Source organism: Pyrus communis, chromosome 11 (genome assembly GCF_963583255.1).
Source record: "Pyrus communis chromosome 11, drPyrComm1.1, whole genome shotgun sequence".
Taxonomy (NCBI): domain Eukaryota; kingdom Viridiplantae; phylum Streptophyta; class Magnoliopsida; order Rosales; family Rosaceae; genus Pyrus; species Pyrus communis.
The window spans coordinates 10,462,488-10,530,628 of NC_084813.1; the positions used below are offsets into that span (position 1 = coordinate 10,462,488).

The 68,141-nt window shown below is 37.3% G+C and overlaps 3 protein-coding genes across 4 annotated transcripts; 1 reads left to right on the forward strand and 2 right to left on the reverse strand.

The window, feature by feature from the left end:
* Positions 1-73: 73 nt before the first annotated feature.
* Positions 74-3,611, reverse strand: LOC137709439 (uncharacterized). The gene is made up of 5 exons (XM_068448528.1): positions 3,204-3,611; positions 2,495-2,808; positions 2,327-2,383; positions 1,562-2,040; positions 74-798 (listed from the first exon to the last, which is right to left on the reverse strand). Exons 1-5 carry the CDS (start codon positions 3,584-3,586, stop codon positions 490-492), a joined length of 1,542 nt encoding a protein of 513 aa, XP_068304629.1. The 5' UTR covers positions 3,587-3,611; the 3' UTR covers positions 74-489.
* Positions 3,612-10,279: 6,668 nt separating this feature from the next.
* On the forward strand, positions 10,280-13,222 carry LOC137708883 (uncharacterized). Its single transcript, XM_068448043.1, has 4 exons — positions 10,280-10,580; positions 12,224-12,282; positions 12,616-12,797; positions 13,010-13,222. The coding sequence occupies exons 1-4, from the start codon at positions 10,418-10,420 to the stop codon at positions 13,080-13,082; spliced, it is 477 nt and encodes a 158-aa protein (XP_068304144.1). The 5' UTR covers positions 10,280-10,417; the 3' UTR covers positions 13,083-13,222.
* A 4,861-nt stretch (positions 13,223-18,083) lies between these two features.
* Positions 18,084-28,479, reverse strand: LOC137707885 (protein THALLO). Of its 2 annotated transcripts, none has more exons than XM_068446818.1 (17): positions 28,119-28,479; positions 26,552-26,683; positions 26,173-26,264; positions 25,736-25,799; positions 25,108-25,250; positions 24,758-24,904; positions 24,461-24,600; positions 23,781-23,868; positions 22,540-22,719; positions 21,490-21,663; positions 21,317-21,394; positions 21,047-21,186; positions 20,844-20,967; positions 18,954-19,207; positions 18,667-18,733; positions 18,494-18,562; positions 18,084-18,403 (listed from the first exon to the last, which is right to left on the reverse strand). In XM_068446818.1, exons 2-17 carry the CDS (start codon positions 26,670-26,672, stop codon positions 18,272-18,274), a joined length of 2,013 nt encoding a protein of 670 aa, XP_068302919.1. In that variant the 5' UTR covers positions 26,673-26,683; positions 28,119-28,479; the 3' UTR covers positions 18,084-18,271. The 2 variants fall into 2 exon arrangements, with proteins under 2 accessions (XP_068302919.1, XP_068302918.1); XM_068446817.1 differs by having other exon boundaries at positions 26,552-26,686.
* Between the last annotated feature and the right edge of the window lie 39,662 nt (positions 28,480-68,141).

The window sequence follows — 68,141 nt, forward strand, 5'->3', positions numbered from 1 at the left end:
AAATCCTAACACACTTTACCACAGGATGTAACATACATAATAAGTAGGAGTTATAATCATTCCAATAGCCGTTCCAAAAGTAAAATATTTGTCACTATAAGATATTTTTTACTAGCAAGTACTCCAAAAATAAAACACTAACAATTCATCAACAAAACCGCTCATGCCCGGTGATGCAAGAGAAGGCATTGGCATATAATAGTTATCAAACGGGTCCTAAAGATTTCAGGCGCTTTTTTGTTTGATGGAACACGAAATTATACCAACTATTCCACATATCAGTTGTCAAACTACACTAAACTGGCTTGTCACAATGTGTATGCGGTAATGCTGCAAACCGCGACATAACTTAGTAACTGAAACCACTTCCCTATATACAGCAAATGCTAGTTCACAGTAACTGTAATCTAGCTTGTGTATCCACTTGTGAAAAATAATGGGAAATGTCTATGTAGTTCCATGAACCAGCATAACTTAAGGAAATGAAACTCACTGGCTATCAGGCTCGCCCGAGTATTTCTTGCTCCAAACAACCGAACCTGCTTTCCGCTCCCCTCGCTTTCTCTTGTTTCTAGGAAAACTTACATCTGAAGCCAAGCATGACTCTAGAGTTGATTGCTCCTGAGGAAGAGCAGCTTCTGCCGAGGGAGCAGGGTCTGATTGTGGAGTTGGAAAAACGGCTTCATGTATGTCTTTCTCTGGTTGCTCATGTTCCTCTTTAGGTTGGTTGTTGATCATTTGCAAAGTGTGCTTCTCTGCTTCAGCCGCCTCGTTATGTATCAGGACATTATCCACAATCTGTAAATTATAACATTCCGTCTACCATAAGGTAATTGATGGACTTGCCCAAAAATTTGGGGATGAGTTTCTGTTATGCAGGGAAACAAAAGGTAACTAAAAAGGTATCTTTATATTACCACTAAATGCACAAACAAAAATACTTTGAGCTGCTAGCGATATCGATTAATTATCTTAACTATAATGATGGGAAATTTCGGGTTTGGCGTAACCTTTTAACTCCCAATTAGGCCCTTTGTTGAAATAAAATTAGTATCCACATGTGGTAGTTGTTGGGGAGATGACGACCTGGTTTGGTACTGAGGTGATTCTGAAAAAAGCTGCTATCAAAAAAAGTTGGGAGCTGTTTTTGTGTTTGGTAAACACTCAGCTTCAGCTTTTCTTCACAGTTTTGGATGAAGAAAAGCCAAAAACAAGAAGCTGCAAAACCTAGCTTTGAAAAACCGGCTTTTTTTCATATCTGTTTTACATAAAAGTTTACCAAATACTCTAATACTGCTTTTTTTTTTTCAAAAGCACTTTTACAAAAAAGTTTACCAAACACTCTGCTGCTTTATTTCACAGCTGCTTATTCTCACAGCACAGCAGAAGTAGCTTTTTTTCAAAGCACAGCAATACCAAACCAGCATCCACTGTGTCAATTTTACCGTATTTGATATGTGATATGTATCTGTCATCACATAGTAGAAATATTTTTGCTGCATATTTCAACTAATAATTTTTAAACTCAGTGGAACAAAATGCGAAAGTAGGGAAGACTTACATCTTCGCTTGAGTCTCCAAACTGCGGCTGATGGAAGGTAACGTCAACAGCAGACGGTAGTGCCACAGTGCTTTCATTTATATCAGGAACAGTGATTCCCTCCACAAAACTTGAGACTACACTTTCAGGCATTGCGAGATCCCCAACATTGTAGTCTGATACATGTTGAGCTGAAGTATATATAGCTCCCGCAGAGATTGTGTCTCCAGTGCCAGGAGACAATGCTGGACTATGTGCAGAGCTGGTCTGTGCATCACAGGGTACAAGAACACTCAAATTTTCGCTGGAAGAAAACCTAGCAGCATTTTTGGACATCACCACATCCATTTGATACTTTAACTTGTGAACCCGAGAGTGCACTGCCTCAATTTTCCAAAGGACATGCTCCAAAGGCTTGTCACCATCTCGGTACTCAAAGAATGCCCAGTTATCACCACTGCTGAGTTTATCGTTGTAATCCGCACTCTGCTCTGCGATTACTATCCCCTCAACAATAATAAAATAAGTCTTTCTTTTTTTTTTTTTTTTTTTTTTTTTTTTTTTTTTTTTTTTTTTTCGGAGTCTATCTTAAGGAAACAAATTATGCTTGAACAAGTGAATAAAGAAAAAAACTATACACAAGCGTCAGAACACAATGTAAAGGGCTGCTGAATTGAATAAGATTGGCAAGAATGAAGAGTCCTACAGCTACTATACATATGCAAGCACTCATACAAATATAGAAATACCATGCAAGGCAAGCCAACAATGAGGTAAAAACTATACCTGCATTACTAAAGTCATCAGCAACGGAAGTGCCATCATGATCGGATCTTTTATTTTCTGCAATACATTAGAATGCTAGGATAAATATCATTGCGGGAGGTGTATTTTGTAAAGGAGAGTGAATGAGCAAAATCATGGTGTATTTTAGTATAAAGAAGAAGCTCCCACCAAGATAGGAAAAGACATTATGATTTGAGATATATGATGCTATATCAGTTGTGTCTTCAACTCTTTTGCGTTTCCTCCTCTTCATAGCTTTCTTTCTGCGGAATTGACTACAACATGGCAATGACTTTGAACCAAATTCTTCCAAAGGAAATTGGTCGAGTCCTGTATGTCTTTTTTTACCATATGCTACTCCTAGGTCTCTGGAATACTTTAGTGCTTGTGCTTCAATTTCCTTAATTCTCAATTCCATCCAATTGCAGCGCCACATTACAGGACGTATAAAGTTTCTCCAGTGATTTGTCAACTTCTTCTTCCTGAATTAGAAACAAAGGCAGTTGGGAGATTCACGTGAGGGGTTATGGTAGTTCCCAGAAGTACATGCCCAAAAAATGACACAGAAGCATCAAAAACTCATGCCTATGCTTACATACTTGTAAAATTGGAGAGACAGAGAATGTTTGACTAGTGTTTTTAGATGGAAAAACCACCTTAGAATGTAGATTGTTCCAAAAGTAAAAATGCTTGTCAAATCAAGATGTGCATAAGACAAAGGGTTTCATCGTGCCATTCCAAGGCTCGAGTCTAGAAGCAGTTAATCATGTATGAAGTAGCATGCGAGTTACGACTTGAACGGTACAAATGGAAATCACAACTAGATATAAACTAGAAATAATAAATTACAAAGAGGGAAGAAGAAGCCGGCACACACCTGGTTTGAAATGCACTCGCAAATGCATCAAAAGCAGATGTCGAAGTATTGTCCTCAAATGAATGGGACTGCACTTCACCTTCTTCACAAAATCCAGAAAAACTACCAGTGTCAGACGTAGTGTCGGCAAATGAGGTTGAATATTCATCAGTTGCATCTGCATCAGGATGGTCAGTTTCAGGCTGCTCCTGATTACTTGTGCACTGAATTATATCAATGTTGAAGATTGAAGCCATGTGTTTTCCCTCCGACGCCGAAGCAGAAGCAGAGTTTGGCAAGGAAGCCCTCCTAATTTCTGTACCATCATCAACAAGTTCAACTTTTGGGTTGACAAATGGTTTACAGTCTTGGTCAGCCTCCATGAATGGTTGGGCAGGAGCCATAGCCACCAGCTGAGCTGAGCTCTGTTCTTATTATTAAGGATACAAATGTAATTACATTAGGAAGAGGAAATACTTAGAGATTAAGTAATCTTTATTTGCTAAGCTGTAATAGTCTTGTATAAATACCCATAGTGTAACAGTTATCAAATGATTTAATGTGAAATATTTACCTAATATGGTATCAATCGCCTCCAGTCTCACGACCTCCTTTTCGATCCTCTTTTCCGCTTCTCTCTGCGTCGCTTCCTCTTCTTCTTCGATCAGTTCTTGATCTTGATTCGATCGGTTCTTGACTTGCTCGTGCTTCTTCCTTGCGATTCTTGTTCCTAATCGCGATCTCTTCTTCAATCTTAGCTATGGCGACTACTGCCTCTCCATCTTCCGAATCGGCTTCTCCTGTTCATCCGATTCCAGATGCACATCTCAACCCTAACTCTGCAATTTCTTCCATCACGATCCAAAACATTGGATCTATGGTTCCAATCAAGCTCACCACTACCAACTACCTCACCTGGAGTGCCTTGTTTGCTCCGATCCTCCGCCGTTATAATCTTACCGGTCTCATTGACGGATCTCTGGTAGCGCCGCCCAAATATCTTCTTGATTCTTCTGGCAATCACACTGCAACTCTCAATCCGACCTATGTTACCTGGTTCGAGAATGATCAGAACATCCTCATTTGGATTAATTCCACTCTCTCTGAATCTTTAATTCCCTACACAGTTGGCGTGACCTCTGCTCGAGAACTCTGGGCGAAACTGGAATCGCGCCTCGCCACTGCCTCTCAGTCGCACATTCACGAGCTTCGTTCTCGTCTTCGCAGTCTTGTCAAAGGTGATTTGAATGCTGCTCAGTATCTTCAGAAAATTGAGGAAATTGCAGATGCCCTTGCCAGTGCTGGTGCTCCCGTGGAAGATTCCGAACTCATCTCCGTCACACTTCATGGCTTACCTCCCAAATTTGACTCATTTGTGGATGCTATTCAGTTCCGTCTTGGCTCTACTACTATTGATGAGTTGCATGGCCTACTTCTTAGTAAGGAGATTCAGCTCAATAATCGGAAGAAACCTGTTTCCACTGCTCCCTTTCAGGCGTATAATTCATCTGCTGGTCTTCTTCCTTTGCCTGCAAATTCTCCTCCTCAAGGGTTTGTGGCTTCGCATACTTCTCCAGGGTTTCCAACTCAAGGACGTCCAAATCGGGGTAATTTTCAATCTCGTGGCCACTCTAGATACAACACTGGCCGGAATAACTACTCTCGGAATCCTAATCAACGATTCTCTCGTGGTTCTCGTCCACATTACTCTTCTCCTCGCAAGTTCTTCTGTCAGATCTGTCGCCAACCAGACCATGAAGCTTGTGACTGTCCCCATCGCATGGATCCTCACTACACTGGCAAAGCGTCTCATTCTGCCATGATTGCTAATACTTCCCCTCCTAATCCTACCTGGATTGTCGATTCTGGTGCTAGCTCGCACATGACGAATTCGACTGCTCATCTTCAGAATTCAGAGCCATATACTGGTCCAGAACAAGTGTATATTGGAGATGGCAAAGGTTTGCCCATTCTCCACTCTGGTGCCTCATCTTTACATACTTCTACTCATTCTTTTTTGTTAAAGAATGTTTTACATGTCCCTGCCTTAAAACATAATCTTCTCTCTGCGAATCAATTTCTACTTGACAACTACTGTTCTATGCATCTTTATCCCTCTCACTTCACTGTGAAGGATCTTTCTTCGGGGAGGATGCTTTTTAAAGGTCCAGTTCAACATGGCTTCTATCCACTCCGCGCAGCATCATTACCTGCTCCTTCTCCTCATGCTTTAGTTGCTTCTGTCAAAGCTTCGAGACATCTCTGGCATCAAAGATTGGGCCACCCTTCTGTGAAGATTGTAAATAAGTTGGCCTCTCAATCCTGTATTGCTGTTGTTGATCGTTCAACTACAACCTTTTGTTCAGATTGTGCACTAGGGAAATGTTCCAGACTTCCTTTTTCACGAACTACTTGTACCTCCAGCAAGCCTCTAGAACTTATTCACACGGATGTTTGGGGTCCCTCACCATCAGTTTCTCATCAGGGTTTTCGCTACTATGTCATTTTTCTAGATGACTATACTCGTTATTGTTGGTTCTATCATTTGAAGTGTAAATCTGATGTACTTACTGTGTTTAAGCAATGGAAATTACTTGTTGAAAATTCTCTGTGTTCCAAGGTTATTGCCTTACGCTCAGATTCTGGTGGAGAGTTTGTCAGTACTGCTTTTTCTCAGTTCTTATCTAGCTCTGGCATTCAACATCAACTCACTTGTCCTCACACACCTGAGCAGAATGGGTGTGCTGAGCGTAAGCACAGGCACATCGTTGAGACAGCTCGAACTCTATTGGCAGCATCTAAAGTGCCCCACACTTACTGGGTTGAGGTCTTTGCTACATCTGTCTATCTAATCAACAGGCTACCTACTATCTCCCGGCCTTCTCCCTGGCAGTCTCTCTTCAAGAAAACCCCAGATTATAAATTTCTCAAGGTCTTTGGCTGTCGCTGCTTCCCTTGGTTGAAGCCCTACACATCCTCCAAACTCGACCCCAAAAGCAAACCTTGTGTCTTCTTGGGGTATAGCCTCAATCATAAAGGTTATCTCTGCCTTCATCCTTCCTCTCACAGAATCTATATTTCTCGCCATGTTATCTTTGATGAATCCTTTTTTCCATTTCATTCCTTGCCTTCCTCTTCATCACCTTATGTTCCTTCTTCTTCCTCCTCCCCATCTTCTATTCCCTCTTCTCTTACTTTTTCCTATCACCCCCCACCTCCTGTTCTTTCCTCACTCTCACCCTCATCTCCCTCTGCTCCTGTGAATCCTGCTCCTCTCTCTTCTTCCCTATCTTTATCCTCTCATCCTGCCCCCTTATCTCCCCCTGCAGATCCCTCCCCTTCCCATTCCTCCCAGTCTCCAGCACCTACCAACCTTCACCCTATGCAAACACGATCCAATTACATTAGGAAGAGGAAATACTTAGAGATTAAGTAATCTTTATTTGCTAAGCTGTAATAGTCTTGTATAAATACCCATAGTGTAACAGTTATCAAATGATTTAATGTGAAATATTTACCTAATACTTATAACATCAATTTACGAATGCTTACTTATAATATCAAGGAGGAATTGATGTTGGAATATCACGAGTACCGATCATTAGCATAACATACATGCATAATTGGCATATAGATATATATATATATAGAGAGAGAGAGAGAGAGAGAGAGAGACGGTCGGGGGGGGGGGGGGGGGGGGGGTGGTGGGTTTGCCAGAGAGTGTGAGTGAGAGTGGGAGTGAGTGAGGAGCTGAGGAGCAGAGAAGGTTGGTGGTGGTGGCGGTAGCGGCCGATGAAAGCAAGTAGGAAGTGATGAGTGCGTAACGTTATAAAAACCTAAGCTCAAATTACACAATGGCCTCTAATTTCCTAATAATTTCTTAATTTCCTTGACAGAGTTAAGGCTTTCCCGCTTTTGGTAACACGTGTGAGTGTGCCATTTGCTGCGTGTTACAATAAATTATAATATAAATTGTTATACCACGTGTTCCAATATAAGTAGATGATAACGTTAATATGTCGTGTTTTATGATATATATATTTTTCAATATTCATTCACTTATATTATGAAATGTGATATATTGTCTTATGTTCCAGCTACACTCAAATAATGAGAACATACTTTGTGCTAGTTGAATAATATATGATGGGGGCACGAGAGAAGTAAGAAGGATGGTGGAAAAGGTGTGTAGAACTATACAGAGACACACACACACACAAAGAAGGGTAAATAAAATAAAAACTAAAAACATAAACAAAAGCTTACTTTAAATTGTTTTCGCTTTCAGGATTTTATTTGTATTCATCTTTCTTTATTTCTTACCCTCCTTCAGAAAAATTACATTAGTGGTTTGACAAATAATATGACCGTAATAACGTAGGTATTGTATTGCATTTCAGTTTCAGCTGAATATGTTCTCCAATATACCCCACTGACTTGATTAATCATCGCATGCGGCTAAATGTCACTCCTTACTTGTGGGACAGCTCAAGCATAAATCACAAATCGACTAAGTGATACTCATTATTCTATTTCTTTCTTCTATGTTTCATCTAACCACTCAAGATTAAGTCGTGTGGTGATGCTAAAGGTTGACTACTTTGACAACTAAAGGAGAACCAAAGGTGGAGGGTTTAAAGAGAAGATTTGAAGAACAAGAAGATTGGTGGAGCAATTTGTAAGGGTTTTTCTAATAGCTTCAAGGGTGAGTTTAGTTCATCCTTCTTCTATATTTCTAAGAGAAATATGTAGTTGTTAGAGGTATGTCCTAAAAACAATCAACTAGTTGATAAACTATATATTTCGAACAATACCATGATAGTTCATGAGCTAATCACCGGGCAAGATCACCATACATCAACTAAACCATATAAAAATATTTTGGGTGAGTCCATGGACAACTTCAATGAGATTGTATAGATAATTCATACATAAGAAGGAAGTAACTTAATGAGTAAAGTTATTGAGACCATTATCTTATGTGTTTATCCTAAAACTATTCTCGAACGTTGAAACTATCGAGTGGATATTGGTAATTTCGAAAAGATCAGTGCACACTTATGTTTGCATATGCAAAAACTCATTGCCTTAAAGGGATCATACGAGCAAAATAGTTTACATTGGTGTTATTTTCATCACCAAAAGGGTTTGGCATTAATCATCTATACTTATAAATGTGAACGAAAGTATTGTAGTAGAGAATGACTATTATACTGTGATTCCAAACTATATAGGTTCTCTGTATCCTTATTCCATATCGACTTGAACACCATAACATATAGTTAGCTAGGTGTTACACATGGTTAGTAAGACTTGTGAAATGGATAATCTGATTCACAATAAGGGTAGAACTAAAAGGGTTTTAAGTTCGCTATACGGATTATTGGAGATTAATCGCTCTTACTTCCTCATCGGTTAAAACGTAGTGGATCGCACACCTTATTAGGAAGCTAAGATTACAAAAGTGGGTTGAACCAATTAATTATGATTAATCAGGAGATGGAATAATTAACTAAATGAATTTAAGTTAATTATTCATAATGGTAGAGAAGCTTGAAAATAACAAGTGGCCCTCAAATGTAACAAGCTTGAATTTTTGTTTACATTATTATTTGGGTGAACCGTCAATTTAGTCCCTTAATTATCACCTGAGTAAAAATTAGGTCCTTAAACTAATTTTTCAGAAAAATCAGTCATTGAATTATAAAAATCTGCCAATTACATCCCTATTATTAGATTCAAACCTACAATATTCAATTTTCTGTCAATTTAAGTCATGTTATTTGCATGTGATACACATTGGAGGGTAGATTGGTAATTTTCTTATAAAGAACTAGCGTATGGAGTTTACTTTGGAGGGTGAATTAGATATTAGATTCGCAACATATATGAAATGTTAAGGGCTTAAAGGCAAGAAAATGATGGTATTACACTTTAAAGTGTGTCAAGTGACTTAAGTTGATGAAAAATTAGATAAAATAGCTTTGAAAATAATAGTAAGGATGAAATTATCAATTTTTAATGAATTTAAGGATTTATTTTACCGAAAAAAATAATTCAAGGACCTAATTTTCACTTAAGTGATAGTTTATGGACTAAATCGTCACTTCACCCTTCTTATTTTAGTGGCACAAGACACGATGTTATTTTAGTAGCACAGAACGTCATGCCGAGACATTAAATCTCGTGGTTAAACCCGCTACCATTTGCACCCTTCTTAATTTGGCGATTTCTTGGGATTGGCCATTACGTAAGCTATATGTCAAAAATGTTTTTCCTTCGTTGGGGAAATATTTCTTTGTGGTGCGTAAGAGCATCTCCAATGGAGGCTATATCCTCCATGAAGCTACTATATTTCAAGCCTTAGCGAGAAATTTTATCCCCAATGAGCTGAAAAATGGGTCTAGATCAGCCACTGGTGTTAGCAATTTCCTTTTTTGGATAGCATAAAATTAGGCTACATCTAGCCCAAAAAGTCCCACAAAAAAGTAGCAACACATGTGAGCAAAATTCTATCACTCTCCCTCCTCTTACGAATACACTTGTACTCCCATTTTATTATTATTTTTAAATCTTTTTTCTTTCTTATTTTTCTTTCACTTTGGGTAACTAATGATTGTTTTAAATTCCATAAGAATTAAATTTTCAAATTGATTTAACGTTCATGGGCATTAGTGGGCGAAATTTTCAAATAATTTTTTTCAAAATTGTATGATACTAATTTATCAATTAGTGCTAGGTAAATTGATTATACGTGAAAATCAAATTATTTCAAATGACGAAATGGGAGTTTGCTTCTTTCAACATAATAGATAGAGATATGATAATCTAATCCAACGAACGATTCATAAATGATGAAATCTAACTTTGTCACAATTTGAACTTTTTAGGTTGAAAGGTTCATACAAATAAAAAAATAAAAAATTTAAGATATTACATCTAAAAATCAACTTAAAAAAAACTAACAAAAAAAAATAAAAAATAAAAAAAAATCATCGCTTAATCAAATTACTCTATAAAAAAATATATATATCCTGAAATTCTTTTACAAAACCTCAAAAATTCTTAAGAGCTCCTGAATGAGCTATATCGATGACTTTTCTAGCCCCTGTGGATACTCTAAAGCCCGGAACGAACCAAGGCTCGCCCAGACCAAGAGCAAGACCATCGTTTTGTTTTTTCTTTGAGTCTTGGGAGGAGAGACTGTGAGACTCGTGAGCTTGGAAGGAAGAGATATGGGAGCGTTGATGGTGGCTATGTTGGTGGTGCTCACGGTGGCAGTAGCCTCCGGTGAATCGAAAGAGAAGCTGAGCACAAGGAAATGCGAGAATCTTGGTTTCACAGGTCTCGCTTTGTGCTCTGATTGTAACAGTTTGGCTGAGTATGTCAAAGATCAAGGTTCCCCATCCAATCCAATTCTCCTCCCTTTTTCTCTTTCTTTTTCAAATTCCCACACTTTACTTTTGTTGTTGTTGTATATTTTAGTTGTGTGAATTGCTGTTGTTGTTGATGGGGTTTGAAGTGTTTTAATCCAAATTAGAGTGAGTCTTTAGGAATTGTCCCAAGAAAAAAAAAAAGGAGTGACTGTTTGGTGCAATCATAGAACAAAGTCTGAGAGTTTTAGCACTGGCAAATGGCAATTATTGACTTTATGGGAAGGAATTTGTGATCTGAAGAGGAGGAGTCTCCATTTATTCAGGTTCCCAACTTTGGCAATTATAATTTGTAGCAATTAAGGACATAGATATTAGGAGCACCAAAAGATATTTGAGTCTTGAATTCCATCGATATTCCATACCGAATAATGTAAATACAACTGCATAGCTGATGATCATGGAACTAAGTGGCAAGACGATGTAATTAGTGGCCATTCCTAATGGTGTTTGCGTTATAAGACATCACTATCACTTGCATTTTTTGGAGATCACTTGCATTTGTCCAAGCCCTTGGAAGGAGAGATCTCGTGGTTACGACTCTTTCATTACAAGATGCCACTTTGTTGCGCAAACATGTTGATAGAAATAAGTTTTGGGAATATGAGTGGTTGGGAAATTCTACCTTTAAATCTCAGTTCCAATCTCTACAGTAGTACAGTATACCGGTTGTCGTAATATGGCCATTTCTAGTGTTGTGGATTTTTCCAGTGGATGGATGAACTGGAAATTTTGCTTCAGGAGAAATCGAAAGGGAAGTGGAAGAATCTTCATCCCCTTTTGAGATTGGTGGAAAATATCATTTTCCACCCTTCTATGATGGATTCAAGGAAATTGTCAAGGTATTCTTACAAATCTCACTATAGTTTCATTGCTAATCACGGCAATGAAACTCTTTATTTGCTATTGGACGATATGGAAATCCAGAGCTCCATCTAAAGTAAAGATGTTGGATAATTGCCCGTGTCAAGGTTAACACTTGTGACATGGTTCATAGAAGGCACCGCTCTTACCGCTTGTCGCCTTATTGGTGTATCTTATATAAGTTAGATTTAAAATCTGTTGATCAATCTTTCTTCATTGTCTGATGACATTGGGCTTGTGGTTGAAGCTGGTTAGGGAGATGGGTACTGTATAATTCCAAGGGACTGCCTCTCTCTGCTTAGTGAATCTCACCTTTGGTTTGGAAGGGTAATAAAGTGAAGGTGATGCTGGGTTGGATAATTTTCACTAAGTTTTGGGTGGTTTGGATGGAGATAAATGGAAGGGTTTAGGTAGATTATGCAGGAGCTGGTTTTGCGGAGGTTTTTGTCAGCCCTCCCGGTTTCTGTGTCTTGTGAGTTCAGGGGAATTACCCTCTCCTTAATTTGAGTAGATTGGAAGGCAGCTTCCTTTTAGTTTGTGACTTTGTGTTAGGGTGCTCTTCAGCTCTGTGGAGTTGTCTCTTTCTCTTTCCATTTTCTGTTTTGGGTGGTTTGCTTGACCACTCCTTCTGTTGTTTCTGCTGCTTTCCTTTTTTTAATATAATTGTTTCTTTATTAAAAAAAAAAAAAAAAAAAAAAAAAAGAGACACAGACAAGCTTACTGAAGTCCTAGTTTTGACTGCAGAATTGGTATCCGACTGTATGAAATGTTGCACTGAGGATTCCGATGATTCAATGACAAAGGTAAGTAAATTTATACACACGATGATTGCTCGAATTTGAAATTATATTTTAATCTGCCGATATCCTGTTGGCTCTGAGACTTGCTAGGGATTGTTGATTTCATCACTTTTAGTTGCACGAGACTTTCTAGTTTAATGTCAGGAGTCTCAGGACATGTTAGGGCAACTTTAGATGTTTTGAGAATTTTGATTCCAAGGGTTATGCTATAAAAATGTTATCCATTGGTACACATTACCTAATTCTGCAAATTGTAAGTTTCCATCGGAGGCTTCTCTCTCTTAACATTTATTTAATAGATAAGGAAATGCTTAATATGACTGTTTATAACTACAGATCACGTATTCTGGTGCTATACTGGAAGTCTGCATGAGGAAACTGGTTTTCTATCCCGAAATTGTTGGCTTTATTGAAGAAGAGAAGGATCGGTTCCCTTCGGTCAAAGTCCAATACATTTTCAATTCTCCACCAAAGTTGATCTTGCTAGATAATGCAGGCGAACATAAGGAAACAATAAGGTGAGCATCCTTTTATCATTCACATAGAAACAGTGGACACAACCCTCTAATTTTCTTTCACAAGGTTTCTCAAAATATGGACGGCCCATTTGAATGTTGCCTGAACCTGGCCATGCACATCTATAATCTCTTGCTTATAAATTTATCATCATTGGTATTCCTTATGGGAAAAGTCGCGTTTCTACGAACTTACTATTTTATCTCTGTCACAGAATCGACAATTGGAAACGTGAACATATCTTGCAGTTTCTGCAAGGGAAGGTAAAGCCTGCTTCTGCAATCTGAATACTAGTTATTATCTTCTGTCAACACCTTAATCTGTTTCTCAACACAATCATGTATTTTTTGTATCCTCTTTTTGGAAAAATTTGATCGTGTATTTATTCCAGAGGTTTTAAGCTTAGGTTATTTGCGTGCATGAATAGTCAGAAGATTTCTTACAATAGCATCAGCAATTCGTACTTTTTCTCTGTGACTGTTTGGATTTGGCCATCCGGCATTAACAATAGGGTGAACTTAGGTCCCTAAACTATTTTTTCAGAAAAATTAGTCCTTGAATTATAAAAATCTGCCAATTACATCCCTAATATTAGATTCGAAGCTACTTTATTCAATTTTTCGTCAATTTAAGTCAAATTACTTGCATGTGATACACATTGGAGGGTAGATTGGTAATTTTACATAAAGAAATAGTGTATGGAGTTAACTTTGGAAGGTAAATTAGGATTTAGATTCACAACTTATATGAAATGTTAAGGGCTTATAGGGGAGAAAATGACAGTATTATACTCTAAAATGTTTCAAGTGACTTAAGTTGACGAAAAATTGGATAAAATAGCTTTTAATATAATAGTAGGGATGAAATTACCAATTTTTTAATGAATTTAGGGACTTAGTTTACCTAAAAAATAGTTCAAGGACCTAATTTTCACTAAAGTGATAATTCAGGGACTAAATCAACACTTCACCCTTAACAATATGCAGATTACTAGGCTTATAGGGATCATTTGATAGTGTTCTACAAGTGGTACCTAAGCCAGCTCATTTGGTAACTATTTTGTTTTCAAATTTTAGCGTTTTTGTGCGTGCTAGAAATAGAAGAAAAGTAGATGAGAAAAATGAGGAATGGAGAATGATGAAGGGAGGTGGTGGGAGAAATGAAGGAGATGGCATGAAAACAAAAACTTGGATGATAGGGACATGTTTGCTTGTTTGATGACCATTTAGTTTTTACGTTTTATTTTTCTCTTTTTCTACTTGAGATGTGAGAAAGTATATGGTTGTAAAACGGGTCCTAACTCCTAAGTAAGTACATATGGGGAGCTTTTTGTATTCTACGACTAGGAGTTATGGGATGTCAAAATGGATCCCCTCATGGTTTTAGGGAGCCTTGTATGTAAGCTAGTTGCTTAAGTTAACCTCCAACTGACAAATTAAGGAAGCTAAACTTACGAATCAAGTCTTGCCCCAACCAATCTAAGTTAAGAGAGGGAAGGGATTTGTTTCCATAAATTCGAATATTTGATCTAAGCTCTTTCATTTGGACGATGAAGATCCGTTAGTATTGGTCTCTAAATTATAAATTCATGAGTATTACTTCTTTAATTGTTGTAAAATGGAGTAATTTTCAGGGTCCAAAATACATATAGGGTTTTAAGGAGGTTCATCGAGGGTTATAAGGGACTATTTCTCTAATTGGGTTAAAGTTGATGGACTATTGCTACAATTTTTCTCATTTGATTTTTCTATATTTCCTCCTTGATTAAGCTTCACATGTGTGTCACGTAACTTATTTTGATAGAAGTTCTAACAGAGTTGAAGAAAATAACCATAATTGCACGTTTTTATGAGTTAAGAGATCAATAATCATAAATTTTTAATTGAATGACCATTACTTTAATTGAGTTAAAATTAATGACTCATTTCTACAATTTCCTCGGATAAGCTTCTTCTTCCTCATATGAGAATCATAAGTTTTATTTAAAAAAATAAAATAGCAAAGAAGGAGCGAGAATTCCCATAAATTAATGAGGTTGGTTAGTAATGTCAAAGGTTGGTAGGGTCAACCTCTCTTTTCCCTTGGTGAGTTGAAAAAGGCTTGTTGAAGGTGCAAAATCATTGTCCCCAACGCAACAACCTAACCTAGGGGTGGGCAAACGAGTATAGGAATCGCAGGTCGGGGCAGGTACGGGCCGGTTCTTAATTTTAAAAAAGAGAAACGGGGCGGGTCGGGTGGGGTGGGGCCTTTGTAATTTTCGGTTCTAGTCAGTTCTTGAAGTATAGGAACCGCGAGTACCCGGACTGGCCCATCTGTGATTGAAATGGACATGCGAGATTGAAGATATCATCTCTCCATCTAATCTTAATCGTTAGTTTTAGGTTTCCTCGTCCTCGTCCTCGTCCTCGTCCTCGACCTCGACTTTGTCACTCGACTCGAGTCCTTGAATTCGATTCCGTCTTTTTCCAAAGTCAGTGCCTTGTCGTCAACCCAATCAATTGACGATTGCTGGCGCTGCGAGGATTGGAGCAATAACCCAATCTCACCAGCCACTCATCTCAAGTCTCACCGTCACCAACCATGTCGTCATCGTCGAAGAAGATCACCTTCAAGAGCTCGGATGGCGAGTTGTTCGAGGTCAAGGAGGTGATGGCATTGGAGTCGCAGACCATCAAGCACATAATCGAGGACGATTGCGTCGACAACAGCATGTTGACGCCACCAAGCCCAACGAGAAGATCTCCAAGGACAATCTCAAGGCCTGGGATCAAAATTTGGATTGATTCTAGGGTTTCATAATTTGGGATTTGGTTGGGTTAGGGTTTTTTTTATTTGCGATTAGGGTCAATTGTGTTGTTTTAGCCCCTAGGGTTATTGATTTAGGGGTTTGATCGATGGGTTAGGGCTTTTCATTTTTCTTCTGCAATTTTATATCTTTAGCAATTCAATTTTTTTTCGATTTAGGAATTCATTGGATTTGATCGATGTGAAGCCAATGTAAGGTGAATGATTATTGATCTAGAGAGTTGGCAGTGGAGATGGGCAGTTGCAGGCCTCATCGTGTTCGATTTCGAGCGGCACAGCCACAGGTGGTGATGGGAGCGCTCTTTTAGTTTGGGACACAGTTTGGACTCAGCATCAGGGACTAGTGATGTAGCATCCGTCGCCACTGCATGAAGCAACTACTCAAAACCACGACGAGGAAGCTCAGCAAGAAGATGACTGCAACAAGGATGTTCGGGAAGAAGGTGGTGGTCCGATTCCTGACGATCCAGATAGTTGAAGAAGAAAAGAAGAAGAAAAAAAAAAAACACCAAGGACCCATGGACCCGGCCCAAACCGGCCCGTTTCAACCGGGCCGGGTAAGATTCGGTTCTTATATTACAAAATGTAATCCCCGGCCCGGCCCATCCCGTCTCCATTGAACCCGGGTCTAGTCCGGTCCCTTCAAAATTGGGCCCGGCCTAGCCCATGCCCACCCCTAACCTAACCTATCCATTCATTCTTTTATTTTATTTTATTTTTTACAAGCGAATAATAATCTACAATACATTTATTTATTCATGAAAAAAGGAGAATATTTGAATACTGAATAAAGTAAGTTAAAGAAAAAATCTCTATATACTAGGACAATTCACTGTTAGCTGTTGTTTTTCATTTTCTTACTGAAACAGAAAAAAATACCTATCAATCAATATTAAAAATAGATTGGGATATTTGATTAAGATCACAGAAGAAATTTTATGCGCCTATCTTTTCTCCCATGACAAGATTGCCGGCAAGATTATTATGTTGATGCTTTAACTTGTTGGAAATTTTTAAAATTCCATTCCTTAAAAAGAAATTATTTTATTTTATGAGTTTATTTTTAGCTACACCTCCTAGAACTCGTTTTTAGTCTCACTTTGTTATCTATAACTCAAAATTCACCACTTTGCTCCCTGAAACTTATAGTTCTCTTCACTTTGCCCCTTGGAACTTGATTTTAATCTCATTTTCTCCCCTGAAACTTGAAATTTTTTTCTCCATAAAACTCAAAATTCTCTCTATATTGCCTTAGATCTGTTAATTTCTTATGAGTTTGATTTGGGTGAGGCAGGCTAATCAATTTCTTTTTTATTTTTTTTCGTCTCTTCAATTTCTTTTAAACTTGAATTGAGTGCGCAAGGCTAATCAATTTATTTTTTATTTTTTTCATCTTTTCAATTTCTTTTAAACTTGATATTCTCTAATTGTTGAATTTTAACACATAATGGAGATTTATAATCAAACTTATTGCACATGTGGCATAGTCTATTGGGTGTTTGATTCCACATATTTTTCAGGAGACGATCTATAAGTTTCAGGGAAAAAAGATTCCACAAGTCAAAGTGGAATAAATTTTGAATTTCAGGAAGTAAAATGATGACTTTTGAGTTACAGGAGACAAAAATCAAATAGGGTTCCAAGAAACGTGGCTAAAAATGAGCCTTTATTTTATTTTTTATTTTACAAAACCAAAATTTTACAAGTTGTGTTTGAGATTGTAATTGACCACATTCATTTGCACTCCTACACTTAGCCCAAATCTCTTACCTCGAGTACATGTATCGTCGTACCGGTAATTCGAATGCAGGAACAGAGCAAGGTAAGAAGCCCGGTAACTTGGGCAAGGCAAGATAAAGACCTAATTTAGGCCCAGTTAATCAACCTACCCAATATAAGTCATCGCAGCACAAGTACATTGAAACCGCTCAATATAAGTCATTTCATTTAGTCAATATTGCGATGCGAGATTCTTATATTCTTAAACAATATTACTAAAGAAGAGTAAGCAAATTTAGTACAAAGAGAAACTTAGAAGTTAATCAATTGGGATGTGACGAGGATTGTGCGAGCCGAATTGCACGCAAAGATTTGGTGGTCCAACTAATATTGTCCCAACACAAAACTCAAATCAAGAACCCATTACTCTTGTGCCGCGAGAGCCTAGAAAAGCACTTGAAGTGCATACAGGGCATTTGCGTCGCAGCGCCTGCCATTGGACTCGTCTTGAGTGCACTCGGAGAGAGATTTAGGGACTAATAATTTGGTGTGGGGGGAGTTCCCAGCCATTCTCGACAGAATCCCAGAAGCTTTCCTACAAGTTTTGAGAATTGGAGGTTTAGGGTTTGGGTTCTGGTTTCTACTACTCAATCTCAAATCTCAAATCAATATGAAATTTGAGGTTTAGGGTTTGGGTTCTTGGTTCGTCTGAGTGCAACTGACAGCTACACCACGATCAGCGAGAAATCGATATGAAATTTGATTTTACCCTAACGACGACATTCAATTCCATTCAATTCATGCAATGCAAAACAAACTTCTTATATAATGCAGGCATTGTATACAAGAACATTTCGCAACATCATTTAAGTTACTCAAAATTATGTCACTTATCAAAAGAAATTCTCACTTAACCAAAATTGGGACACAACGACGAAATCATAAGCAACATTTAGTTCTTGAATCTGGTGCTCCGACTGATTCCTGCATTGATTCCGGTGGCCTCTCCACCATACGGACCTAAAGGCTTCCTCACCTCTCTTACCTGTCCTTTTCTACTCTTTACTGCCTTCTGGTGCTTCAACTGCACACGCACAGAGAAAGAGATGAGTTAGTAGAGCAATCATTTAATAGCCTGCAACATTACATGTGTTCGACTATTTGATCAAAATACCTTGTACTTCTTTCTTGGATTCTTGATCAGCTTCTTACGAGCACGAGTAAGTCCCCTGTTCTTCTCCATCTGGTGTAGATACGGAGGAAGAAAACAATACGGTGAGCCAACAAACAATGGTAAATATTATGTAGCCAATTAAATGAGCATAGTCAAAACTGGCTTGTATTTACCTGATAAGTAATATGGCGTTTCCCATCAACAGTTTCAGTTTCCACCAAAGATGGAACCGTCAAGGACCTGCAGAAGCAAAGCACCAACACAAATTACCAACAATAACTCAAAACCACCAACCCCCTTCCTCAACCAACAATAACTCAGAGAGCAACAATGATGAAAACAAACTTGTACGAAAAGGAATGAACCCAAACATGAAATATGGTAATCAGATTATGTAAGATTAACATTTATTGCACAGCAGCTAGAACAATGTAGCAACTAACCACAATGATAAACGTACCTCGAATAAATCTCAGCTTTGGCAGCAAGTTTTGCAGCTCGTTTTTCTTTCACTTGTTCGTATAAGTCATCTTCTGAATCTCCAATTTCACTATCCTCCATCTCCACATCTCCATCATCCGAAATAGTGCCATCTTCATCTCCAGCATCATCCTGAGACTTGATTCCAGCTCCTGCAAGCACTCGAAGCTCATGTTTTCTCCGCCTTTCCCCAATATCATCTCGCCGAGGTAAATCATCATCACCTGAGATAGCCTTCTCAAAAAAAAAAGGATGGCGGGAATTATTTTAATAATCCAATGATATATTTCAGCATCATGACAAAACACATCAGTGTATTTCCTTTTCTTTCGAAAGAGGAAAAATGCTGTTTTGTGAATGTACCCCTAGAATTTTATGGTCACTAACAATGTACCCCTACTGATCAAATTATTCATCAGTATATCACATGATGGGCAACTGTGACACTTTAGAGTGCAAATTGGTATTTTCAACACGAATTGGGTTGAGAGGGATCAAATACAAGTCTCCAACTTCAACAAAATGAGGTCAGAATGTGAAGTTTCCATGGATTAAAGTTTCGCCAATTGACTGAATATCGGTAATTTCATGCCTCTGACAATTGAAATAGGGGGGTAAAGCATTTGTATTTACTTTTGACGAAACCTCAGTGCAATATCTAATATTGATTCTACGATGGAAAATCTCCAATATAACCGACTTTGAGCAAAATAACGATTAAAATTCGGTATAAACCCAGCAGAATATGGACCATTTTCGGTGAGATTATGTGTTCACTAACTTCCCTCTGGATCGTGTGACCGAGATCAGACCACCCAACCTCCCAGCTAGGACCACTGTGGGCATGGACGAAGAAAATCCAGTCGATGTTCATAAAAGAGCTTCAAACTCTCAGAGAATGAAGAAGACAGTAAAAGTTCAAACTTCAGACTTTACACCCCTATTAATTAACAATTGTCTATAGTTTTTAATTCATTTGATGATAGATAGGTGTCCCCACTGCACTAACCAAATCTTTCTTTCCAAAACTGTTGATCTTTTAAATTCATTTAACAAAATATACCAAAATTAGTTGTTAGTCAGCACAACTCTTCTATTATACATGAATATTAGTTTTTCCTACTTTCTATACATTATAAAATCCATAATGCCTTTATATTTTTTACCGATATATCCATAAATTTGGACTACTGATATATCCACCTACCAATATCCTAACCCATGTATGTTTCTGAACCAAATTGGCGTGGAAAAGACCAATGTATCCTCTGAAATGACAGACGTGCCTAATGGTGACACTATTAGACAGAAAATTGAATGGAATGTGAAAAATAAAAATTGACGAAGGGGGAAATTTGCTAATTAAGAACCAAATTTTCCAAAAAAAAAAAAAAGAAAACCAGTTCAGGGGACAAATTGATGGTGGCCACAAAGATCGGAGGCAGATTTCCTAGAAACCACATGGTAGGGATGGCCAATGGGTACTCATTAGGTGTTATGTTGTATGTGTTAATTGGGCTGGTGACTGGTCATGGTAATTGTGATGGTGCAGGTACCTACAGGTGTCCATTACCCATCCCTATTCCTCACCCAGTTATCTTGAACCATGATTACATGATACTATGTTGAAAACATAACAACTAGACAACTAATGTTCTGGTTGCATTCTCCACAAAATCTACAACACCGAACGTAGGAAAACAGCATCCAGATGTAATAAGCCAGTGGAAGGAAATGCAGAGGTTTATTTCCAGTTCGAATCTCTAAAGGAAAAATGAAGGCATTAATTATAAATTTCAATAAGTATCATACCTAGGGAAGAAGTTAAAAACAAGTATTGATTGGGAAGGCAGCAGTGGTGAGGTCATACCTTGGACTTATTTGGATTAGCAGCAAGTTGGGAGAGTTTACTTGCACGACCATTGTTCAATCCATGGACGCCACCCTCAATATTTACAGTGTCATCATCAAAATCATCATACGATTCAAGCTTCCTGTTTAAATTGGTTGAGTTAGTAGTACTCACAATATAGGTACAAATACAAACTAGTAAGTACAGGAGCAAAGTGGTACCCGTTCAATGGCTTCAGAAGTTTCCTGGGTTTATCAGTTTTCGGAGTGATGGAACTGAAGACACCCTTCTGCTTCAACTTTTCCTCAAGGGCAGCTCTTACTTTCAACATTTTCATGCTCTGTACACCAACTTCATCATTCTGCCACATACTAAGAGGTCAGCATAAAACAAAATGATAATCTTCTTGCAGCCACAAAGAGAAATACATCACAAAATTTAGGAAAGAGAACAGAATCACAAAGTAGTTAACAAATATGCCATGTATTTACCTGAAATTTGCGTTTTCCCACCTTGTTTTCATTATCCTTCAGAGGCTCCACTATTTCTACCTTAGTAATGTCATGCAACTGCAATGAATTAAAGTATGAATCTCTTAGGATATCATTTCTGAAAAACAATACAATGTAAAATGCTCAAAGACAGAGATTAAAGCAGTAACTACCACAGTTGCTTCTTCTCCCTCAACCAAGATAGGTTGGGGTCTGTATTCTTTAGCAAAAGAATCAGATGCGTCAATAGAAGTCTCTTTACCAGACTTTGCTACCGCTTCCACCCCATTATATTTGTTTAAAATTTCCTCAAAATCATATGGTAGATTCCCATCAAGTTGCTTCATCTGTAAAGGGAAACCCACATTAGCCAATATCTTTGGAACATGAAACAGCATATCTTCATACAAACCATTACTATACTAAGATCAAAAGGAAACGAAACCCTATACTTCCATAGGTAATTGTTAATCTGCACTATGCAGGGATCATTACGAAACAAGCTGAAGTTCGACTCAAATGGGTTGTAATTTTCCTTTTGCCCCACACCAGTTCCAGTTATAAACAATACCAAGTTGCAATAGTATCCTGATCTCCAATGTGACCTTTAAATTGAAAATTAATTACAACATAGTTCCATCGAAACCAATAAAACATAAATTTGAAGATAACAATTAAAAATCCTTAATTAATTGGGACAACATTTTAAGAGAGCGATAGGTTCAGACATTGTTGTCTGGTCAGTTATACTTTTATATCCAAGGTCGCAATAATTGTAATATGCACCATATAAGTGATATAACCACTATTTCAGCAGGCAGTTGACTTTTAGAAATGGTTTCTGCCCTGATAATTAAAATTCCAGTGTTGCTATAGGTCTGCTACCATGACCACAAACCCAAAAGAAGCGGCAGACAATCCAACTAAATTTATGCTAAGTATCAAAAGGAGAGTTACTTACTATAGAGAAGGGACACATTCTCATTATTCAATGGTCACACATATTCCATCTTTTCAAAAGAAAACATGTAAATAAAATATAACTTGACAGATGGGAGCAAAAGCACTGCATCAAATGTATATGCAATTTGTACGCACATATGTGAATATTATTTACTTTTTCAAATTAAAATCTTTATGGAGGCCATAACCAACTTATAGATCTGTATAAGGCAGGCAAATTCAAGATGCTCTCGCAAGTGAGTTAAAGGAAAAAAGACCACCTTATCCAACAAAATCTTGATCTCTATGAGGCGAGCAAGTACTGGATGGTCACGAACTGGTTGTCCTTCAGACTTGAGAAGAAGGTAGAATGTTATTGCTTGGCAATAGGAAAGCAGAAGAAGCTGCTTAACCTCTAAATAGCGCATCCCTCCTTCCAACATGACCTCCCCTTTTTTAACCTTCAGAAAACACAAATTTCAATAAAACTTAACACAACTGCGCAAATGTATCAAAAACATTTGCATGTAACCAGGGGGAAAAATCAAACAAAATTAGACAATAAGAAGAAACCTAAACAAACTTGACCCAGTATTTGATATACAGATATTGAAGTTTAAAATCATAAGAGCATATTTACAGATAGAAGGAACCAAATACATGGATGATTATGAATTTATCCCAACATATTAACTCCTCAAAGGGACTGATCATCATACCACTACATCTACAGGCATTCATGCTGAAGACAGATAAACATGAATCCTGTGTCTTAAAATCAGCGTATGCTTTGAAAAGGGTACAATTTGGACAATCAAATTGTTATTCCAAAATTGCCACTTTAAGTTTCATCTTGGTGTAGGTTAGAAATTATTTTTGAAGTTGCAGAAAATATATATAGAAACGCTACCATCACATCTTTTAGAACAGTCACATTATTTTGGGGCCAAAAAGAAATCTGTGAGACAGAATCAAGGAGTAATGCTAAAAACTGATTTACGAAAAATATAATACAGATTCCCGATGCAGACATGAACATCCCATCTCCAGGCACGATTTATTTTATTATAACTATAAGCAGTGAAACCCATGAATGCAAGAATAAAACCGACAAATATAGAACAGGGAAAGTATCGACATTGCAAAGCCTAAGAGAAAAAAAGGAGACTTTGTCAAGGAAACAAAAAAAAGTAGAAAGGAGACCTCCAGAAAACAAAAAGAAAAAAGAAACAAAGGAAACATCAGGGTGGGGTAAATCCATAAGAATGACACTATAAAGGCTTTAGCTTCAACATCATGACAAACAAGACACAACATTATCCTGAAAAAAAATGCCTCTTTACTCTTCCTAATAAACCCTCCATTTTTTGTAATAAAAAGAATCCTCCATACCAAGACTCCAAGAAAAGTGTTTTGCAGTGATACTTAAGAGTGCATTCAAAAGAAAATTGGGATAACACTACAAATTTGACGATATATAGGTAGATTTTGAAAAAAAAAAACAAAACAAAAAGAACAATACCTTGCCCAGAAGTGGATTAACTTTTCTTTCAAGCTCTTCATGTGCATCATTCAGCTCTGACAACAACCCAACTAATTCTGGTGCGGAACTGGACGGAACAAGCATTAACTAAGCAGGGTACAACAAAAGACGCAAAGAAAAACTAAAATAAATACAAAACAAAAAGACGTGCAATTTTGAATCAGATACCCAACAAGGCACAGGATAAGTAAAATAAATGCTTAAAAGCATTTATAAAGAAGCAGAATACCGCATTATACTGAAAATTTAAACTTCTCATAAACCAACTGAAAAAAAAAAAAAAAAAAAGTGTTAAATCAAACAAAACGCTGCACAATTACTTGGTACAACACCCAAAACCAGTCCAGTTGAAAATACTAAAGTGAACATCCCCTATAGTAGGTACACGTAGTTAAAACTACATTTAAAATATATTATGGTTCCTAGACCCTCAGGTTCCAAGTGCTAAAAAGAGAAAAAGAAGAAAAGAATCCTGATTCTTTAATGCCTAGTCGCTTCATAGAAATAATTTAAAATGGAAGAAAACTGCATAGCACATATAAAATATAAAACTGCACAGCACTCAAATCTTTAATTTAAAAAGAAAATATAGAGATGAAAAAAAAAATGCTTATACTTTAATATTTTTTTTAAATAAATATATAAGTGAAAAACCTTACTTATATAAAACATCCATTTGCTCCTCCTTTGACAAGGCACTCAAATCTTTCTTCACCTCCTCATAAGCTGTACCCGTGCTATCTGCAACATCAATTTCCACTGGAAACCTTTTTGTACTGTTTCCCTTCATTGAAACTTCCTGTATAAATAAAGAAAATTGATGGGCATTTAAAAGAATATTTCATCATAATCCCTCTTTTGAAGTTTGGTACAGACTATATTTAACTTATTAATTTCATCCATTTCTCCCAATCCAAAGAAAAGATTCAAAAGAAACCCTGGTCTTCAAACCTCACCTCAAAAGTTAATTCCTTATTATTCTCATTTTCGCAAATATCGTCAAGCCCATAGTCATCCAGTGTTGAAAATTTTGCCCTTTCTTTCTGCAGCCTCACCACTTCTGCTTCTTCCTCTTCAGCAGATTCATCGTCACTTGATTTTTGCTACATCAATAACAAAATAACTAATTTAAAAAATCAACACAAAAGAATATTAATGTGTACACAGGACTCCTGTGACTCACATTGTGATTGAATTTGAAAGGGGGAAGAAAAAGCTTAACAGAAAAATTGTCACATTACGTGCTATAATATATATATATATATACACACACATATATTATAGCACTTAATGTACATGCCCTCACCTCAAAATCGCCATTATCAACACCATAATAGTTTTGCCTCTTTCCACCCCATACAGGCTTTTCTTCTTCCTCGTTTTCTTCATCATCATGCAAATCATCCTCAGCACCAAACTTCTCCCTTAAGAACTTCTGCTGCCTAACAACTGTAATCATACATAACTATGAGCAATTATGTAACTTCAAATAGGGTGAGGTCCTAAACCTAGAAACTTGTAATAGCCACGAGAATGTTAAGAACGATACTTTTCATGAGTAATTACATAAATATAATGATTTTTCAACCCAAAAGGAACAAAAAGTTTCAAGATAGAATACTGGAGTTTGAAACAAAGTAGTTTGTTCACCTGATGAGGATAGAACCATTCATACAATGAATACAAAGTGACCTATACATATCATGTATATTTCATTATACACCCTGTCAATACGTGGCATAGCAAAGTTCATAAAATTTCAAAAGATGATTACTTTCTTCATCTAATGCAGACCTATTCACATATACTTCATTAAACATTTATTCTTGACAAAACTCAATTTTCCAAAGATTTAAACTGAGAACTATGAAATCAAGCATAATAGGAAAGTTTCTGTAATCTGAAAACCAAAAAATCTTAAAACATCTTCTTACTTTTTGCAGAAAAGCCAGTATCCCGATCCTCATCAACGTCGTCGTCGTCATCATCATGAATATTCTGTTAAGAGTATTACCAATACAAGATTAGAATCTGAAGATAAATATATCAATTATCACTTTTAAAGATTGGAGTAAAATGAAGTTCAGAAGTTCATATACAAATTTTTTTCATAAAATTCATGGAAAACTGAAACTCTTTATAGAAACCATCAGAGAGTTATTTCAGTTACCAAGGAGTAAAAATGAACCCATAATTGTGAATGACACAGACCTAAGAATTTCATCAATAAAAAAACAAATGAAAAGCAAATTGCAGCAACTAAAAACTGATTCTGCATCACTCCAACTAAAGAAATTAAACTACTAAATAGTTGTAAAAGGTCCATAGCAATTTTAGAACTTAATGAAAGGGAATATAATGAATAGAAAACCTCCAAACCAAAGACGGGTTGCTCGTTGTCTTCATCGGAATCTCCATCCTCTTCATTAACATCAAGAGGAATTACATCTCTTTGTTTGTGAACTGCAACCAAAGGATTCAGTATAACCCATCAGTTTCTTGTCCAAACATGAACTATGCACAACCATCGATTTCGAAATACAATAAAATGAAAGCAAAAAGAAGATTAAACGCCTATTAAACCAGTTATACCTTCCCAGTCCAAATTTCATTCTCTTGTGATAGTGATCGTAACAAATGTTAAATATCCAAAATTAATTTATATAAACAATTTCAACAAGGTATTAAACAAGCAAACATCAACTCAATTAACAAAAAAATAAAAAATGATTTTAGTTAAAGTAACATACAGGCATCAATTTCGTCGTCCATGTCGTCATCTTGAATGGGACTGTATTCATCCCGAAGCTTTCTCTTACTCTGAATTGGGTTTCCATCACCTTTCTTCAGACTCTTTCCCCTCTTGCCCATTTTTTCGCAACCTTCTTCAATAAGAATATACAAAATCAACTTTACCAAACAATGCAAATACCAACTTTACTATAATTATCAGGTTCAGAAGTAATACCATTAATTTTGTAAAAAAGAGAGAAAAAAGTAAAAGGAATAAAAAGAAGTTAAAAGTCTCTTTGACGAACATACATCAAGTTAAATACCCATTTATCAAGAACATTGACAGTCATATTTAAGGGTGGGTCAGTTCCATTCAATTCGGTTTTTTTATCGAAACCGAAAACCAAACTGAAGTCACTGTTCACAGAACACATTTAGGCTGTCTGCAATGACGGGTCAAAGAAAAATATCTCATACAAGCCATGGTAACACAACCTTGTCAGTTGTCACCTACCCCCGATTCAATTGCGTAGTTCCTTTTTTCTCTTATAGGGTCCTTGCCAAACTCAGTCATACAAGATCTTGTCACTTTGAGCGGGTTCTTGCTATGTAGACCAAGCCTCTACACCTAGTCACTCACGGGATTCGGAAGGGGGGCAGCAAGTGTTTTCTGAAAAAACTCGCTGTCCCACCACCCCCCCCCCCCCCCCCCCCCCCCCGCCCCACCCTCTCAATATATATGTGTTTTAGATGCTAACTCTTTGGTTGGACAGAGCAGGGATTCCTATAAAGATCTTTCCACTCATTCATCATAATCAAGCATGGAGGGCTCCGAAAAATGACAAGAATCGGTGTCGTGGTGGTGCTACGAGATGGCGATTTATTGTACAGAAGAACAGATCTGCGAGCCTATTGATTTACCACAGACATTTTCTATGTATAAGAGTTAGAGAGTTAAGCGGAAATAAATATAAACAAAAGAGACCGTTTCCCCCCAAGAATGGTTGATTGGTCATCCTGACTTGAAGTGGGTTCAAAAGATCAACCGTATTGAGTTTTCACTATCATTTTTATGTATTAGCATAGCAGGGGATTGAGCAAAAACGAGTGGATGCCAACAAACTTAAATTCACCAGTTGAAGACGAACAGTTAATCCCAACTTTCAACCATGTGTAGAATGCAGAAATAATAACTGCAGAATTATGGTTTTATGTTGGACCTCTCCTCGAAAGAAAAATGGTTAATATTCATTTGAGAGAAGATGATCAATAATCTTCTTCTTTTGTATTGATTCTTACAATATCATAACAATAAAAAATGCAAACTGATCGAAATTCAAATAGAACAATGGGGTCCCTCTCTGCTTATTTTCTATTATACTGCCTGATTATTCAAACAATTAACCATTTCTAATTTACTAATTGCTAAGATCTATCATCAGCAATTAACCATTATTCAACCAATTAACCACTTCAACTAGAACAATTGGGTCCTTCTCTGCCAATTATCAGCAAACAATTGAATTGAAGACAATATATATCCTGCAGTGGGAAAGGGGCTGCTCATGGCCGCAGATAACTTACCTCCGCGAATCAAGGTGGCTTTGACAGCTGTCGACCGAGACGGCTTTAGGGTTGACGGCGAGGAAGGCGAGTGGTCGACGTCAAAATGGGTTGTCCAGATTCAAGATGGTGAAAGGGTTTAGGCGTGCTGCAGCCTGCTACGAGCCTGCGAGCCTGCGACCTGCCTGCAAGTCTCTGAAGTTCGAACGAAGAAAATTATCAGAGTGGTGACTGACTGAGGAAGGCGCGGCGCGGCGAGACAGAAGAAAGTTATCAGACGGAACGAAGTAAGTTGAAACTTGAAAATCTGCTACTACGGTTATACAAAACAAATGATCGTTTTCGCTAGGTTTAGGGTTTTAGGGTTTAGGGTTTGAAACTTTAGAGTCAGACTAGTAAATTAATTAAGTTTTAATGTTTTATTTTTACGAAAACTAATGAAAATGATTTGAAAACTTTAAGTTTTAACGATAAGAACAAAATAAAGGGTAAAGTGAATAGTATCAGGATCGACTTTTTAGTGTAAAAATGTGGTTTTTCGTTAAAATGAACAGTACCGTGGGCTTTTCATTAAAACCCCTTTTATTTTTTTGTCGAAATATGTTTTAATGTTTGGTGGACTTCTTTCTTCGAGTTAACCAATTAAATTGCTAAGTGTAATAGAAGATTCAAAGTAATTACTTTGTTCATATTTCTTGCTAAAGTAGACAACATCTCATTTGTTTCTGAATAGCTTCTTTTTAAAAGGACTTTCGCTTCAGAGTTTTTAGCCTTGTAAAATGGTCCCTGCTGATTCACATAGCATTTCAAGTGTCCTATGCTATTCGGGGATAAAAAAGATGTCATATTTTATAACTTTGGCTTGGTTCGGTTCGGTTTCTGAATCATGAAAATTGAAATCTAATCAAGCCATTTTGGTAATGTCACATCCCCGCCCGGGGCGAATCACTTCCCGGGCCCGCTCCACCACCATAGCACGATATTGTCCGCTTTGGGCTTACCATTTCCTCACGGTTTTGTTTTTGGGAACTCACGAGCAACTTCCCAGTTGGTCACCCATCATGGGATTGCTCTAGCCCCCTTCTCGCTTAACTTCGGAGTTCCTACGGAACCCGAAGCCAGTGAGCTCCCAAAAGGCCTCGTGCTAGGTAAGGATTGGAATATACATTTAAAGATCACTTCCCTCGGCGATGTGGGATGTCACAATCCACCCCCCTTAGGGGCCCGACGTCCTCGTCGGCACACCACTGTCAAGGTTAGGCTCTGATACCAAATTGTCACATCTCGCCCCGGGGCGGATCACTTCCCGGACCCGCTCCACCACCGTAGCACGATATTGTCCGATTTGGGCTTACCATGCCCTCACGGTTTTGTTTTTGGGAACTCACGAGCAACTTCCCAGTTGGTCACCCATCATGGGATTGCTCTAGCCCCCTTCTCGCTTAACTTCGGAGTTCCTACGGAACCCGAAGCCAGTGAGCTCCCAAAAGGCCTCGTGTTAGGTAAGAATTGGAATATACATTTAAGGATCACTACCCTGGACGATGTGGGATGTCACAGGTAAGGTTCGGTTTTGTAATTTCAGTTCGATTTTTTCTTCAATTCAATTTTTTATTTACGCTTCAGTTTTCGGTTTATTCAACCTACCCATAGTCATATTTTTTATTTTGCACCCTAAAGATTATTAGTTTATATAAAAGAGACGAACTAGCTCTTCAATTTTGATCTTGCAATGGTGGAACCAAAAATTTTTAAAGTAAGTTGGCTAATTAATTTTTATAAGGTGGCTCATTAAATGCTAACATGAATATCAACCGACAACAGTAAATAAAGAGAAATATAAATAATCGAGTGTAAAAATTAATACTTTGCGTGAGAAGTGCTTTACTGAGAGATTCTTTTCATTAGTTGAGTAAACAAGTTTCTCTAAATGTCCAAATAACATACAAACTTGAGTTGATAATGAGTTATTAAGGTTTATTTGGGTTGAGTTGATAATGAGTTATTAAGGTTTATTTGGGTGGGTTATTAGGCTTACTTAGATGAATTACCTTTTTTAAGAACAAGGATCCTCTCTGGATCCTCTTTGTGAGGATTCGGGAGATCATTCAATTTTGTTTGTTCATCGTAGATCGTACAGTTAGAAATCATTTTAAATTTAAAATTGAATATAAATAGTACGTAACGAAAACTAATCGTACTATATACGATGAACGGACAAGATTAATTGATCCCCCGAATCCCCACAAAGAGGATCCGGAGAGGATCCTTGTTCCTTTTTTTAAACAAACAATATTATTTACGCTAAAGGGGAAGGGGTGGGCTAAGTCTCACAATAGGCTAACTACTTAGACTAATTACCTTAAACTATATGAAAATACATGTGTTTTGTTTTTTGAACAAACAATATTATCTACACTAAGGAGGTATGGAGTGGGCTAAGCCTCGCAATGGGCTAGCCCTAAGAATGTTGTTCAAATTCAGTTTTGGCAAAAATCAAACTTAAGACCTCTCACTTACAACTGAAGAGGAATACTACTAAACCATAGTATTATGTGGATATATATATATATATATGTATTTTATTTAGTTTAAAAATAAAAAGATAAAAAAAATATTATTTACGTTAAAGGAAAGGAGGTGGGTTAAGTCTCACAATGGACTAGCTACTTAGACTAATTACCTTAAATTATATGAAAATATATGTGTTTTTGTTTTTTAAATGAACGATACTATCTACACTAAGGGGGTGAGGAGTGGGCTAAGCCTCACAATGGGCTAGCCCTAAGAATGTTGTTCAAATTTGATTTTGGCAAGAATCGAACTTAAAATCTTCCACTTACAATTGAAAAGAAATGTCATTAGACTATAGTATTATGTGAATATATATGTATTTTATTTAGTTTTAAAAAAAAAAAAGGAGTCTACTTGGGCTATAGCAAATGGTAGTCATCATGTTGGCTTCAGTCCTTGTGACACCACACTGAAGGTACATGAGACCTAAGAAGATGGACAGAGAATAGTGATTTGGACAACCAGCACTGAAGATGCATGAGAGATCTAAGAAGATGGATGGAGAAGAGTGATATGATGTGACAAGGCAACTTCACATGACAACCAAAGGGTGGAATCGATTAAATCGACTGAATCGACAGGGGAATCGATATAATATGGAACCAGCGGTGTATTTAACAATGAGATTTTTTTTTTTTAGGGCAAACAATAATTTTATTCATAAAATCCACGACAAACATAGACACACATGTGAACATAATTACGGCCTCTGAAAAGACCTTAACCGAGCAAAACCCAGCGGGAAAAAGCTCGATCGTCAGTTGATGACAAACCAGTTACAGACTCGGCATGAATATAATCCAGTAACATTTAGATATTTGAATTCATTAAATTAGAGAACAGTTATTGGCACTCTAAAATTTTCATTGTGCACTTTAAACTTTCTATATTTAGAAAGAAAAATATACTTGTAATTAGACCTGGCATTTCAAACCCAACCCGTTAAAATGAGTATTCGGGTGAGTGTTTAACGGATCGGATGGTTAAAAGGTCAATCCGTTAAGCACCCTTTAAATAACGGGTCATTTTGGATGAACTCGCAAAACCTGTTAACACCCGTTATTGAGGACTTTTGTGTAATTTCAATAGTCAATAATGAAACCCTCACTCTGTCTCTGAGAAGTTTTTGGTGGGGGAAGGAGATGAAATGCAGAATGTGCTCTCCAGGTGTTTGATGAAATGACCTTGTGAAGATGGAAGGTCATGTTGTTGACTTCGACGACAATGTCACTTGGTAATCCAGTGGTGCAGAACCTGCAAAGACGAGATTTTGAAGCAAGTTTTGGCGCATTGGTGCATTGTTTTCAAATGGGTCTCCAACAGAAATATCGAAAAAGTGAGGTTTTTAAATTGAATTTGACCATTGAACTCACCATGCTTGGCCTTTGGAGCTTGATTTCTCAGCTGCCGTCGTTGCCTCTGATGCTGCCATTTTCTCGGTAAGTCTCTGTGCATCTGCCTCTTGAGTGAAAGAAAACCCTTTTGAGTAGGGAATCAGAAACCCAGATCCATGAAAGAGACAAATGGGGAAAGGGATTGACTTCAGTTCACTGAAACAACTGAGAGACTGAAGGAATAAAAGGAAGGTTGATGGGAATGGAATAGTGGAAGAAATTGGGTGGTTGTGATATTCCATGATAATCAATTTAGCATTTGGAGAGAGAGACAAGAGAAACAATGAAAGAAACAAAGAAAAAAAAAAAAAAGTTAACGGGTGAAAAGGGTGAAGCGGGTGATCTATCTATTAGCTTAATAGATTGGGTTCGGATGACCCGTTAACTTCACGGGTTGGGTTCAGGTGACCCGTTAAATAAACGGGTAGGGTTGAACCCGACCCAAAACCCAATAAACCTGACCCGTTTACAGGTCTACTTGTAATGAGTGCACAATAATATTTTTGAAGTGTCAACTACAGTCCCTATATAAAGAGATACTTGAAATATTTGACAAAAGTTCAACGAGGAGAGTCAAACATGTGCAATCTCATGGGAGCTTGAATGACTTAACCGCTAAAGTAACTTCCGAGTTGTGATAGTATTGTGAAATAAATATATTTATAAACTTTCTACTAAATATAACTTCGGTTAATTTATGGACCATGATTGTTTGGGCCTATGACACGTGGCATTCAGGGCGGTTAAAATGATCAGAAAGCCCTTACGGTGAGATCGGAGCTATATGAGTATTTTGGATTAGACTACCACATGCCAAGGTAGTCCAGCACGGTTCAATTAGCTTTAATCGGAGTGCGACCTATGAGGTAGCCCCAGTTTGGCTTATCTTAACTTTTTCAAAAAGTAGGTATGAAAAAAGTTGGGACATTTTAGATGTTTGATAAACACTTAAAACCAATTTTTTTTTTTTTATTGATGAAAAAAAGCTAAAGGCCCAAAGCTGGAAAAAGGCAGCTTAAAAAAATCAGCTTATTTCAACAAAACACGGGTGAACAGTAACAAGTTAATGAACTTTTCAATTTTCCAATCCTACCCTCCCCTTTCTCACCCTGTCTTGCCCATTTTTCCGAGAACCCACGTTCGACTTCCTTTCGAGACTTCTCTTTCACTCTCACTTCCCTTCTCTGTTTCAGAAAAATCCTTCAGGTGTGAAGCCATCTCTTTAAAAATAAAAAAAAGAAAAAAGAAAAATCCTTTATATTTTAAGCAAGTCTTTCATTTTTCCTTGTTCATTTAATTGTTTTCTGCTATTATACAGATCCTAAAACTTGACGGAAAGATTGGAGCTTTCAGCTTGCTACACCATATGTAGTCACTTTTGGGTTTATTATGAATGCGAAATGAGGTATTTTGATTCAATTTTAATTGTAGTGGTTGACAAAGAGAAACAAAAGAGCTCTCTATGAAGCTCTTGATAATATGGTATTAGGGCTCCTATCTTTGTTTCTTGTCCTACTGCATTTCAGATATATGTACTTCGAAGGCTGTTGAAGCAACTTGGGATGCATGCAACAATAAGAATGGTGCTTGAGATGACAACTCCGGCAGAAGGCTTCTCTCAGCCTTGGATTCCAGTGGGGGGTGGCCGATATGAGCTGCTGGATATGAAAAATGTGCAACCTAGGTATGTCCAAATACATATACAATATTGTATATGTATAGTTTTCATAAATTTATTGAGCATTGTGAGTGCATTTTGTGTGTAGAGAGTGAAGAACGTACCGTTCACAAAGGCAAAACAGGGAACAACAACTACTTCATATGGGAAGAAGAGGTTAGTTTAATTGTAATTATTATTTTTATTTGGTTAAATTCAAAGTTGGTTGGCTTGCATCTAATTCGGTCATTTGCTTGCATAGGTTGACGTCATTGGTTTTCTTAATGCTGGTGATCGAAATCAATTCAAGTTAATGTGAAAACGATATCATTATTTTTGTTATGGTGAGAACTGATTTAAATTAAGAAATTGAATTACTTTTTTTATGTGATTATTTATTGAGAATTTGTTAATTGTTTTAATATATATGAGATAGGATTTTTACGTTCATTTCTCATCTTTGGTGATTGTTGAATTTCTACATTCATTTCTCATCTTTAGAGATTGCTAGATTTCATATTGTCGAATAGTTTATGGATTTTCATATTAAGTGCGTCAATATGTTGTTGCAGTAATTCAATTAGACGTGATATAAGTTGATGTGTTTATACCTTTAAAGATAATTTTTCACACAATTTCTAATCCCGTAGCAATGCGCGGGCAAAACTTTCTAGTGTTTACTGTACACATATTCATGTTAGTGAGAACTCCATTGTTGCAAAATGGTAGCATTAATCCTTGGACTTAAGATATCTCGCATGTCTTGTGAATAGGTCTCGATCGTAAAATATGTCAAATAAAACATGATATAGAGTAAAAGAGAAATAATGCCTTCAATATTTTAGTTTCTTTTTTCTTAAAAAAAAAAAAAAAAAAACTATTATTAACACTTTAAAATTTTTATTGTGCACTGTTTATAAAAGTATTTTTCTTTTTTTTTGTTAAAAAAAGTATTTTTATTTTAAATAGAACACACATTTGAATTTTTTTGGAATGAAAATAATAATTCTCCTTTATAATTTTATTCTTAATTTTGGTCCTTTATATGTAATTTTATAAAAGGGTAGTTTTGTTACTAAACTCTATAAATACATGTTTAGTGAATTTCAAAATTCACACAAAAACATGTTCAGTGAATTTTTAATATTTTTCGAGTTAAAATGTTCACAAAAATAAATTATGATAATCTGCGTATATTTTATTTTGAAAAAAAAGTTAATTTAAATTCATTCTTTAATAATCTGAGGTTAAAATTTTAACCTAGTACTATTGAAGCAAAAAAACTATTTATGAGTTAATAATTTTAAGTTTTGACTCAAGAGTTGGATGGTCTTAAAAGTTTTAGGTGGGTGGAAAATAATGTTGGTGATTGCCCATTACACTCTTTATATGTTTTTGAGTGAATTGTTAATTTAATCCATGAATTATCACTTGAGTGAAAATTAAGTTTCTAAACTATTTTTTCCAGAAAAATTAGTCATTGGATTATAAGAATATGCCAATTACATTCCTAATATTAGATTTGAAGTTGATATATTTAATTTTCCGTCAATTTAAGTCACGTTACTTGCATGCGATACACATTGAATGATAGATTGGTAATTTTTCGTAAAGAAATAGTGCATGGAGTTAACTTTGGAGGGTAAATTAGACGTTAGATTTGCAATCTATATGAAATGTTAAGGGCTTATATGTCACATCTTAGCCCGGGGTCCACCACATCCAGGGCCTGCTCTACCACCGTAGCACGATATTATCCACTTTGGGCCCCGACTACGCCTCACGGTTTTGTTTCTGGGAACTCACACGAGAACTTCCCATTGGGTCACCCATCATGGGAGTGCTCTCACGCACTACTCGCTTAACTTCGGAGTTCCCATGAAACACAAAGCCAGTGAGCTCCCAAAAGGCCTCGTGCTAGGTAGGGATGAGAATATACATATTAGGATCACTCCCCTGGGCGATGTGGGATCTAACAATCCACCCCCCTTAAGGGTCCGACGTCCTCGTTGGCACGCACGCGACCAAGGTTAGGCTCTGATACCAAATTGTCACATCCCAGCCCGGGCCCCCACCATATCCCGGGCTCGACTCCACCGTAGCACGATATTGTCTGCTTTGGGCCCTAACCACGCCCTCACGGTTTTGTTTTTGGGAACTCATACGAAAAATTCCCGGTAGGTCACCCATCCTGGGATTGCTCTCACGCGAACTCGCTTAACTTCGGAGTTCCTACGGAACTCAAAGCCAGTGAGCTCCCAAAAAGCCTTGTGCTAGGTAGGGATGAGAATATACATATAAGGATCACTCCCTTGGGCGATATGGGATCTAACATTATAGGCGAGAAAAAGACGATATTACGTTCTAAAGTATGTTAAGTGACTTAAGTTGACAAAAAATTGGGTAAAATAACTTTGAGTATAATAGTAAGGATGGAATTAGCAAATTTTAATGAATTTAGGAATTTATTTTACCGAAAAATAATTCAATGACCTTATTTTTAGTGAGGTGAAAGTTCAAAGTTTAATTCTCCCTAAGTTTGTCCACCATTAATCAATTTGGTTATTCTATGAAAAATCTCCATTAAATAAGGAGAAAATGGCAGAAATACCCTCACTTTTTTTTCAAATTATTTTGTCCATTGTTTATTAAAATTGAGGGTAAGAATTTCACGGAAGAACCAAAATGATTGATGGTGAACATATTCAGGAACTAGTTTTATCGATTTCAAATCTCAGGAACCAAAGTGATGAGTTATACCAATTTCAAGTACCATTTTGGCTAAAATATCTTCAAGAAATAATATCAAAAAAATAAAGAGATTTTAATCTTAAATAAAATTTTCGCCCTAATACGAAATGACTATTTATGACCTCATAATGTTTTGTATGCTCTGCACTATATACATCATTAGTGAAGTCTCTACAAATACAAACATGTTGTAGTTAGAATTACATCACATGTGTGTGTAAATCCTAATAGATTATGTTTACGAATCCTATGTAAATTTATCCTTTCCTAGCAAACATTGTATTACTTGTACGGTAAGTAAGCCCATTTTACTATATAAAAAAGCACAATGTATGGTGAAATATCATCATAATAATTTCCCAACCCTATTTTTTCTCTCTCTGCCGCCGCACCCCTCTCTCTATCATTTAGTTAAATTTAGGCCGCACCACATTGCCAAGTATGCTTCTGACGCTTCACTAGGGAACCGAAGGCTATTCTTGTTAGAACAAAGGAAAGAACACAAAAACTTCTGCAATGCAACGGCGAGAACTTTCACAAACCAGGGAGAATTCTTATTGAGAAAGGAAACAAACACTACAGCTATTAAATAGCCTTACACTTGACACGAAAAGAAATAACAACTGCCCACGATTTTACAGCCCTACAATCGTGGTAAAGACTATGTCAAAACAGAAATGCATACTTATCCCTCAAGAATAGGGATTATTGAATAACAAACCCTAAAAACTAGGATCCCTAGCGATGACTGGAACCCTAACGAAAAACCCTAACAACTTTAACAATTCTGCTATAAGGCTGTTCACAATATTCATCAAGCAATCCAACTAACCTCTAAAACACGGTTTCAATTTTGATATTTTGAGGCTTATTGGTTGGTGGCTGAGAAAAATGGGGGAAAAGGAAAAGAAAATTGTAGTGTTGAGTGGCTCGATGGTGGTGTTTCTGCAGTGATGTTTTCTAAAATTAAGTCCAAATGCATTTTAGTTTATGTGGAATCTACCACGGATTAAGTCCATTGCACTGTCATAGATTAAGTCCATTTGTTTTCACCTCAAATTCTTACTCTGAATCTCTCTAATTTTTTGCATTTTAGTTCGGACTCCCATTGCAACATCATAATCTGCTCTTGAGCCAGCATGACTTTATGTTTTTTAATCTATTGTTTGATTTTCTGGGCTTATATTATTTGTTTCCCTCTGCTTTGTTTCTCATTCTTGGTTGTCACTGTAATCCTGTGATTGTTCAAAGGTCCGTTGGTTTCTCTTTTTTTTTTTTGGGTTTAAGTTTTGTCTCTGTGATTCTGGGTTAACCCAGTGTTCTTAATTTTTTTTTTTTTTTGAATGATGTTAGACATTTTACATGTTTTTTTGTCGGTTGCTTTCTTTCTTTTTGGCATTTTCAATTTTCCAAATTATTGTTCAAAGGTTGGTTGCTTTGGTTGGTTGGTGTTTCATTAGGTTTTTCTGGGAGTGGACTCTCTCATCCACCCCGAAGTGCTTTTATGAGTGCTGTTGATAAGTACACTCTCTCAACGATCCAGAAATATTTTAGGAAAAATCACAACTTACGTGTTTAGGAAAATGAGTAGCCTTTTAACAATACATGAGCGCAACTGATTGCATTCGTGTGTTTTCGGTGCTTAATCAATTATCATGGGAGAATCTTTGTAATCTGTTCAACTTTTCTGCATCTCTCATGTTGTTTGTTATTGTGAGGGTAATCTTGCGTTTTTTTCTTCTTCATGTGTGCTTATGTTTTAGACGATTTTTTTAGAGAATCTATTTTTTTTCCCCCTAATGGTAGCTGTTTTGGTTGAATCGTTGTTTTTTATTTATTTGTCCGTCATCGGATCATCGTTGTTGTGCTTTTCTGTGGCTTTATCGATTTTTTTGTTCAGTGATAATTGTGTTCATTTGTTTTTAGTTCTTCATGAGTTGTCTTGGCAGCATCTTTGTTCCCTCTTCAGCTTATTCGAGTATAAGATGATAAAGAGTATAGATTAAGTAGAAGGTTCGATACCCTCAAATATAAGGAGTAAATTTTTTCTCAGTTAGCTTAATTATATTTAGGCTGATTCAATGAGAAAAAAAAAAAAAAAAAAAAAAAAACCGTATGTGAGCGAAAATGCGGTTGAGTGCAGTGTTGGATTTGATTAAAGGTAAGTGTATACGTGGTTGCATCACCTAAAAGCTAACCTCAACCTCGAGCAATGGTCCCATCCCCAATCTAAAGACCAGACAAAATCGTATATTATTATCCAATATTAACCATATAAAGCTAACAAAATTTATTATATAATTAACTGATTAATTGTATGTCTACTTTAAATGGTGCCTAAACTGCAAATATTTGATCCTAATGGTTGTTGCTTGTATTGAGCAAGCAGAAGACCCTCACGTGTGGCTAAAGTTGTTGCTTTGAGAATGAGATCACTCCAACCTAGGCGTACTGGGTTCCAAAAACTTCCCTGTAGACTTTTTGATCCTTATTAGCTGCTTGAAGGGGAAGTGCCAAGTTCCTTGGGCAAATGTAGGAAAGAAAATGAAAATTGACATTTTAAGACTTACCCTTTGTTTGGTGGCTGAGAAAAACGGGGGAAAGAGAAAAGAATTTTGTAGCGTTGAGTAGCTCAATGATTAAGTCCAAATGCATTTTTGTTTATGTGCGAATATGCCACAGATTAAGTCTATTGCACTGTCAGAGATTAAATTCATTTCCCTCTGTCCATTTGTTTTCACCTCGAATTCTTGCTTTTGATCTCTCTAATTTTTTGCAGTTTAGTTCGGGCCCCCCATTGCAACATCATTATCTGCTCTCGAACTTTGATGCAGGGATTCTGAGCCATTGCATCTGAATCAAGACTTTGGTATGCCACTTGAACTTTGATGCATTGTTTCCCTTTTCATTTGAGGCAGCGTGACTTTATGTTTTTTTTTAATAGAATGTTTGATGTTCTGGGTTTATATTATTCTTTGCCTTCTGCTTTGTTTCTCGTTCTTGTTTTTTTTTTTTTTTTTTTTTGGTTTCAATTCAAAGGTCCCTTGCTGTCTCTATGATTCTGGTTTACCCAAGTGTTCTTAATTTTTTATCGAATGTTGTTAGACATTTTACATGTTTTTTTGCCAGTTGCTAAATTTCTTTTTTATGTTTTCAATTTTCCAAATTATTGTTCAAAGGGTTGGTTGGTGTGTTCATTAGGTTTTTCTGGGAGTGGGCACTCTCATCCTTCCCAAAGTGCTTTAATGAGTGTTGTTGATAAATGCACTCTCTCCATGGACCATAAATATTTCATGAAAAATCGCAACTTACATATTTAAGAAAATGAGTAGCCTTTTAACAATACATGAACATAACTTACATATTCAGAAAATTTTAGGGCTATTATGACACGCCCCAACCCCGATATTCCCAAATATCAGGGTAGGCATGTGCTGGCCGACACCTGAGGGTTACGAAGCCATTAAAAACATGCATACTGATAAAATATGTAATTAGAAAGAGATACACTAGTGCATAATTGTGTTCAAAGCATACAACTAATCAAGAATAAAATGAAAGAATTATGATAGAAAGCTACGAACCGAGGAATGGGTCCTACATAGAGGAGGCTCAAGATGCCTAAGCGGAAGTGTCCTGACGCCAAGATCGTGTGCCTTGATTCTAACTCCTAAAGGGGGAGAAACGGTGAGTGGACCATAATTGATATTAATACTAATAATACGAAAACCGTTTTCTTACTGAACATACTAACCCCCTGTTTTGAAAACATATATAATACTACATATAGTAAGTTTTTTGAAAACTCTAGCATGCCATTAAATCATTCATAAAACAAATACGAGTAAAACCATGCTCAATAATGGTGCTATCATCGCCCGAAGGCAAATCCAAAAATCTCATCAATACTGTACTCTCTAGAGGTATCATAGTAGTCCGAAAACAGTACCTGTCCATCACCCGAAGGTGAAGTTGTATGACATTGGGTTACGCCAGTGAAGAAACATGGTAGGCCCCATCACCCAAAGGTGAAGTTGTACGACTCCGTGTTGTGTCAGAGAAGAAACATTTAACATCACACACTGACAGTAACCGTGGTTAGTGAAGCTGTTCGACACTGGTTTCCCCAGTGAAGCTAGGGGTATATCATAAATATCCTCAACTGTGTCCTATGACCATAGATGTCTACATACCCGTGTTGTGTGGATGTGCTATATGATAACCCACTAGATAAGCACCGAAAACATACCTCAAAAACTCATATCCAAATTTGGAGCTCATGGTGCGAGATTTACTTGACACTCAAATTAAACCCTCGTTTGACAATTGTAGTAGAATGGATAAGTGAGGGATCGTTCTAGACCGGGGATTAGGAGGGCTTGCTAAAACCTTCTAAATTGACTTAAAAACATAAAAACTAAATTAAAATACTCTTAACAAGACTACTATGACTCAGAATGGCTTTGAAAAACTCAAATTGTCTAAAACAATCAAATTGACTCAAATAGAAGCTAGAACTTGATTTAGACGAATTTGCAAATGTTTATGACTCCAAAAGCTTAAAGTTACAAAAATAAAACAAATACGAATGATTAAAACTTAACAAAATAGAGGGGGGGAATTGTGTTTGGACGATATTAAATTAAAAAGACAGAATATAATTAAAGGCAAAATGTAAATATGAATGTGATGAAAATATGGATGATGGAATAGCCAAGGGGTTCTTCTCCACACATGTTACACTTGCAAACAAAATTGATTCTCAGTTGGTCTTTCGATAAGTTGTGAAACTCAATGCTCCAAGTTAATTAGATCCGCTTAGATTAACTTTCAGATTTCCCTAAATTCGTTGGATTGAATGGAATACGCATTACAACCAAATTATTCTTAATCAAAGTCCCTAACTATGGAATACGCATGATAGAGACAATTAACCAAGATCATTAAGTTCAACGGAAATCATAAACATCGACGAGGCATTCGTTACTATGGAATACGCATGAAACTTATGCCAAGAATTCGTTTAACGAGATTGTTTATAAGCAACCTCTACTACTTGTGAATATAAGTTCATAACGATTAGGTGAAATTCACTTATATTCTAGCGTCATATTTATGCATGAAAATTAAGCTTGCAATCTCAATGAACATACATAAATAAGTTATCAATCAAACAGTTAAACGAATTGAATCCACAACTTATGAAATTCCAACCAAACGTAATCAATTCAAAATGCAAATATAAACATAGTTTCGAATCACCCCCTAGCTAAAGGGGGGTTTAGTTCCTCATAACTTTGAAATCAAAGAAACACCTAAACATTCCAACAACTCAAACGTGAATTGTATGAACGTTTAGGCACTCTTCTCTTCCCTTCTCATACGTACAAAACAAAGAGAATTAAATTTAAACTTTGAAATCAAAGAAACACCTAAACATTCCAACAACTCAAACTTGAATTGTATGAACGTTTAAGCACTCTTTTCTTCCTCGTTGTTGTAGCACAAGGTCTAAGGTGAGCTTAAGGGCTTTAGGTGTATGTGGAATGGAGTAGGGAGTGGTTGGAGATGGAAGAATGAAGAGAAAATATGCAGAAAATGAAATGGGACTCACGGCAATGGAATGGTATTTGTGTTGTGTGAAGTGTTGTGAATGGAAATATATATTGCATGTAGGGTTAGAGAGGGAGAATGTGGTGAAATGATGAAGTAGGAAGGTGGAAATGCATGTGAGATGTTTGGAAAGGAATAAAGAATGAATGGTGGAAATGTGAGTGAATGATGTGCATGTGTGAGAATGCATGTGAGTTAAAGAGGGAGAATGTGGTGAAATGATGAAGTAGGAAGGTGGAAATGCATGTGAGATGTTTGGAAAGGAATAAAGAATGAATGGTGGAAATGTGAGTGAATGATGTGCATGTGTGAGAATGCATGTGGAATTAAGAGGAGTATGGAAGTGAAATAAATGAATGATATGTTAAGTGATAAGTGAATGATATGTGGTGAGTGATAAGTGAATGGTTTGATAAGTGATCAATGAATTAGTTTAAAGGGCTAGGGTTTAAGTACATAGAATGGGCCTAAAATAGGTTGGTTTGTATGGCATAATGTGTTTGATTGGGCTAGAGCCATTGTTTTGTGTCTTCAAGTGCATACAAGGCCTTCAAATTCGTCCATTCTCTTGGCTCCATGGATAAGCTATCCAATCCATGCCCAAAAATGCTCCAAATGGCCTCAAAATGCACTTTCTTGCTCCCTAGGCCCTTAGAACCTGAAAACACACAAAAGAAGCATAAAGGACTAAAATAACGAGAGAAACATAACGTAAATGCACGAGAACAAGCCATTTAAGTCGCATGAATATGCTCCTATCAAATACCCCCACACTTAGCTTTTGCTAGTCCTCGAGCAAAACAGAATAAAAACAAATAAACAAAACGACACTAAACACGTAAAACACAACCTAAACCTTCCAACAACCGTCTTAGGGATTTCCAATGCACATGACAAGTTAAAAATCATCATTCTCACAGATTTTAGTCATCTTCACATTTAAGTACATTCTTAATCATAGTCACCATATACTAGTTCACAATTAAGCATTTAAAACTATGTTTTGAATGTAGTAACATGCCTTAGAGAATTTGCTCAATTCCGTTCAAGATATGCACTCAATTTTTACTCAGATTTTCTAACTACACACCCTAATCTAGTCATATGTGAGAAGATTGATGTAAACATGAAAACGACACTCACATATATGTATCACAAAGAACGCAAATTCTGGAGTTAATAATCAAGTTTAGATATGATCTCATGAATGGAATGCTACTACTTAGACGCGAGAACCAGTGACACCATAAGCTCATACCAAGTTCAAACTCCACAAATTGAAATACACAACACTCAAGATAGAAGTCAAGGGTTGTAACGGGGCTTGGGGTATGTGGATAAAGAAGGGATATGGAAAACAAAGGTTCTTAAAGAAATAGTGAGCAAAGCATTTTAATCAACTTAGAATTCACTTTTGAATGAAAACTCAACTTTTGAACAAAAAGGGAGAATTTAGACAATTTACGCCCAGAATTGGTGTTTTGGAACCTTTCTTCAATCACTTATTCTTTTCTCTTTTTTTTTTTTTTTTTTTTTTTTTTTTTTTTTTTTTTTCTTTTGAATCTCAAAACAAAACACTTAAACATTCTCTCCCCCACACTTATTTTCTTTCATAATGTAACTCAAAAGGAATTCAATTAAGTCATGCTCACTATCTTTTAAGAACAAGGGTAAGGACGGTCATATTCTAGGTTAGGTGAAGATAAAGTGGGTAAACAAAGAACATGGGTTAACATGGCTCAACGGGGGTAAAACTTACAACATATACGAAATATGGGAAGCGAGGCTATTTGGCTATGGTGGCAACTACACAACTTCATCTTGATATATGTTATGCAAATCAATAACATGCTTTGAATGAAATGGGCATGAGTTCTAGCATTTGGAACTATATGATGAAACGCCTTCTAAGTAGTAACCAAGCAAAGAATAATGAGATCATGCAACGATTTTAGAAAACAAGAAATCACAGATTATACTCTCCAAAGAACGTTATAGGCTCAAGTCTCTCAGGGTTGTAGCATTTGTTTGAGTTCCTTCCTTCAGGCATGTTACAAAAACTAAATTTTCTTTTATGATTGCATGTGAAGTTATACATTATAACCATAACCAAGCATATACCAAGAGTAAATCAAACTTTTCTCTATGTTAATAACTCTTTTTAACAGTCATGCAATTACAAACCAAATCCTTATCATTGTGTTGGAAGGTATCCTAAGACACAACCACACACACAAAAACAACTTTAAAACAACTCTTTTTGGGTTTTTCAAAACAATTTTTCAAATTTTTATGGGATTTTCGAATTTTTAAGACAAAACACACTAAAACAGTTTTAAAACAGTGAGAAACAACATGTGAAGTGATAGGTGATAAAATCCAACGAATTTGCATCAAATATACTTAGTTACCCCCCCACACTTAAATCAAACATTGTCCTCAATGTTTTAAGCATAGATTCACACAAAGCATAAGTAAATACACAAAAAGCACTTAAACATACTAAACATGGCATAATGTAATTAACAAAGAGAAGAGTTTAGAGACGCAAATCTGGTTATAGAGTGTAAATTCCATCTTCTCTTTGTTGATTGCATTGAGGCTTGATCTTGATGATTCCACAGGCTTACTCTCGAACTGGTTTCCGCCCATCGTTGATTTTCCTTTGTGCTACTTCTTGAACTGGGCAGCATGATGGTTCATTTGGTCTCCCCCGAAGGTCTGAGCTTACCCCTTTGGTCTGTTTCTTTGTTCAATCTTTCCAATTCGTATTGAAAAGGGTTGGAGGATAACTCAGCCTATGTTTGTCTCCACATGCTTCAATGTATCATTTTCACTTGCCTTACTCGCTCCCCTTTGCAGAAGTGGTCCCTTCTCCGGAAGTGTATCAACCGTTGAAGATGACTACTCGAGAGCAACGCTAGGTAAGCAATCAGGAATAGATTCCAGGCAGTTGGCTCCAGATCGGAAGACTGACTCCAAGTGCCGGCTGATTGCTTGTTTTACTTTGCCATGCGAGTAAGAACAAGGACAAAGAAAAAGACAGGGAAAGAGCATGATATGAGATACTTTTGCTTTTGACCTTGATGATATGAGATACCTTTGCTTTTGAAGAAGCGGTGAATGAATCAGCACATGTATTTGTTGTGCTGTTTCCTCCTGGGTCATATGTACTCCAGGCATCTGGTATCATCTTTGGGGAAGAAGAAAGAATTGAGTCTTTCGAAAGGCTTTGCTGGGAGTACGCCCTCAGAGGTGAGGGAGAGTTGGGCATTTTTCTTCAGGTTTGCCCTGCCATAAAAGACGAAGGTCGACATATATAGAGATAATATCAAGTGGTGGTACTTTTTACCTTTGTCGACAAACGTTTTGATCCCGCAAATCTGGCTTTTTGAAATAGTGGCGCCTCTTCGATCTCTGAACACGCCTCTTCGATTTCTGAACACACCTCTTCGATTTCTGAGCAGGCGCCCCTTCGTTTTCTGAACGACACGTGGTAGTGCAGATGCGGCTCCTTTTGACAAAGCTGCACGCGTCTTCTGAAAAGCAGAGAAAGCGTCGCCGAACTTTGCGCTTGTCGGCTAAAGATGTGTAGTTGCGGTGATGGCCTTGGCGTGTTGTCTGAAAAGAAGAAATCTTTTGACAAAGTTGAACGCGCCTTCTGAAAAGCCGAGAAAGCGTCGCCGAACTTACGCCGGAAATTCCGGCTTTTTGAATTGGTGGACGCGTCGCCTTGGCTTTTTTTATTGAGCTATCGATCACCACAACAAACACACTCTGAAGAAAATCGACTCCGGCCCTTTGAAATTTAACTCCATCCCTTCTCTTTGAACACTTTTGAAAAATGGCAAACTCATCGAACCTTAGCTTGGAATTGAGCCTTAGCAGTGATACGGGCGCGCCGCGTCAAGGTAACGTATGGCGTCCTTCTTTCTTTTCTTCTAACGGTCCTCTTTCAGGTGAAGACTCTGTGATGCAGGACGCCACAACAGCTACAATAGTAGCTAGGAACCTCCTCACACCAAAAGATAGTAGGCTGCTGTCAGGACGGTCCGATGAGTTGGCCGTTCAAGAGTCCCTCGCACTTAGTGTTCAGTGTGCGAGTTCTGTGTCCAACATGGGCCAACGCCTGCTTGCCCGCTCCCGTCAGGTGGAATCATTGATGGCAGAGGTGGAAAGTCTCAAGCAGGAGATCCAGCAGCTGAAGTATGAGAATAGAAGTTTGCATGTGCTTGCAAATAACTATTCGTCGGGCATGAAGAGGAAGCTTGATGAGCTGCAAGAGTCTGAAGGTCGGATTCACAGTGACCGTCAAAGGTTTTCGTCTTTCCTCCAGAGGCACCTTTTTCCTGGCTCATCCAACGCTTGGCCAAGTATTGAGGCCTGGAATGCTCTATCTTCGATGCCTCCTGCTCCGATGCCTTCTGCTCCTACGCCTTCCGCTCCGATGCCTTCTGTTCCTACGCCTTCCGCTCCGATGCCTTCTGTTCCTACGCCTTCCGCTCCGATGCCTTCTGTTCCTACGCCTTCCGCTTCAAGAGTAAAGCCACGTAGTGGGGCCTCAAGCAAACAACCTTTGTGAAGCACCATCTTTCTTTGTTTAGCAGTGCCTATCAATAAATCAAACATTTTCTCAATGTTACAATCATAGACTCACACAATTAATAAACAAACAAACAATAACAACTAAACAACCTAACAAGGCAGAAACGAAATAGCAACAAAGAGAAGAGTTTTTTTTTTTTTTTTTTTTTTTTTTAATTTTTATCAAATTTTCGAAGTTTTATACCAAGACACTATAAAACACTCTAAAAACGCTTAAAACAGCAAGAAACAACATTCTAAGTGATAGGTGAATAAATCCCACGAAATTCATGCAAATACAAATTGTTTACCCCCCCACACTTAAATCAAACTTTGTCCTCAATGTTTTAAGCAGAAAGTCACAACAGAGCAAGCAAATAAACAAATGCGAGAAAGAAAGCAAAGTAAAGGCAGTAAAGAAAAAGAAAGGAATAAAAATAAGTCTCTTAAAGGGGTTTCCAAGTTCTTCTCTATTCGGATGCATGGGTTGCCTCCCACGAAGCGCTTTCTTTTACGTCTTGCAGCCGGACGGTACCTCCGTTTAAGCTTGACTAGGTTCCACGGCATGGAGGGGTACCTCCTCCACGACATGCTCCTCAAACATCTCGTAATAGGGCTTCAATCGATGCCCATTCACTTTGAATTCTTGCTGCGTCCTTAAACTTTTGATTTGCACTGCACCATGAGGGAAAACATTAGTAACAACAAACGGGCCAATCCATTTAGAACGCAACTTACCAGGAAACAAACGTAGGCGAGAGTTGAAAAGTAACACTTTCTGCCCAACTGTGAAGGTCTTGGTTCGAATCATTTTATCATGGAATGCTTTGGTCTTGGCTTTGTACATCCGGGCATTCTCATAGGCTTCATTCCGAATCTCCTCAAGTTCATTCAATTGGAGCTTCCTATGAACTCCCGCTGCATCTATGTCCATGTTGAAAATCTTCACGGCCCAATGTGCCTTGTGCTCTAACTCTACGGGCAAATGACATGGCTTACCATAAACGAGCCGAAAAGGTGACATCCCAATGGGTGTTTTGTATGCCGTACGATATGCCCACAGTGCATCATCTAAACGTAAGCTCCAATCCCTCCTTGTTGGTCCAACGGTCTTCTCCAAAATTTGTTTGATTTCTCGGTTAGACACCTCGGCTTGGCCATTTGTTTGAGGATGGTAAGGTGTGGAGACCTTATGGTTGACATGGTACTTTCTTAGCAACGCCTCAATGGTCCGATTGCAAAAGTGAGACCCTCCATCACTTATGATTACTCTCGGCATTCCAAACCTAGCAAAAATGTTAGTTTTCACGAAATCTGCAACCACCTTAGAATCGTTAGTACGGGTGGCTTTTGCTTCCACCCATTTAGAAACATAATCAACGGCTAGCAAGATATAAGTGAAACCATAAGATGGAGGAAAAGGGCCTATGAAATCAATGCCCCAAACATCAAAAATTTCAACATTAAAGACAGGGGTTTGCGGCATTTGGTCCTTGGTACCTATGTTACCCATTCGTTGGCAACGATCACAAGACATACAAAAGGTTCTAGCATCCCTAAATATAGTCGGCCAATAAAAACCACACTCTAGAACCTTGAGGGCAGTGCGTTGTGTGCCAAAATGACCACCACATGCATATGTGTGACAAAAGCTTAGAATTGAGTGAAATTCAGAATCATGCACACATCTACGTACAATTTGATCTGAGCAATACTTCCACAAATAAGGGTCATCCCAAACATAGAAACGTGCATCATTTTTAAGCTTATCACGTTGGTGCTTGTTTAGTTCATTTGGAATTTGTTTAGTCACCAAGTAATTCACTAAATTTGCATACCATGGTTCACTTACCTCAATGGATAACAGCTGCTCATCGGGAAAAGTTTCAGGGATAGGTACGGCATGTTCATGCTCCTCGTGGATCATTCGGCTTAAATGGTCAGCCACTACATTCTCGCTTCCTTTCTTATCCCGGATTTCAATATCAAATTCTTGAAGAAGAAGAATCCAACGGATAAGCCTCGGCTTTGCTTCCTTTTTCGTGAGCAAGTACCTCAAAGCTGCATGATCAGAATAAACGATTACTTTAGTACCAATTAAATATGAACGAAATTTATCTAAAGCAAAAACCACAGCTAGAAGTTCTTTTTCCGTCGTGGAGTAGTTCAATTGGGCATCATTGAGAGTCCGAGAGGCATAGTATATGACATGCGGCCGCTTGTCTCTTCTTTGTCCTAGAACAGCTCCTAATGCATAGTCGGATGCATCGCACATGAGCTCGAACGGAAGGCTCCAATCTGGAGGTACAATAATGGGGGCCGAGACTAGCTTCTCCTTGAGTTGGTTAAATGCCGAATTACACTCTTCATCAAACTTGAATGGCACATCTTTTTGAAGCAATCGGCAAAGAGGGTTGGACATCTTGGAGAAGTCCTTGATAAAACGCCTATAGAACCCTGCATGGCCAAGAAACGAACGTACCTCTCTAACCGAAGTAGGAGAGGGTAAGTGACGTACAAGGTCTATTTTCGATTTATCTACTTCAATTCCTTTTTCTGAAACAATATGTCCTAAAACTATACCTTGTTTCACCATAAAGTGACATTTCTCCCAATTCAAGACAAGGTTAGTTTCAACACATCGTTTCAAAATTAAGGTCAGATTATCCAAGCAATTATCAAATGAACTCCCAAATACACTGAAATCATCCATGAAAACCTCAATGATCTTTTCAACAAAATCGGAAAATATACTTACCATACACCTTTGGAAAGTGGCCGGTGCGTTGCATAAGCCAAATGGCATGCGACGATAGGCAAATGTTCCAAAGGGACATGTGAATGTGGTCTTCTCTTGATCATCCGGGGCTATCACAATTTGGTTATATCCAGAGTATCCATCAAGAAAACAGTAAAAAGCATGACCGGCTAACCTTTCGAGCATCTGGTCGATGAATGGCAAAGGAAAGTGATCTTTCCTAGTCATGGCATTTAGCTTCCGGTAATCGATACATACTCGCCATCCAGTCTGAATGCGTGTAGGCACGAGCTCATTCTCATCATTCTTGATAACAGTTACTCCGGACTTCTTGGGAACGACTTGAACTGGAGAGACCCAACGGCTATCGGAGATAGGGTAGATCACTCCGCAATCCAAAAGCTTGATTATTTCCTTCTTCACCACTTCCATCATTGGAGGGTTGAGACGGCGTTGAGCCTCTCGAGTTGGTTTAGCCCCCTCCTCAAGAAGTATACGGTGCATGCATGTGGTAGGGCTTATTCCTTTAATGTCGGCCAAAGTCCACCCTATGGCCATTTTGTGCTCTCGCAGCACCCTCACAAGCTTCTCCTCCTCCATTGCTGTGAGACTTGATGAAATGATGACGGGCAATGTTTCGCCTTCTCCCAAAAACACATACTTCAAATGGTCCGGCAACGGCTTAAGTTCAAGCGATGGTGCCTGAACAACAGAAGGTAGCATCTTAGTGGAAACTGAATTTGAAAGTGAGAGTGGAACCTTACCATATTGTTGTGGCAATGACTCAAGGGCTGCCACAACCTCAATTATTTCTTCACTAGAACCCATTGCAAAGAATTCCTCCTCCTTGCCGTGGCCTTGCATTGGCCCAAATCCTTCATTTTTGCGCTCTATGGCCTTAGTGATGGTTGTTTCCAGGGCGTCCTCGTTCAATTCTTCAAGGTATACCTGCGCCAAAGAATCGATAACATCAATGGAAAAACAAGAATGGTCATCAACGGGATATCTCATAGTTTCAGAAATATTAAAATCAATCACTTCCCCATCGAATTCCATTGTCAAGGTGCCTTTGTATACATCAATCTTCGTTCGGGCCGTCTTCATGAATGACCTACCAAGGAGAATCGGCAAAGATGTAGAATGGGCTGAATCCTCCATGTCTAGGACGTAGAAATCAGCCGGAAAAATTAAATGGTTCACCTGCACAAGCACATCCTCCAAAACTCCTTTTGGATACGCGTTAGAACGATCAGCCAATTGTATAATTACACCATCTTGTTTTAATTCACCCAAATTCATAGATGCATAAATAGAATAAGGCATGACATTTATGGATGCACCTAAATCAAGCATGGCATGTTCAAAACGATTATGTCCAATTACACAAGGAATCGTGAAACTACCGGGGTCTTTGCACTTGGTAGGCAGTTTACGTTGCAAAACAGCGGACACATTCTCGCTTACCTTCACTACCTCTTTGTTTGCCATTCTTCTCTTTGTATTGCATAGGTCCTTGAGGAATTTAGCATACTTTGGAACCTGTTTGATTGCATCGAGAAGCGGTATGTTCACTTGCACCTTCCGGAACGTTTCAAGAATGTCCTTCTCGCTTTCTTCCTTTTTTTCTTGCATGAACCTGCGAGGAAAAGGTACATTGGGCAGATTAGGACGTGAAGTACATGAATTTGAACTTAAATTACCTGATTTGGCCGAGTTAGGGTGATCTGCCTCAGGTTGTGTCGTCTCTTCATCTACTTTCTGGGCAGATTTGGGATTGTTTGGCTCGGTCCTAACTTCTTTTCCACCCCTTAGGGTGATGGCCTTGGCGGATTCGAATCCTCCCTTTGGATTGACTGTGGTTGAGCTAGGAAGCTTTCCTTGCTCTCTAATCTGTCCAAGGAACTCAGAAATCTGCCCTATTTGTTTCTTCATATCCATCATCTCCTTCTCGTTATTTTCTATTCGGTTGTTTTGATTTTGCAACCCCTGCGAAATAGAGGTTAGTAATTGCATAGCTTGATTACTTTCCAAAGACGTACCTGAATGAGATGATGCCGAAGGTTGTTGGGATTGTTGGGGTGCATACGGCTTGGAATAAAAACCAGGGGGGTTTGGCCTAAATCCTCCTTGTTGGGCAGCTTGTTGTGGCTCCCTCCATTTGAAGTTTGGATGGTCCCTCCATCCGGCATTGTAAGTGTTCGAGTATGGGTTGTTTTGATTTTGTCCTTGGAAACCAATTGCATTGGCAGATTCCCACCCACCATTCTCGATTAGTTGAGGGCACTTGTCGGATGGATGCCCTTGAATTGAGCACACGCCACAAACTTGGTGTTCTTGTGCTTTTGGACCAATCACAACCTGAGAAACAAGAGAAGTAAGATTAGCAAGTTGTGATTGAATTTCAGAAATAGCACTCACCTCATTTACACTTTGTTGTCGTGGGGCTTCCCTTTGGCCCACTCCTTCATATTGTTGAGCATTGAGCGCTCGGTTGGCTATGAGAATCTTGGCATCCCTTGGTGTTTTGTCCACCAATGCTCCTCCCGCTGATGCATCAACCATTTGACGTTCGATAGGAAGGAGGCCCTCATAGAAATATTGAAGGAGAAGTTCCTCCTTCATTTGATGTTGAGGACATGAAGCTACAAGGCCCTTGAAGCGCTCATAATAAGCCGGGAATGTCTCACCATGATTCTGTTGAATACCACTAATTTTCTTCCGTAGGAGAATCACTCTCGAAGTAGGGAAGAATTTCTCCAAGAAAGCACGCTTCATACTCTCCCACGAAGTCACAGTTCCCGGGGCTAGTTCGTAGAGCCAATCTTTGGCCTTGTCCATAAGTGAAAATGGAAAGGCCTTCATCTTCAATATACTCCCATCCACATTGACGGGGGTCATGCTCGAACAAACCACCTCGAACTCCTTCAAGTGTTTGTTGGGGTCTTCCATAGACAAGCCATGGAACTTCGGAATATGGTGTAACAAACTGGATTTGAGTTCAAATTCCTCAGTCTTCCCCTCTGCAGCCGTGGGGTATTGGATACAAAGAGGCAATGCATTATCCAAACCCGAGGCCGAAAGCTCCTTGATGGTTCTATTATCTGCTGCCATGGCTTGTTCTTCTTCAAAAATCTGATCCGTGGGCTTTTCTTCTACACCTTCTTCGTCTTCTTCAAGCCCAGGTTGTGGTGGAGGTTGTGGTGGCTCTTGTTGACTCCTCGTTCTCCTCAAAGTGCGTTCAAAATCACCGTCAAAGTCGGAGATGTTCTCTATAATAGGCCGAGAGCGACGAGTCATACACAGTACCTAAAAAACAAGGAAACAAACAAACTAAGAATCTAAAATAAGAATGCACGAAAAACAAAAAAAATATAAAAATAAAGACAAAGGATTAGCAAAGTTGCTAATCCCCGGCAACGGCGCCAAAATTTGGTGCGAGATTTACTTGACACTCAAATTAAACCCTCGTTTGACAATTGTAGTAGAATGGATAAGTGAGGGATCGTTCTAGACCGGGGATTAGGAGGGCTTGCTAAAACCTTCTAAATTGACTTAAAAACATAAAAACTAAATTAAAATACTCTTAACAAGACTACTATGACTCAGAATGGCTTTGAAAAACTCAAATTGTCTAAAACAATCAAATTGACTCAAATAGAAGCTAGAACTTGATTTAGACGAATTTGCAAATGTTTATGACTCCAAAAGCTTAAAGTTACAAAAATAAAACAAATACGAATGATTAAAACTTAACAAAATAGAGGGGGGGAATTGTGTTTGGACGATATTAAATTAAAAAGACAGAATATAATTAAAGGCAAAATGTAAATATGAATGTGATGAAAATATGGATGATGGAATAGCCAAGGGGTTCTTCTCCACACATGTTACACTTGCAAACAAAATTGATTCTCAGTTGGTCTTTCGATAAGTTGTGAAACTCAATGCTCCAAGTTAATTAGATCCGCTTAGATTAACTTTCAGATTTCCCTAAATTCGTTGGATTGAATGGAATACGCATTACAACCAAATTATTCTTAATCAAAGTCCCTAACTATGGAATACGCATGATAGAGACAATTAACCAAGATCATTAAGTTCAACGGAAATCATAAACATCGACGAGGCATTCGTTACTATGGAATACGCATGAAACTTATGCCAAGAATTCGTTTAACGAGATTGTTTATAAGCAACCTCTACTACTTGTGAATATAAGTTCATAACGATTAGGTGAAATTCACTTATATTCTAGCGTCATATTTATGCATGAAAATTAAGCTTGCAATCTCAATGAACATACATAAATAAGTTATCAATCAAACAGTTAAACGAATTGAATCCACAACTTATGAAATTCCAACCAAACGTAATCAATTCAAAATGCAAATATAAACATAGTTTCGAATCACCCCCTAGCTAAAGGGGGGTTTAGTTCCTCATAACTTTGAAATCAAAGAAACACCTAAACATTCCAACAACTCAAACGTGAATTGTATGAACGTGTAGGCACTCTTCTCTTCCCTTCTCATACGTACAAAACAAAGAGAATTAAATTTAAACTTTGAAATCAAAGAAACACCTAAACATTCCAACAACTCAAACTTGAATTGTATGAACGTTTAAGCACTCTTTTCTTCCTCGTTGTTGTAGCACAAGGTCTAAGGTGAGCTTAAGGGCTTTAGGTGTATGTGGAATGGAGTAGGGAGTGGTTGGAGATGGAAGAATGAAGAGAAAATATGCAGAAAATGAAATGGGACTCACGGCAATGGAATGGTATTTGTGTTGTGTGAAGTGTTGTGAATGGAAATATATATTGCATGTAGGGTTAGAGAGGGAGAATGTGGTGAAATGATGAAGTAGGAAGGTGGAAATGCATGTGAGATGTTTGGAAAGGAATAAAGAATGAATGGTGGAAATGTGAGTGAATGATGTGCATGTGTGAGAATGCATGTGAGTTAAAGAGGGAGAATGTGGTGAAATGATGAAGTAGGAAGGTGGAAATGCATGTGAGATGTTTGGAAAGGAATAAAGAATGAATGGTGGAAATGTGAGTGAATGATGTGCATGTGTGAGAATGCATGTGGAATTAAGAGGAGTATGGAAGTGAAATAAATGAATGATATGTTAAGTGATAAGTGAATGATATGTGGTGAGTGATAAGTGAATGGTTTGATAAGTGATCAATGAATTAGTTTAAAGGGCTAGGGTTTAAGTACATAGAATGGGCCTAAAATAGGTTGGTTTGTATGGCATAATGTGTTTGATTGGGCTAGAGCCATTGTTTTGTGTCTTCAAGTGCATACAAGGCCTTCAAATTCGTCCATTCTCTTGGCTCCATGGATAAGCTATCCAATCCATGCCCAAAAATGCTCCAAATGGCCTCAAAATGCACTTTCTTGCTCCCTAGGCCCTTAGAACCTGAAAACACACAAAAGAAGCATAAAGGACTAAAATAACGAGAGAAACATAACGTAAATGCACGAGAACAAGCCATTTAAGTCGCATGAATATGCTCCTATCAGCTCAAAAGCTCAGAGTCTCTTCTTATCAATCCATGATAACACATATTCATAAATCCGTAAAATAAATCGTATTCGTAATCCATAAACTTTCATATACGAAAACTTAATAATCCATTACCTTTCGTAAAACGTAAATTCGTGAAATTATAAATATTTCATAAAAGCAATTTAAAATAATCATAATTTCTTCATAAATCTAGAAATCCAACAAATGTAACATAAAATGTAATCAATTCATGAAATATGAATGCATGCAAGCCTAATATTTTATAAAATCATGCAAGTTTAGAAGGGGGACACTCACAGTATTCCATTGCCCGTAAGCCACTCGAACTAGCGAGGATGAAGTCACTTCCTACCGATGCACCTAACCACATATAGAGGCCATTTAGTAAAACTCTACTAAAACGATTGAATTTTAGAAAACGGATAGCAGATTCGGATTCGGCATGTCAAGAAACTCAAGAAGGGACCTTGGGTTCCCCCACGCGTCGTTGCAGGCGCTGCCACAAGGCTACGGCTTGGAAGGCCACGCGCCATCACACACGCTGCCAAGCGTCGAGTTGGGTCGTCAGAAAGTTCATCAAAAAAGTTGATGGCGCCGCTGTCCATGACGGTGAAGCATAGTACTTACAGCGAAGGCGCGTGTGCTCCACGCTCCGGCCATGACGCGTACCCACGCGTGGACATGAAACTGGGATAGGATTCGGGTCAGGGCTTGGGTTAATGAGTTGGGCCAAGTTAGGGTAAACGGGCCAATGGCCTGGGTTACATGGCCTAAAGGTTTGGGCTGGGTCCGTTATTGGGTTAAGGGATTGGGTTGGATCCGATTAGGCTGGTCTAGTTATTAGGCTAGGTTTGGGTTGCGGGTCAAGTGTTTGGGTTTCCAGGTTGGGCTGACCCAGTTTCAAGTCGGATTAAGAAAGTCAGAATTTGAAAGCTCTGTTTAACCTCGAATCTTAACTAAAAATAACAATCTAATAAACCAAATTGAAGCCTGAGAAACAAGGGATCAAAATGTACCTTTGGTTTCCTCGATTGTGGTAGGAGTTGGCAAACGGTCTGGAAGGCACGGGTTCTTGCCGAAAACTAGGGAAGGTTCCCCCGAGTATTTCATGCGTCCAAAACCATACCGCACTTCTAAATTATCTTAATTGTGCCCTAAACATAATCTCGAAAGTTTGGGTTGGTTCTCAAAGCTCACCATCATCGGAGACGGTCATGATTCGCCGGAGAAACCTTTTGCACAATGATGGTGCCACTGTGAAGAGAGAGAAACATCGTCCTGGGCTAGGGGTTCGAGAATGTGACTTCGATCAATGGGGAAAGGTTGGTAGAGGTGATGGTTCGTAAGGTGGCTCGCCAGAAAGGTGTTGGGTGTGGGTGAGCTTGGAGAGAGAAGGAAATGGCTGAGAGAGGGAAATTATTTCCCGGGGAGAGACAATGAGAAAGGTATGGAAAAAGAGAGAGAGATAAAGAGTTCTAGAGAGAGAAGTCACGGGAAAGGGAGAGGAACACCTCATAAATAGGGAGGGGATCTACCACGTGTCAGCGTGGGAGTGGTCCAAGGTGAAAAATATCTTGGCTTGAAAATTTACCAAAATGCCCTTACGTTTCAAATTCCGTAAAATGTTCCTCGTAACTCCAAATCTGATTCTGCTTGCACCCACACCTTGTAGCGATGAGTCGTACAAGGATACGCTAAGAAAATGGATCTTACATGACATGACAAGGTGGTCCACAAAAGTCAACATTTTTGCCTTGAGGGGCATTTTCATGAATTCACACTTTAAAATTAAAAAATTGTAATATTTGAGGACGGGTTGTTACAATTTACATTCAACCTATAGCTATTATTAACCCATAAAAAAATAATTTACCTATTTTCTTTGTCAACTATCTCTTCCAAATTTGATCTAAACAACTATCTAAATGGTTTTTGGTTACACTTTCTTTATTAATTATCCGACTTTTGCAATCTTTTTTATGTATTTTCTTTATTAATTAGAGTTTTTAAGATTGTTGACAATGTTGCTGTTCAGCCTGCAAGCTAAAAAGGATTTAAAAAAAAAACATAAATATTGACACTATATTTAATTTGTGATTCAGGGTAACTAAAATGGCGAAAGTGATTGATCGAAAAGAACAACAAATTCTAGGTGGAGTTTTGGTAAAAAAAAATTTAAGGAAATTGGTTAAGGCTCAAAAAGATGAACAACTTTGAGGGACAACACTGAGATATTCTGAAACTGTTCTAGGGCCCAATGCATCGAGAGCAGTAAAAGTAGAAAAAATGAAGATGAGTTTACTTGTTTATGGTAAAGGAACAAATCGAAACAAGTTGGTGGTGCACACTATGTATTCGCCTGAAAATTGTAGTAATTCGCCAAATGAAAAAGTTATGTTGAATGAAAAAGTTTCACAGCCCTTTTTGGGGTTGTTCAATTGGTTCTACAAGTTTGACCGCTAGAAGAAGGTTGGAATTCTGTTGCTCTTGCTTATCTCCACCATGGTGGCCTTCTGGATTTTAAATATCTGGAGACAGGAGCATTTTTGAATGAAAAAAGGGTCATGCAAACGTTTTTGTTCGGTCATGAGCACAATGATGTAAACAATGAACCCCTTTATTGTTTTAAGAATAAAATGTTGTCATTACTCTTTTTTACACCTTTTTAGTACACTTACGTTCTTAGTAATGGATCTTTTTTGGTGGCGATAATCTGATCGTGTTGGGATTATGTTTGTGAGTAGCATATCTGTTGTTGGTGATGGGATCCTTTAGCTCATGCTTCTTTGCAGATTATACATTTTTAAGGCATCTGTTCTATTAATGTTTTTGTTTGATTGGTGAGTAAGGCATTCTTATTCATGGTTCTTCGTTTATGTAGTCTCATGGCTAAAAACGCCAATATATGCAACATGGCTACTAAAATTCAGTGGATTTATTTTTAAATTGCAATTTTAGTTGGTTTCTGTGAAGATTCTTATGGTTTTCTGTTTTTAAACTCTAAAAATTTTAGTTGGTTTCTCTAAAAATATATTTGTCTAAATGTGTGTGCCGTGTGTGTTCTTTGTTTGGGGCCCTGTCTGGATTCTTAAACCGTGGTGGTTAATGTGGGTTTTAGGTGAATTTTTCGAGTGGGGGAGAAGGGGTGGGTGGGAGATTTATATTGTTATTCTTAGTTGGTATATAAATATTTGAATGTGCTAGACATGGATATCATACAAGAAATGCAAGAATTGAAATTAGAAGGGATGAGGGTAGTTTGTAGAAGGTGGGTTCAGGGATGGTGAAATTCGCCTAGGTGGTGAGATTAATGGTCGTGGATTCATGGTCGCATAGTTAGCTGTTTTTGTGCAGCAAGCACAATGTCAAGAGAGAGAGAGAGAGAGAGTTGAGGGAAATAGGGAGAATGGGCAGGCTGGTGCCTCGCCAAAGTAGCGAGTGAGGTGGTAATAGCTGCTCGAACAGGATATTGGTGATGCGTTAGAGAACTTGACCACTCTCTTAATCTGGTCTTTTGTGAAAAAAACCAAACAGAGTTATGCATTAGCAGAGTTTGAAATTAGGGTATTTAATCTTTGGCATGCTATTGTCATTCTTTTAATAAAATTCCAATGGACAACTGAAATAAAACGAACGAAAACATGGGAAGAAGTTCTGATTTTTAATTTGTTTGGTCGGGATTATTGTGATGCCTTTGAGAATTGAATGGTGAATGCATTACGTTGCTTGGCACACAAGTCAATATTTTTAAAACTGGAACAAAAGTCCATTATCATGACTTGAGTTTTGTTAAAATTGTTCTATAAATTCCATTGTAGTTAAAATAAATAAATAAATAAATAAACTTATGACATCTCAATTCATCTGCCCCTACCCCTACTGAGAAATTTGTTTGGTATGATGGATACTATAGAATAGAAAAATATTGGCTTAAGGTTGGGTTCCAGGTAAATATGTGTTATCCCAGATGATGGAATTGCGTCATGGGTTTCTATATTTGCCTGGACACATTTAATGAAAATGTTTTCCAACACCTAGGGGTTCAAAGATAGCCAACATGAACTTCAATCTTCAGTCTTTCTCATTGTTGTAGTATCTAATGATTTAGTTAATCCTGTGTTTGTTTGAGCTCGTTAGGTTTCACTAGACTAGATTGGCTTACTAGTCCGTGTTTGGTTTGATCCGGGACTGTCTTTAATGGGATAAGTTGGATTCGTTCGGACTAAAGGCTTCACTACCTCGTCTTAGCTAGGACCCCCGAAAAGGATGGGATTGCTAATCCCAACTCTCTAATATCTGCATCGTTTGCGATCTGCAAGCATGCGTCGCCAAATCCAGTCACCAAATTCTGCCATTTCGCTGATCTCCATCAACCCGCAAACCCATCACCAAATCTTGCCATCTCACCAATCTCCTTCGTCTCACGAACCCAACTTCCTCTTTGCTTCAAATTGATTCATCTCCCTCTTATGAAACCCAACGAACCCAAAGCCCAGATTTCCCTTATTTGCTTCAAGGAGGAATACCTAGCTAGATTTGCTTTGGATTTAATCCAACGCCAAGAATTGAATTGTAATCTCAAAGAACTGAAATTTAAGTATCAAAACAAATTAAGAGTTTCATACTTTGAAGAAGAGAAGAACATAGCAAAGTAATTTGAGTGAAAAAGGGAGAAAAAAAGAGGGAGTGGAGAGAGTAACAGTGGGACGAAGAAAAAGAGAGTAAAAGAGGGAGAAGGCGGGAAGACCATGGGCGGAGAAAAAGAGAGGTTAAGAGAGAGGATGAAGATTATAAAAGAATAAATAAATATATTAATATTAAAATATTAATAGATATTGGTTAAATAATATAATATTAGTGTTCGTTAATTATCTTGCTTTTTAATTCGATACTGCACCAAACACTTCACTAAGTTAATCCAGCTTAGTCTAGTCTAAGCCAGTTCAACTTAATCTCTAAAGCTAATCCAGTCCGAGATAGTCTGGTCTAACAAACGCACCCTTAACCTATTGTTGGATTAATCAAAAGTGTTTTAGCCTATTGTTAGTGTTTTGTCTTATATACTTTCTCATTGTTAGATTAGTTGTGATGCTATGTAATTCATGTTTATTGGTGTAAAATTATTAATCCAAACTCACTTTTGCATCTAATTAGTGAGCCAAAAAAAAAAAATTAACGTGTTAAATTGTAATTATCTAAATTTCAGCCAATGCATATATATATATATATATATATATATATTTTTTTTTTTTTTTTTTTTTTTTGCTTTCTACTTGAAAGTGTTTGATGCATGTCTTTTCTTTAAAGTACTGAAATATACATTGTTCAAAATTTGTTGAGCACTCGAAACTTTATAACTTAAGGCATAGAATTTTATGATGTATGATGACTGTTTTCTAAGTTTGTTGTTGATTAGCGCATGGGATACAAGTCCATCTTGTACTCTAAAAAAGATTTATTGTTTGAAATTAAACGGTTAGACTCTTAAAAAAGATTTATTGTTTGATACTAATGGGGTGCAGATTATTCTCATGATATTGGTTGCAAATGATGCAATAGAAGTGATTACAGAAATTGAATAATTTGTTGTTGCATGTTTCGTTAACTCAAACTTCTAAATATACACTTTTCATCGTGCACAGTGTGTCGATATGAAGTGAATCGAACCTAAATAATTTGTGTCTTTCTGTCGAAATTATTCATGCATGTCTTACAATATTAATGGCGTTAGGCGGTACATTAGCTTTCGTTGAATATTTGTTCTGTTTTTAACTTCTCTCCAATTAAATATGTGTTTATACTTTGTCCTCCTCTTTTTGTAGGTTCCTATATAATCCAATTGTCTATCATATGAGTTAACAACTTAGTGTTGCCTTCTAATTAAGGACTTGTCTTTTATTGATGTATAAACTAATTGTTTGTCTTATGCAATTTTTCCTCATCACTCAAGAGTTATAATAATAATAGATAAGTACTAAACCAACAAATTCGGCCAAAGATCACCAAAAGTATCGATAACATAACTTCATAAAAATACTAACATACCAAAATAAAAATATCATCCTTAACAAAATACAAAGTTTACTACACAAAAATAGGGTAGCAATTCTACAACCATATAGAAGATGATTCATGTTACAAAAATGAAGTCCCAAAAATAACATCAATGATCCCCTTGATCATGTGATGCGAAATATTCTAACATTCAAATTAACCCTCTTTTGACAATTGTAGTATATAAGTAAGTAGGGATCGTTCTTAAACCAGGGATTAGGAGGGATTGCTAAACACTTTAAACTGACTCAAATAGATAAAACTAAATTTTAAAACACTTAACTCGACTTAAAAGACTCAAAACAAGTTCACAAGACTCAAAATACGCTAAAAACACTCAAAACTGCCTTAAAAACACAAACTGGGCAGATTTGACTCTAAACACAAATTTGGTTCTAACTTGACTCAAAACACTTGAAAACACAATCTAAAACAGATTCTAACTAGTTAGACACTCTAACATAAAGGGGGATTTGGTTTTGGACGAAAATAAAGTAAACAAAAACAAGATTTTAAACTATGCAAATTTGCACGAATTTGGTGAAATTAGATGGATGATGGCCTAGCTAGGAGGTCTTTCTCCACACATGACATACTTGCATACAAAACAATCTCCAGTTGCTTATTCAGTGAACCATGAACCTCAACGCCCCACGTTAATTAGGTATGCTTAAATTAACCTTCAGATTTTCCTTAAGTCATTGAATTGAATGGAATTAGCACATTGCAATCAAATTATTCCTCAAAAGTTCTCTACATGAAAGCGCATAATAGAGAAACAATCAAAGATCATTAAATTATATGAAAATCATAAGTGTTGACGAGGCATTCGTAACTATGAAAGCGCATGATACTTATGCCGAGAATTTACATAACATGATTGTGACTAACAACCTTTACTACTTATGAATATAAGTTCCCAACGATTAGGTGAAGTTTCCTTATATCCTAGCATCAGATTTATGCATGCAAATTAAGTGTGCACTCTCAATCCATATACATAAACAAGTTTTAATTCCAATAGATAAGTAAATTGAATTCACAATTCATGAAATCACAACTGGAAGTAATCAAATCATAATGCAAATATAGCCATGGTTTCGAAATTCCCCCTAGCCAAAAGGGGATTAGTTCCTTATACTCGCAAAGCAAAGATTCTTGAAATCAAACATTGAAAACACAAGAAAGATTACACCTAAACGTTTCAGCAATTCCAGGTTGAATGGCATGCACGGCTAGGCTTCCCTTCCTCTTCCTTGTTGTGGCACAAGTTGTGGGTGGTGGTTTTGGGGGTTTTGAATGGTGTGTGCTTGTTTAGGATGACGAATAATGGCTGATTATGGTGGTAGAGTGCGGCAGGTTGTATATGGAAGTGTATGGAGTGAATGAATGATGGAGAATGGAGGCTAGAGCTTGCGGCAAGGATTTTTTGAATGGCATAAGGGGTTCATACGAATTTGTGGCTGAAAATATGTTTATATAGTCCTAGGGTTAATTAGATTAGGGTTAAACTTAGCCGATTTATTGGATTAGGGCCCTAGGGTTTGGCACAATTGATTTAATCCACTTAGGAGAGGGTTTGGCCCAATTAGTTTCAAAAAAGGATTTGTGTAACCCAAATCCACATGGAATAAGGCCTAACAAATCAGAATCCAAAAGGAAAAGGTTTAGGAAATTCGTCCAAAATTGGGCCTTCTAGAAACTAGGTGTTTTGTGGCTGATTTTGGGTTTTCTAGAAGAGATAAAAGGGGGAAGGGTGTGGCACCCTTTTAGGGTCAGATAAGGCTTTTAGAAATCATGTTTTTAGGTCCACTTGCAGCTAGGATTAAGGTGGAACAAGATTAGGTTAGGATAGGATAAGATATGATAAGATAAGATAAGGTTTTGGATAATGTTGGATAAGGTTTTTGGATAATGTTTCCTCTTTTGAGCTAATTCCTTATCCAGTTTGTCTTGAGTTTAATTTCTTCATCTTCTTATCAGATTTCTAGCCTTTTGAACTCCAAATTCGTCCATCCATGTTGGCCCATACATGTGTTATCCATTTAGTGCCCAAAACTGCTCCAAAGTGCACCAAAATGCACTTCCTTGGTACTTTAACCCTTTGGACCTACAAACACATGAAAATGACTTGAAATACTACATTAACTAAGAAATAACAACACAAATGCACAAGAACAAGCTAACTAAGTTGCATAAATATGCTCCTATCATCATGCCCAATTTTTATCCCCATCATGGTTTTCGTTGTTTTTTTTTCTTCTTAAAAAGGTGGCTGTGAATATAATGTCCCTGTTCCCTTTCTTTTTGCAATGGATGATGAGATCTCTGTCTTTCTTAGTTGAAACCTAGACATCATATACATCTTATATATTACGAAACCTTCTATATTCACCAATACATCCCAAATTAAATTTAGAAGCACACTTACAAGATGGAATAGAATTGGATGTTGCTAAGGCCCACAATGTATTCTTCAATGCAGGTCCCGAGTGCGATGCCTTAAAGTTGTTACATAGATGTCTCTAACACATTCTATGCTCAGTTGTTGGAACGACACTTTGAATGGCAGGAATGAGTTCTTTTTGTATCACTTATACACACCCAAGCTGCCACATTCTCAATACTTAAATCAACTTTCAAAAGCTCAAGGAACCAAATCCCAGAACCAATTTCCATTATTAGCATAAACAATTGGAAACATACCATTATTCCCATCAATTCCAACATCAATCAAAATCTGACACGTGTACGTCCTTTCAACTGGCAACCATCCACACCACTCACAGGTCTACACCTCTCCAATAAAACCTTTCTTACAGGTTTCTAAGCACACATACATCCTATGGAAAACTGGTTGATTGCCTTCCTTCTTATTGCTTATAACCACTGTGCTTCCTTTATTAGCCACCTTTAGTTGTTCTGCATAGTCTCATAACCTGGCATATTGTTCTTTGTAGCTACCTTCAATAATCACCTTGGATAACCTTGTTGCTCTGTATATTTGATGTATGCTAACATTCATACAGTAGTGATCTAATACATTTGACTTAAATGCTCCGACATACCAATGAGGATTTTTCTTGATCTTGTGAGCAAACTTTTAAGCTAGCCACTTTGAATTAGCAAACTTTAGCTTACCAACTCTCCAACAATGATGATCTAAACAGAGAGTCTTTATTGCAAAAGTAGGCTCATCTGAATATAAGATGGAAGCAAATATAGTGAACGGGCACTTCATTTTCTTATTTCCAACACACTTTGCTCTCACCCTAATTTTATCATCTTTTGCGAATTTGACTTCTCGTCCGTTGATAATAGCACACTCATTTATAGCTTCTTTTACCTCTACTTTATTGGTGATTTTCATTCCCAATTGAAACTTTGGATTTCTCAAATTTGTGTCTATCCTCCACTGTTTAAAACTTGGTAATTTTTTCTCTTCTTGGATAATTTATTAGAGTTTTGTTCACTTTCCTCTTCATCACTACTAGAATAAGGAATATCAATGTCTTCACTATCAGATGAAATCTCCCATGTAGCTTCATTAGAAGAATGAAAGTCAAGAACTTCATTTGGATGATTAACATCAGGCACTTCATTTGGTGCCTCCACACCATTTACCTCTTCAACATTAGTTGGCTTTTGTCGTCACTTACCCCATAATCACTGTCAACAAATACTTCATCCTCTTCTTCATTTTCACCTTCTTTTTTATTATCCTTTTCTACTTGATCTTCATTAAATTCTTGAACATTACTATGTATACCAACAGATACAGCTTCATATGTGTTGACCTTCTTTATTGAATTGTTGGCATTGGCTATACGATCAATAAAAAGCCAATATTGGCGACCCTTAAATTATCAGCGCCATCATTATAGTTTTCAAAATCCAAACTTGGCCATACCTCAAAAGCTTAACTCCCAATGGTGTTCAGGTCCGTTGGATCAACTGAACAATTCTATTACTAGGAATGCAAGCAATTCACCTCAGAATAAAAATATCATAATTCACCTCTATCAATGCACTTGCACCAAACTTACCAGTTTTCTTATAGTACACTTTTAAACTTATAACCTTTTGAGTTATGTCAACTTTATAGCCAAGTTCTACACCAATCTTTTGTAAATCCACCAATGACAATTAGTCATCAACACAATTATCTACAGAACATACCTTGCCACCTTTATAAACTCCATTTTCTACCAACCCATAATGGTTAAGTTCAAGAATACATAGCTCCAAACCACCTGTCACATATAACATACAATGTAAGGCTGAGCACTCACCAAAATCAAATTCTTACAATAAATACCCTCACCAAACTCCAATATATGCATATTGGGTGTGGTGGACGCTAGAGCAATGGTGAAAAATAGATAGTAATAAGGTCAACACAAATGATTTGACCGAAATGATAGAGTACCACCAATAGATAAAGCCAAAGAAAAACAACATAATACATATTTAGACAAAAGCAATCCAAATGAAATTCACCAAATATAAAATTAAACAACAAAGGAAGAACTTGCTATATTGGAGATGCTTTCCAGACCACCGAAACATTGTCGCCTTGTGAATAATTAGTCAAGAAAGCGCATTCCCAGCCAATAACAATGAATTTCCTATTCAAATTTCTTAAACCCTAGAACTGAGCTCTTAATCCCCAGTCGAATTATTCCCCAAAACTTTTGAGTTCTCCATCCTATAACACGTGAGATTCCTTTGGGCTAACAAAATGTTATATTTGCCCACCACAGAAAGGTCTCGTGCAAAAAAGTGATCATTTTTAACAAAAAATGTAATAGACTTGATGGAAAGGACGACTCGTGCAACGCAAACTTAAGTTGAAGGACAAGTGAAACTAATATAAGAGTTGATGGATGAAATCTAAACTTGTAGTATAGTTCAGGGACCTATTCTATTATTTACCCTAAAAGTATAATCGAACATAAAAAACAGTTCTCTTCATTACTCAAAATGTGGAATATGTACAGGTTAGATTCTAAGTCCGAACTATAAACAATTTCAAAAATTTCCACATTGATTAGTCTTTGAGTTTGTACCTACCTGTCATTAGACTTTACATTAAGAGTGTATGTACAACAAAATGATCTTCATGCTTTTAGCAGCAACCTAGATGAAGTAAAGATGATTCACGTACCCCTCTTTATTTTGTAACTTAATTTTCCTACTTGTCCCTAGATATGTGAGGGTAAAAGGGAATGTCTAAGAGTTTTTTTTTTTTTTTTTTGGACAATAAAAGGTCTAAAACTCTAAACATACAGGAAAATGATCTATTACTCTAAATTCTTGTTCATTTGGTCCATTATTAGGATTTGGAGGCAAGAACATAGTATGGACAACCAATTTGTTTCGATTTACACCTTTTACAAAAACATGTAAACCAATTTGTGTATTCTATTTTGTGTGCATTTGATGTACCTAGTCTTGGAGCAGTATCAGAAAATTAGTTTAGTTCCTTGAAGTTGTTCTTCTTTTCGATCTCTAACCAATCTACTTAAATCCTTAACATCAATTTCTTTCAACATTTTTGCTCTAAATCACAAATCAAATATAATGTCAACAACTTCTACTAACCAAATGAGAATTGAAAAAAAATAAATTATGAATCTTGAGATATTTTAAAAGTATTGCATTTCTTCAAAAGGATATAAATTTAAAAAATACTCATATATATATATATATATATATATATATTATGTTTTGAACCAAAATCTTATACATGACTCAATGCCAACCGCTAAATATGACCAATACTAACTCAGCTCAGAATTATCAGAATGGTGAGAAAACCCCCTTCCAAATCCAAACTATGGTGTAATCATAACATATATTATCACTAAATTAAAGGGAGCTTTATATATAGAGACAAAAACTTTCACTATCTTTCAAGAAACTCCACTAGTTTTTAAACATATCAAGGAGAGACTAAAACATAAAAAGAAGTAAAGCCCAACCCATAAACATGAAAACAATGTTTTAAAATACCAGTCATACCCCTAAGCCTTTAGGCCTGCTGATAGAACCCAATCATCACAACTCTAACAAAATTAGTATGTGTCATAAGCTTAACCCATCATCAACTATTTCTGCAGAATAAGTTTTGAAATTATATGTAGAATCTGTTTGTATCCTTTATCACTAGAATCAGTTTTAAAACTACATGTAGAATCTGTTTGCAGAATCAGTTCAGCTCGTCTTCGATCATTTTTGCAAAAGCAATTTAAATCGTCCTCGACCATTTTTGCAAAATCAATTCAACCCATTTTTCGACGATTTTTACAGAATCAGTTCAACCTGTCATCAACCATTTTTACAAAATCAGTTCAACCCGTCCTCAACCATTTTTGCAAAAGCATTTTAAACCGTCCTCGACCATTTTTGCAGAATTAGTTCAACCCATTTTTCGACGATTTTTACAAAAATCAGTTCAACCTGTCATCAACCATTTTTACAAAATCAGTTCAACCCGTCCTCGATCATTTTTGCAAAACCAGTTTCAAATAACTTGACCCTAATAAATAATTATTGAGTTAACACAACTGCGTTAATCTAGGTAAATAGTAAACAAAGAGAGATCCTTAAATCTTGTCGAGCTGATGACAAAAATCTAATTTCTATTCCAAGCCAAAATACTGCTACCACCACCATACTGTGTCATTAAACTTTTAGCTTTCTTCCCCCTCCATAACACTTTAGGCAATTGAATGGTATTATGTATGCATTGAGAAAATAATGATAATATTTAATATTTAATCGAAAAGAAGATTTGCGATTGGTTTTGTCATTTTGTCTTCATGCTTTTCTCATGCTAACTAAACTACTAAGGCTACACTAATTATATATAAATATTTGCACCACTAGGTCCACGACCGTGTGCTCCTCATCTACCATAAGTATTAATGATCTTGCGTCCAGTAAGACTTTCATCACCCATGCCCAACTTGCATATCCACAATGATTGTCATTCCAAGCATTGATAGATTTTGACTAAGTATTTGATGTTGTTCCCAACACCATTTGTGTCTAATTCAAGCCAACCCTTCTGCTACCAAATGGAATGACAGTGCATAAAGCCCTTTTTGTCGACGAAGCCTTCC

What these genes read in the sequence shown, in the direction of transcription:
- LOC137707885 (XM_068446818.1), bottom strand. Translation starts at nt 26,672, where the DNA reads ATGGGCAAGAGGGGAAAGAGTCTGAAGAAAGGTGATGGAAACCCAATT. An exon ending in TTGATAATGGCGATTTTGAG is followed by an intron (nt 24,905 to 25,107) that starts GTGAGGGCATGT and finishes TTATTGATGTAG; the next exon opens with CAAAAATCAAGTGACGATGA. An exon ending in TGGGAAAACGCAAATTTCAG is followed by an intron (nt 21,187 to 21,316) that starts GTAAATACATGG and finishes AGTATGTGGCAG; the next exon opens with AATGATGAAGTTGGTGTACA.
- LOC137708883 (XM_068448043.1), top strand. Translation starts at nt 10,418, where the DNA reads ATGGGAGCGTTGATGGTGGCTATGTTGGTGGTGCTCACGGTGGCAGTA. An exon ending in TGAGTATGTCAAAGATCAAG is followed by an intron (nt 10,581 to 12,223) that starts GTTCCCCATCCA and finishes TTTTGACTGCAG; the next exon opens with AATTGGTATCCGACTGTATG. An exon ending in GAACATAAGGAAACAATAAG is followed by an intron (nt 12,798 to 13,009) that starts GTGAGCATCCTT and finishes TCTCTGTCACAG; the next exon opens with AATCGACAATTGGAAACGTG.
- LOC137709439 (XM_068448528.1), bottom strand. Translation starts at nt 3,586, where the DNA reads ATGGCTCCTGCCCAACCATTCATGGAGGCTGACCAAGACTGTAAACCA. An exon ending in GCGAGTGCATTTCAAACCAG is followed by an intron (nt 2,809 to 3,203) that starts GTGTGTGCCGGC and finishes TTTCTAATTCAG; the next exon opens with GAAGAAGAAGTTGACAAATC. An exon ending in TAATGTCTTTTCCTATCTTG is followed by an intron (nt 2,384 to 2,494) that starts GTGGGAGCTTCT and finishes AATGTATTGCAG; the next exon opens with AAAATAAAAGATCCGATCAT.